General features: G+C 41.8%; 1 protein-coding gene across 2 annotated transcripts; it reads right to left on the reverse strand.

The window, feature by feature from the left end:
- Positions 1–3,299: 3,299 nt before the first annotated feature.
- Positions 3,300–41,332, reverse strand: prdx4 (peroxiredoxin 4). Of its 2 annotated transcripts, XM_043700263.2 has the most exons (8): positions 41,127–41,332; positions 26,472–26,589; positions 24,095–24,211; positions 18,172–18,294; positions 7,913–8,043; positions 7,722–7,756; positions 7,452–7,498; positions 3,300–3,415 (listed from the first exon to the last, which is right to left on the reverse strand). In XM_043700263.2, exons 1-8 carry the CDS (start codon positions 41,314–41,316, stop codon positions 3,412–3,414), a joined length of 765 nt encoding a protein of 254 aa, XP_043556198.1. In that variant the 5' UTR covers positions 41,317–41,332; the 3' UTR covers positions 3,300–3,411. The 2 variants fall into 2 exon arrangements, with proteins under 2 accessions (XP_043556198.1, XP_043556197.1); XM_043700262.2 differs by lacking the exon at positions 7,452–7,498.
- Between the last annotated feature and the right edge of the window lie 30,757 nt (positions 41,333–72,089).

A 72,089-nucleotide genomic window follows, 5' to 3' on the forward strand; every position in this document is an offset into this window, starting at 1 on the left:
AATGCTTAAAACTATCTAGCACAAGAAAAATACATTTGCAGTATACAGTACAAAGCTAAGATTGACCTATGGTAGGGCAGTTTGGACAAGCAGAATGCTCATCCTGTGATGTAGGGAGTCATAGATGCTTCAGGTCCTCTATATAAGCACAGCAAGCAATAGGTTTCGGAGATTGAAACACTTTGGTACATCCATGAGGCAGAGAAATATGTGGCAGTCAGAAAGATGGTCATACTGTAGGGTAGGGGTATGCAAGCAACTAGGGAATGGTTGATCACCAGGCAGATTTCGGTATTGATGGTGAGAGTTCTTTGGAGAAATGCAGCAAGAGCTAAGCCTGTGGCAACATACATGATCCAGTTATATGGGAAGGTATGAAATAGCAATTGGGGATTAATTCATTAGGATAACAGACAAATGTTTTTTGTGATGATAGACATGACTCCAGTGTGGTATGCTGACCCCTGGTGCCAGGGCTAAGGAGGTTATAGGACACTCCTCAGGGTATTATGATCCCAGCTAATGGCACACTGTGTAAGCCAGACCCTTGAATAAAGCTCAGGCAGCACTGTGGCACAGTGATTAGCACTGCTGCCTGACAGTGCCAGAGACAGATTCGATTCCAGCCTGAGATGATGGTCTTTGTGGAGTTTGCATATACTGCAATACCTGTGTACATTTCACTGGGTGCTCAGGTTTCCTCCCACAGTCCAAGTATGTGCAGGTTAGGTGAATTGGCCCAGTAAATTACTGCTAGTGTTGAACGATATGCAGGCTAGGTGGATCAGCCATAGCAAATACAAACTTACTGGGGCTGGGTCCAGCTGGGATGCTCTTTGGAGGAGCTAAATAGCCCCTCTGCACTGTAGGGATTCTATAGCTAAAATAAAAGATGTCCTATTAAGCCAATGTGGCAGTCAGTCACTTAAAACAGTCAAAAGAGGCTGCAGAGTATCTTTGACAGTAAGTTCAATAAACAGACAAAATCAAGTTGGAGATAGAAAAGTTTTTTTAAAAAAAGAGAATCGTTCCAAATCAAATCCCAAAGTTTTGATTGTTCCCAGTTTCTGTGAATTGTGGAGTATTCATCATAGAGTATTCAATGTCATCACTCTGACATATTGATTAGATTACTGTTCCAGAAGAACTTACTGATCTAACAAGAAAACCCTTCACAAATCAACACCCATATGCTAGTATTTTAAATGAAAACACTAAAAACAATATTTATATAAATCTCTCACATCATCACAGGGAGAGGTTGAGCAGCCAGACACTGAGGTCCACGTTGGTACCAATGATATAGGTAGGAAAAGAACACAGCAAGCCAGACAGCATCAGGTGGAGAAGTCAGCTGTAGCTGATATCTTTGTGAGGTGACTTGCTGCTACTGTTGGGGTGGGGTGGATGGGAGCTTTAAATTTACTGGGCAGGGGTGTAGAAAACAGACCGAATTAGACAGTAATACTAGGATGTCCTAAAACTGGGATTGGCATTTTGTATTGAAATGGCATCTTAACATGTGGAGGTGCTACAATGAAGGAAGAAAGTGGATTGAGATCAGGGCCACACTATATGAATGCACTGAATACAGTCAATAAGATTGATGAGTTATAAGTCCAGATTCCAATATGGAATTCCATTGACCACCAAAGGAAAGTTGGTGAATTGGTGCAGTACATCTTATAGATGGTACACATTGCTGCCACTGAGCATCATTGGTCTATGGAGTTGATGCTTGTGGATGTGATGCTAATCGAGCTTTGTCCTGGATGGTACAGGTACACAATCCTTTATCTGAAACATTCAGGACCAGCTGGTTTTCAGAATTTGGAATGTTTTGAATTTTGGAATAAGTGACAGTTTGATGGTGAAATTTTTTAAAACTCTTACCGAATAGCAGTCTCACTGTGTGTACAAGGACCCTGAGACAGAACTGAGGCCTGCCAGTGCTGGGCCATGCCCACCCTTGTCACATCTCAGTGACACGCATCGAGTGTGTGTGGAGTTAAGTGTTTGCACACTCAACAACCTTGTTAATGAGAAAAAAACTTCACGTGAAAACCTTCAGATTTTGGAGCTTTTCAGATTTCGGGATTTTGGTTAAAAGGTTGTCTACCTGTATCAAGCTTGTGTTGTTAGAGCTGCACTCATCCAGGCAACTGGGGAGTATTCCATCACATTCCTGACTTGTGCCTTGTAGATGGTGATCAAGCTTTAGAAAATCAGGAGAGGAGTTACTCACCGCAGGATTCCTAGCCTCTGACTGACTAGTCTGAAGTTGCTGGATTTGTTTGAAAGCTATCCAATTTGGCACGATGATAATGCCAGGCTACACGATGAAAGGTATTATCAATGTGAAAATGGGACATTGCCTCCACAAGAACTGAGCAGTGGTCACTCCTATTAACTCTGTCAGTCAGATTGGTGAAGTTAAGGTCATGCAAGTTTTTCCCTTTTGTTGGTTCCCTCACCACCTAGCGGTGCTTTGGGTGATGTCAGGTACCTTGGCAATTTCAATCCTTTTATGAAATTTTTACAGTAATACAGCATCTATACTGTATTTTGAAAGCAAATTTTATCCAGCAACCCCTTCCTACCACTCACCTGGCCATCCCCTCACAGTTGTGCTCGTAAGCATAATAAGCAAGAAGACATCTGTGAGAGGGAGGAGAGTTAATTAAATTGTGAGAATGTGGACTGCTCGGTAGGTCAGCTGATGAGTTGGTGGAGATGAGGAGAGGGGGGTGGGGAGAGAGTAAGCGATAGAGAGTGAAAGCAAGAGAAATGACCACCAATAAGGCTAAAATTAGCCAAAAAAACTAGCTGCAAGCATCAAAAGTTACCGGACCATTAAATCCAGAGATCAAAACGGCTAGATCATTCCAATATCAAAAATGGAAAATACTCATTTAAGCATCATTCACCCAAGGATGACAGTGTGGGTTTTGAGTCTTGGTTAAGTTTACACAAATTCACTGAAATTGTCAGAATGACGATGGTGGCCATGGATCATTCAATACATATAATAGATGAATTTTGAGAAGGTACTTTGATGGTGGCTTCAGCAAAGAATTAATATTGTGGTCAGAGTGAATGGTATCAGGAGTTTTATTATGAAAACCAAAACAAGTTCAACTATCAAATCAGAAGATTATAATTCATCGCCTTAACAGAATCGGTAGCATCATTATAACGTCACCCCCCCAAGTATGGCTCGCAAATAAACACACTCACACACCTTGCTCTCCCATGCGCTAGAATTGCAATGATAACTGCAGTAAAACATACCACACGCAAAGAATTAATTGTTTTATTGTTCGAGTCAGGAGCCAGATATTATAAAACACCAATGTAATTAAGCTTAATGTTTTCTATCAAAATACTTCAGTTTTCCAGCTGGATCAGGAATTATCTGAAGGAAAAGAACAGAAATAAAACAAGGTCATGATATTTCAGAAAAGAAGCAACTGCTATAAAATGTTTTACACTTTCAGGTTAGCTACTGACAAAGGTGTACAGACAATAAGCAAAAGGAGCTAAAGCTAAATATTAAACCAATTGTAGCCCTTTAAGTGATACTACTATTCTTTTAACTTAGTTTACCAAATGATTAGGCAAATTGTAAGTGATTTCCTTGCAAAACTCCTTGGAGCATTTACTCCCAACTTCAGGCAAAATACAAAATGGGTCACAGTTTAGATTCCTGAAGAAGGGCTTATGCCCGAAACGTCGATTCTCCTGTTCCTTGGATGCTGCGCTTTTCCAGCAACACATTTTTCAGCTCTGATCTCCAGCATCTGCAGTCCTCACTTTCTCCCCACAGTTTAGATAAGCAATTTCCAAGAGAAAAGAAATTCTTGGCATAATTGATAGTTGCAATCCATCTGCAAATGATCCTTTTTAATATTTCAAACTGTCATTTGATAGAAATAAACATTATCAAGTTTGAAGAGACCAGAGCACAGTGGCATATTAGCAAATTATTAATGGAATAAAGACACCTCCTAACAATGGGGAAGAAACAGAAAATCTGAAACAGGCTGAGCACAGGAAAATATGTACAATGATTGTTGGCAAAGGGAAGGTGTAACCTTTGGGCCATGTATAAAAGTATACAATAGCAGGTGATATCCAAAGAGGATCAGGTTCAAGAGAAATCTCTAAAGGAACAGAAACCACAGACAGGAAGAAAGTCAAAACCCAAGATAAAAGTGGAACTGAGCAGGGTACTTAATATAATAAGAAAACTACTGAAAGTGTTTTATTTCCAGTCATTAAGAATGGCAAGGCATTGTTCTTTTCCAAAGTTAAGACTTTGTTGTTGTCAGACTGCTTTCTGCATTGACTTGCATTTCCAAAAATCCTTCAAAAAGAATCCACCAAGGAGTTATCCAAATTGTTATGGACCAGGTACCCTCCCCCACAAAGATAGTAAGGAGATAACTCAGACCTTACATTTGTCTTAAATAAATATAAAAGTTAAGACATTGTGTTCCAGATGAAATTCAATTGACCCATCACTAGGCTTTAAGCAAAACACTAGGCTTTAAGCAACACGGTTAAAATACAAACAAACAAAAAATATGAACTGGTATAACCACCTCACTGAAATACTTGACAATATATTACATAACCACTAATCCATTGTTCTGATATAGGCAGGAACCCATACCCTTGGCAAGGCAATTTAGCAAAAGTTAAGGTTCTCACATGTTGCCTCTCTCCAGTCCAATGGAATGAAGTACTGAAAGAAACAGTCTGCCTCTTTATTTCTAAGAGGAAGCCTCTCATCTAAGACTCCAGCAGCAGAGAAATGAAGCTGTTAGCTCAGCAGTAGCAGAAACCTTCTCACTAACAAAGCAAAACCAAAAACTTTCCTAGGTCTGTGAGAGCCCCCGACTCCACCCACTCATAATTTTTTTGTCTCATTTAAAAAAAAACTCCCCAGGAATAACTCCAATTTATTTACCACTGCCTGTCTGTAGCACAGTGGTAACGTCCCTCTACTAAAGAAACTGCACAGAACACATCCCTCTTAAAGGCACAGTACTATCACAAAATAAACTAGTCCTTGCTGTGTTTGGGGAATGAGGATATGAAATAGGAAAATAATGTGGAAATTGGGAAACAGAATTCATGGAGGAAACTAAAAGGGTGTCCTTTACATGGAATAACTTCCCAATGGCTCAGGTATAAACCGGTATGTGCCCCTAGCCACAATGATGAGTTCCTTCTGCTCAAAATATTCATAAATATCTGGAGAAGGGCAGATCATGCCACAGATTAATAATGTCATTCATAGAATCCTACTACACACGAAGTGACTATTCAGTCTATCAGGTGGGCTATTTGTTTAACTCCCTTGCTTTTTTCAAGTATTCATCCCATTCAATTTTGAAGGTTACTATTAATCTGCCTCTACCACCATATCACACAGCATATCATTAAAACCAAAGCTAACTGGATCTTGCTGTGTTACCTAGGCTATTCATTACAAAATTATACATATTTCGTTAATGTGGTCCTAACCACATTTAGAGCACTCAGTCCAGTTTTAGCTCTCTTCATGTTAGATAGAGCATAGATGACCCTTCCTCAATCGAAGCTAACAGACAGACTTTATACCTTGAGTTTGTAATTCACTGGTCCAGGTTTTTAATATCATGGGGAGCTTTAACTCCAGAATTGACTGGTTTGTGAAATAAGATAACACAGAGTATGTATGAACAATGGATTTTTTTTAACAGTCCTTTAGGAAACCATTTAGTTTAACGTCTGCACAATTAAGTCATCATGTTACTTGAAAGGCAAGGGTAAGTTATGCCTGAAAATAATTAAATAGTGGTTCAGGATTGATTGATTGCTGGTGTGGGATCAGGAGATTTTGTCAGAGGTCTTCACTTAACCACAGACCTCAGGTATTTAGTAAGAATCTAGGTGTGTTGAAGGAGGGGATATGGGATGATGAGAGTGATACAATATGCATAAAGATGGTGGGGTTTTTATGGACAAAAATGGCTGTTTATTGTCTCACATGCAAAACAAGTGGGCTGACTATCTGATCTTATTTTGTCATTTTTTTCTCCATCGCCTCCCTCTTTTGGTTGTCTTCGTTTGTATGCTTTGATGCATTCCTTTTAGGGATGCATGAAAACAAAACAAAACATGGCCCAACAACTCTGGGGATTACATGGGAAGTATCTTTGTGAGAAATAGTGTAATAAAACAAAAAGTTGTAGCACACACCACGTAGAAAATGATTGGGATTTGTCAGTGCTCATTTAGGAGAGAACTTAAGGAGGGAACGCTGGGGTACACGTACTGATACAGGTACTAACTAGTATGTGCCAATCACCTTGTAAAGAGAGTTATTAAGTTTCAGTCGGGCACACAGACAGCAGAGCTCATCATGGGATATACCTCTGGGAAAGGGTGTTCCAAGAAAAAGGAAACATACAAAGATGAGGGACAGAGAGAAGGGAGACAATATGGCAATATTCCAAAAGACAATGGCCCTAAAATTATTTTCAGGTTTAAAATCTGAAGTACAGGTGCTATTTTTCAGGGCTGAAAGTGGTTGGAGACAGATATGGCAGAAAGCAAAATAAATTAAAGTTTTCCATATGAAAGGTTGATTTTCAGCTGGTTGCTCATTAGTAAACTGAGAGATGAATCAGAAAACTTTTTGCATTTTTAATCCCAATGCTTACACTGAGCAACATGCAAAGTGAATGAATTCTGACACGAATTTTGATTTTAGCAATTTTCAGTTAACAAAAGCCTAAACTTTTCAAAAGGAAAGCCACTCCCAAAGAGGATACTTGTCTGTGCAAGTGACTGGTTGAACTCTGGAGCAACATTATGAAGTTGCAGAATGAATACTTTGTAAACTATTTAATTAAGTAAAAGCTCCTTCCAGTATGCTCAACATCGTTATCATACTACCAAGTTTTTAAGACTGTTAGGTTGAAATATCTATTAGAAATATGTACTTGAGATTTCCATCAATACGCTATTATTAACTTCAAATCTTGCTCAGATTCTGTCTGAACGTTCTTATGATACCAAACACTAAACCTTTCAGATCAAGAATAACCTGGGTAAAACATTCCCAATGCCATGAACAAGTCCCAGCCTGAGAGGAACTGCTAACTTTAATACTAGAAGCTAATCAGCATCTGCTCAGCTCAGTGTAATGAAGCTGGTCACTGTACTGGAATATTATTTAGAAACAAAATACTCCAATACAAAAGCACTCTGTTTAACACAACACACAGGATGCTGCCTGACCTGCTGTGCTTTTCCATCGTCATACTTTCTGACTCTGATCTGCATCTGCAGCCCTTACATTCTCCTAGTCGATTAACACACGTTATGCCAATGTCAATTTTAAGGTAGACAGTGATTTAACATCTGTAATCACACCTGTTGCCAGAGAGTTTACTTACAAGTCTTCTCGTGGCCACCACTTTTTCATGACTTCTTCTGGTTTAATCTGATTAAAATATATTAGTAGCATGATTACAGATATTAATGCACTGATTTTTAAAAAAGAATACAGCCCAAAATTAAGCTCAAAGTCAATAACATCATAGATTTGATAAGGTAAACACAAAAGGGTGCTAACTGTGATTTACTATTGGTAACGAATGTGCATAAACCAAATCCTTTTTATAAAGACGAGGATTGGGAAGGTTTTAAATTAATGAGAATCTTACCGTGTCACTCCCAGGTTTCCAACCAGCTGGACAAACTATAAAAACCAAAGACATCAAACAAAATTCAGGCTGCAGCTAAGCAATGTCGTTGTGAAAAATACACTTACTCTTAACTTTTAAAAATGTTAAGTTATTTAATTGTTTCTAACTGATAAATTTCATGCAATTATTTCTAATATATTATTATGTACCTTCACCGTGTGCATCAGTGTACTGGAATGCTTGAACTAAACGAAGGGTTTCATCCACTGAACGCCCTACTGGAAGATCATTCATTGTGATTTGCCTCAGTATTCCTTTGTCATCAATGATAAAAAGGCCTCTGAAAGAAAAAGGGAGAGTATTTTTGTCAACTTTTATTCTCCATGAGCGTACATGAATGTACAAGCTGTACGTTTGTTGTAATTTACATGGTCAAAATAGATCTGAGAAAATGTGAACTACAGATCTAAGCGGCATTGTTGGAACTATGCTCATCTTGGCACAACTTCAATTTGCAAATGATACACTAAAGATGGTATAGTACTGTTAGCACATAAAATACCTTAAAGCATCCGACAAAACTTGGTGTTGAACTATATAAGGTGGACTGACAAATTCATTTCCAAATCGAATTGGTTGCAGTCAGGAGTTATGGACTAAGAGCATTATGAATGCATTTCAGAGTATAAAGAACTCAGATGTCACATCTTTGACTGATCCCTGTATCTGAATTAAATGGTTCAGAGACCCAAGTCAAAAAAGATGTACAGGCTAATGAATTCTTCCTTGACATGCTAGCTGAGAAACCTGCTAATGGGTTCTCTACTGCTTATTACAAAACTACATTCATTCATTACAGGGCATCATATATGAAAATATAGCTCGAGCTTGACCAAATTAACCAGGATGCAGTAGGGGAAGGAAGAGTTTAAAGGTAATAATACCTTAGAACAGTGTAGCTTAAAATGGAATTTAGATACAAGGAAAGTTTACAGAGATTGAGCTTGTTCTCCTTGGAGCAGAGAAGACTAAGAGGTGACTTTATTGAGGTGTTTAAAATAATGAATAATTTTGATAGGGTAAAGAAGGATAGTCCATTTCCAGGAGTTAGTATGTCAGTAGCTAGGGGGTCACAATTTCAAGACTCTCAGCAAGAGAGCTAGGAGTGAGATGAGGAGAAACTTAATTAATCAGGGTTGTTAGGATTTGAAAGGCACTGCCTGGGAAAGCGATGAAGACAGATTCCATAGGACGTTTCAAAAGAGAGCTGGATGTGGGTGGCATGGTGGCTCAATGGTTAACACTGCTGCTTCACAGTGCCAGTGACCCGGGTTTGAATCCAGCCTTGGGTGACTGTGCAAACTCCACACAGACATTTTCCCCATGTCTGCGTGGGTTTCCTCCAGGTTCTCTGGTTTCCTCCCACAGTCCAAAGATGTGCAGGTCAGGTGAACTGGCCATGCTAAATTGCCCATAGTATTAGGTGCATTAGTCAGGGGTAAATTTAGGGAGGGAAATGGGTGTAGGTGGGTTACTCTTTGGAGGGTTGGTGTGGAATTGTTGTGGCAAAGGGCCTGTTTCCACACTGTAGAGGAATCTAATCTAATATGTGTTTGAAAGGGATGAAGTTAGACGGCTATGGAGATAGGTTTGAGGAGAGTGGAAATAGCTGGGTAGCTTTTTCAGGAGCCAGTACAGACACAATTGGTCAAATGACTTCCTTCTGTATATAAAATTCCATGATTCTAAAATAGCCTAGATCAGTATAAGGAACTACCACACAGACAGGTTGCAGCTACAACCAAGCAAGATAATACAATACTCCAGACCGCGGGTGATTAGATCAAGTAGTAGTTTGACCAAATTAACCACAGACTTACTTTCATAAAAAGCATGTGACCGGAGACAGTGAGTCACAGTCTTTACAGGTTTGAAGTGTTATGGAGCTTGTATTTTAAAGAAACAAAAATATTTATTTGCCAAAGTTAGAATTCCATTATTAATGCTGCTTGAGGGATAATGTTTGGAATTGGTTGGTGACATCTATTTCCTTGCTTCCTGTTCCTCAGGATCTAATTCAGACTATTGTGATCTTAACAGACTTTAATTACAATCTTTAAAGATGCTGCTGTATCATCTTTTTAACTGACTTTTGAATTCATGAGTAGTTTAAAATATTTTCAAGTTTTAAATTGCTGTAACATGCCAAACAGACCCCTGATGAGAGATGTATATTTTTGACTATGTGAAGTTAAGATTGTTGTCAGATAAATACTATTCAACAATAATCACAAGTTACCTAAAAACTTGAATGGGAAGGATACTGAGAAGAGGCTGCATGAATTAGGAAGTCATGATTAAGCAGGGAACAATTTTCAGTTTTAAAAAAATGTGAAAATTGAGATTTGAAGAAGTTGAATGAAACAATAAAATGGCAGTAATTATGAACCCATATCCTAACAAGCATGAGTGCAATGGGAAATGAAGGAAGAAAATTACAGTTGATGCAGCGTTATTTGCTGACCTTGCCTTCCTCCAAGAAATATTGAAGTCAAATCAGACTGGAGAAGAGGGAGAGTCTATGCTTTGCTGGAATTTTGCTCTGTTGCAAATTATTTTTAGAATAACAGGCATTACTATACTAGGTACCCTCCTTAAGAAATATCTCTAATGTTTCAACCTCTCAGCTTATTAACAAGAAGCTGTTCTTGAATATCTGTGCTTTAAATCTTTTTTCTTTAAAACCCATTTTACCCAACTAGTATAGTTTAAACAACCAAGCCATTTTGATTCTTGTCACCCGGTTTTTCCTCCTACTTCTCTCCTGGGTACAAAGTGAAACACATTTAGGCTTTCATCATTTGTGAACAATTTCAATGATATGAATCAACTGTGGATGATATTATACCAGAGACAAATTTTGTCTTCAGTATTTTATGGCTTGCATATTCAACAAGCAACATTGCACAGCAATTTCTTCAGCTGGTTCCCGGTCACCCCAAACTATGGATGCAACACAAACCAGACAGAGAACCTGCATATTATAGCTGCGATATTCATTTACCTAAAACAGTATTGGTTTAATGTGCACTGCAATACTGAAAAAACACTCGATAACCGCTCATCCAACCTTTGTGATTCAGTCGAATGAACTCTGATTACAATCCTAGGACTGGTGTGTCAATCATTCTTCAGACATGATCAATCCTAATTCTGCTTTTCAGGATGAAAGTTAGCTCACCTTAGCTTTCAGAATAATTAAAATTTGCAGGTTGTGTATGTAACTATTCAACGTTATTTAAGAAATAAAATGGCCTTGTGTCAATTCATTCCAAGTAAGTACTTTTCTCCAGCGCAATACTGATCTCCTGCCTTAAGAATTTTAGATTGCTGGAGCTCCTGTGACATGCATAGAAGGTTTGATGAAGATTTTATATGGGCTCTGTTTATATTCTATGATACAACTTGCATTAATCTGTTGATATGGTGGCTCTGTGTTCCCTTAAGGCCACAGAGTCTAATTGCTACTAAATAAATTCAGATTGTGTTCAGAGTTTTCTAAATTGTAAGAAGCATGGCTTTTTTAAAAAATGTGCACGACTGATAAGACAGCTACACAAGAAGTACTGTTTCCGATGACATTCTTCATCAATGGTTGCAATATATTATTATATTACTCGACTTGATTTGTAAACTTGGTTAGAGGGAAACTACTTTTATAACTTTATTTAGATACTCCACATTTATTTTGAAGTGATTGGGGTTTTAGTCTGTAAGTACATGAAGGGCACTATTTTAAAAAGTAGTACTATCTCTTCTGTTTGAGAAATGTCAAAGATTTTCAAGGATATCATGTCCTTTCTAACTGGCAAGGTGTGGAAAAAGAACAGATCAATTTCAATATGTCTTGTTAAACCTGTCAAAGACTATTAGGTGATTTCTTCAAATTTATTTACCACAGATGGGATTGTGCAGGACTGCCTTCCATTTAAAAATAAATAGGCTTTATATTAATTTAATACTTTACCTTTTCAAGTTAGTTTGTCTGCAATTTTTGTTTTCAAGTGTGCCCTGCTGCATGCATGCTTGAACCTAAATGTTTCTGTAGTAGCTAAGAGTGATGAGAATAGATTGTAAATACAAATTAGCTTCAAAGTCAATGCACTGAAACCATTTTACTGACCTTTTAATCTATTCAAACAGAACATTACAGCGCAGTACAGCCCCTTCAGCTGTTTCACAGGTCGGCGCAACAATCTGAAGCCAATCTAACCTACACTATTCCATTTTCATCCATGTGTCTATCCAATGACCACTTAAATGCCCTTCGCGTTGGCGAGTCTACTACTGCTGCAGGCAGACCGTTCCACACCCCTACTATGCTGGGTAAGAAACTACCTCTGACATCTGTCCTATATCTATCACCCCTCAATTTAAAGCTAGCCCCGTGCTAGCCATCACCATCTGAGGAAAAAGGCCCTCACTGTCCACCCTATCTAACCTTCTGATTATCTTGTATGACTCAATTAAGTCACCTCTCAATCTTCTTCCCTCTAACAAAATCAGCCTCAAGTCCCTCAGCCTTTCTTCACAAGACCTTCCCTCCATACCAGGCAACATAACTTTAGTAACTCTCCTCTGAACCCTTTCCAAAGTTTCCACATCCTTCCTATAATGCAGTGACCCGAACTTTACACAAAACTCCAAGTGCGATTGCACCAGAGTTTTGTTACAGCTGCAGCATGACCTCATGCCTCCGAAATCCAATCCCTCTACTACTAATAAAAAAGACACAGGTGATCAGGCTGTGGTCTGGAAAGTACTCCTGTTCTCTAGGTTGCTGATGTCTTGAGACTCTGCATAGTGTTATCCTTCTTATGAGTGTTGGTCCCAGAGTCTCAAGACATCAGCAACCTAGAGAACAGGAGTACTTTCCAGACCACAGCCTGATCACCTGCGTCTTTATTATTAGTAGTAAAATGTACAAAACACAGAACTTGTAAATTTGAGATTCTAATAAATAGCACCTCTGAGTATTTATCTGATTACTGGCATTTCACTTTATGCAAAGAAATATTAGCAAAAAGTACACTGATCAATATATATGTTGGGATTTGTAGAGCTCCATAAGCTAGAAGACTAATTTATCAGTTATCTTTATAAATAAGGACTTAGCCATTTCTCACACAGTCATATAGCACGGAAACAGACCCTTCGATCCAACCAGTCCATGCTGAATATAATCCCAAACTAAACTAGTCCCACCTTCTTACTACTGGCCTATATCCCTCCAAACCTTTCCTTTACATGGATTTATCTAAGTGTCTTTTAAATGCTGTAACTGTGTCCATATCCACCACTTCCTCAGGAAGTTCATTCTACACACAAGACGCTCTCATTGCAAGCCTGAAGAAGGGCTTATGCCCGAAACGTCGATTCTCCTGTTCCTTTGATGCTGCCTGAGCTGCTGTGCTTTTCCAGCAACACGTTTTTAAGCTCTGAAACAGAAATAGCGCAAGAAAGCTACCATCTGGGGCAATGGCTGTCTTTAGAAGTTCTCATTGTATTGCGGAAACTAGCAAATGGGCAAAAAACTGCCACTTTCAGACGAGAAAAGCCTCCAATTTTCTACAAAGAAACTATCCAAAGAAAGAAAAAACGCCTCAAAGATTTGATTAGGTTGAGGATGGAATTTCACACTGTTTATATTCAATGGCTATGCAAATTGTATTTTCCATTAACAGGATGCTGTCTTCAGTCCAAAACGGTTCTTGCCTACTCACAATTTGCAATGTTATGTATCAATTTCAATTCTGAAGTAATGCTAGGTTGTAGACTCCAGCAATTGGTGATAAAAACAGCGTGTTCCTTTGGACCTGTGTAGTAACCACAATACAGTCTGAGATATTTCAAATCACATTGTTAAAGTTAAAATACCAATATATAGCAAAATTCGGCAAGAGCTGGGGAATGTGGATTGGGAGTAGCTTTTTGAAGGTAAATCCACATTTGATATATGGGATGCTTTTAAAGAGAGGTTCATTAGAGTGCAGGACCATCATGTCCCTGTGAAGATATGGGATAGAAATGGCAAGTTTAGAGAACCAAGGATGACAGGTGAAATTGTGAGACTAGCTAAGAGGAAAAAGGAAGATTACATAAGGTCGAGGCGACTGAAAACAAATGGAAGCTTTGGAAGAATATTGAGAAATTAACACCAATCTGAAATGAGGAATTGAGGGCTAAAAGGGTCATGAAATATGTTTAGCAAACAAGGTTAAGAAAAATCACAAAGCTTTTTATTCGCATGTAAGGAGCAAGAGGATAACTAGAGAAAGGGTTGGTCCACTCAAGGACAAAGGAGGAAAGTTATGTGCAGAGTCAGAGAAAATGGGTGAGGTTCTTAATGAGTGCCTTGCATTGGTATTCACCGAGGAGAGGGACATGGCGGATGTTGAGGTTCGGGATAGATGTTTGATTACTCTAGATCAAGTTGTCATAAGGAGGGAGGAAGTGTTGGGTATCCTAAATGGCATTAAGGTGGACAAGTCCCCAGGTCCAGATGGGATCTATCCCAGGTTACCGAGGGAAGCGAGAGAGGAAATAGCTGGGGCCTTAACAGATATCTTTGCAGCATCCTTGGACGCGGGTGAGGTCCCGGAGGACTGGAGAATTGTTAATATTGTCCCCTTGTTTAAGAAGGGTAGCAGGGATAATCCAGGTAAATATAGACCGGTGAGGTTGACATCGGTGGTAGGGAAGCTGCTGGAGAAGATACTGAGAGATGGAATCTATTTACATTTGGAAGGGGCAACTTGGTTTTATGCAGGGAAGGTCATATCTTACCACCTTAATCGAATACTGTGAAGAAGTGACAAAGTTGATTGATGAGAGAAGGACTTTAGATGTCATGTACATGGACTTCAGTGAGGCATTTGATAAGGCTCCCCATGGTAGATCGACGGAGAAAGTGAAGTCGCATTGGGTTCAGGGTGTACTAGCCAGATGGATAAAGAACTGGCTTGGCAACAGGAGACAGAGAGTAATAGTGGAAGGGAGTTTCTCATAATAGAGACCTGTGACTAGTGGTGATCTGGAGGAAGGTATAGGTGGCCTGATTAGCAAGCTTGCAGATGACACTAAGATTGGTGGAGTAGCAGATAGTGAAGGGGACTGTGAGAAAGTGCAGCAGAATATAGATAAATTGGAGAGCTGGGCAGAGAAATGGCAGATGGAGTTCAATCTGGGCAAATGTGAGGTTGGAAGATCCAATTCAAGAGCGAGCTATACAATAAATGGAAAGCCCTGGGGAAAATTGATATACAGAGAGATCTAGGTTTTCCGGTCCATTGTGCCCCGAAGGTGGCAACGCAGGTCAGTAGAGTGGTCAAGAAGGCACATGGCATACTTTCCTTCATTGGACGGTGTATTGAGTACAAGAGCTGGCAAGTCATGATACAGTTGTATACAATTTTGGTTCGACCACATTCGGAATATTGTATACAGTTCTGGACGCTACCAGAGACGGTGTGGAGGAGGTTCACCGGGATGTCGCCTGGTATAGAGGGCGCTAGCTATGAAGAGAGGTTGAGTAGGTTAGGATTATTTTCATTAGAAAGACGGAGGTTGGGGGGGACCTGATCGAGATCTACAAAATCATTAGGGTGGGTAGCAAGAAGCTTTTTCCCCATAATGGGAGATTCGATTGTCAGAGGTGATAAGTTCAAAGGTCAGAGAGGAAAAGTTTAAGGGAGATATGCATGGAAAGTTCTTTACGCAGAGGTTAGTGGGTGCCTGGAGCTCATTGCCAGCGGAGGTGGTAGAGGCAGGCATGATAGCATCATTTAAGATGTATCTGGATAGATACATGAATGGACAGGGAGTAGAGGGATACAGATCCTTAGAAAATAGGCAATAGGTTAAGATAGAGGATCTGGATTAGCTATGGCTCGGAGGGCCGAAGGGCCTGTTCCTGCACTGTAATTTTCTTTGTTCTTTGTAGATACTGCTCATTATTCAGGAGCATTCTGGAATGCACAGATATTTCTCTACTACAGACCATTTTCTTAAATCTGACATTCTTGCAGCCTCCACCTTCAACATTAACAAGTGTGAGGAACTCAGATTTCTTTGTCACAAAGGCACAATCATCTAATCAGTTCCTTCCTGCCATTCCACTAGTCCACCAGGTCAACTTCCTTTTAAAGTTCCTCCTTGTGCTAGCCTTCAGCTCTGACTTTTTTCTAGTTTTTCTCCAATCTTCCCTCATACCCTGTCTGAGCCCATGAGATACATATCGTATTCCCCTGAACACATTCCCACTGATCAGCCAACTTGCCCTCCTGCTCCCCAGATCAGCTGATATTGTTAATGGTTCCTTCCCTTCAGGTGTTGCCCCCTCTCTTTTTATTCTTTTGACGTCACCTCTTTCTTCAAAGTCTAGCCTTGCAAAGTACCTTCCCGCATCCAGCCTCTTCCTCTCCAAATTCCTTGAATGTAATGTTCCCTTCCAAATCTATTTCCATCTTTCTTTGGACTCAATGTTTGAATCCCTGCCATTTGGTTTCTCCCCTGTCACAGTACCAAAACAACTCTTAACAAAATATCAAATCCTCTCCTATGTGTAAACTGTGGTAAACTTTCCCATCTCCTTCTTAACCGGTCTGCAGTCTTTGACAGAGTGACCACACCATCCTCCTCTGATACCTGTCCCCTGTGGTCCACTGCAACTACTCTCACTGGCTTCCAGCCATCTCTATCTAATTATAACTACAGAATCACTGGGAATGGTTCCTCTTTCTGTTGTTCTCCTACCTCAGGTATCCTCCAACAATCTATCTTTGGCCCCTAGTCTTCCTCATCTACATGCTGCCCCTCAGCTACTTCATCCAAGAGCACACTTTTAGCTTTCACATGTACTCTGATGACACTTAGCTCTACCTCATCATCCTCCACTGTTGCCAATATATCAGTCCACTTATATATTGGTATCCAGTTCTGGTCAAGCAGAAATTTCTTCCAAGTTATTAGGAATACTGAAACCATTGTTCTTACTTCCCACTTATAACAGCCATCCCCTAAATACCAATTCAATCCCACTCCCTGGCAACAGCCTGAAATTAAACTCTTCTGTTCTCAAGCCCAGTGTCAGAGATGATCCCTGGAAGATCTTCCAACTTCATATTGTGCCATCTCAAAAAGAGGCTGTTTCTACCTTGGTAACCACGCTCAACGTCACCTGCCACAGTTCATCTGCTGTTGAAAGCATCATTTGTGCCTTCAGACTTGACTATCCCAACACACTCCTGGTTAGTCTCCAGCATTTTATCCTGTATAAACTTGAGATCATCCAAAACCCTGTTGCCTGTATCTTAACTTGAGCAAGTGCCATCATTCCCAATCACCTGAGCCCTGTGATCTAATTGGCTCCCAAACATGCTACATCTTTACTTTAAAATTCTCCCCATGGCTTTCAATTCCTTTTACAGCCTCATCCCTCCCACTCATTCTAATTGCCTCTGACCTCAAAATACTCAAGTTATATGCACTCTTTTAATTATGGCCTCCCTTGCATGATCAATTATAACTGTTCCACTGGTGGCTCTATTTATAGTTACCTCAGCCACAAGTTCTGGAATTCCTAGTTAAAAATCACACAACACCAGGGTTATAGTCCAACAGGTTTATTTGGAAGCACTATCTTTTGGAATGTTGCTCCTTCGTGAGCTGGTTGTGGAGTCTAAGATTGTAAGACACAGAATTTATAGTAAAAGTTTACAGTGTGAATACCTTGTTATACCTTCCTGCCTCCCCCAGGTAAGATGGTGGTGTGGAGGTAATGCCACTGGACTAGTAATCCAGAGGCCAAGGCTAGTGCTTTGGGGTTATGGGTTCAAACTCCATGGTACCTGGGAGAATTTAAATTCAATTAACAAAATCTGGAATTGAAAGCCACTGTCAATAGTGGTCACCAAGACAACAATGACTGTTTGTGAAAACACTGATGCTTTTTAGGGAAGGAAACGGTTGAATCCTAACTTCCCTCTGGAAGTGGACAAGGCGGCCACTCAATTGCAGGTTATGGAGGGATGGGCATGAAAAGCTGGATTTGCCAAAATCACCCACATCCCTTGAAATAAAGAATAAAGAAAAAAATTGCAGTTCAGAAGAATTATATTGGACTTGAAATATCAACTCTGCTTCTCCCTCCAAAGATGTTGCCACACTTGATGAGCTTCTGTAGCATTTGTTATGTTTGTTGCAACATTTCCAGCAACCACAGTACACTGCTTTTATTAAAGAAGACTAACTTTAAGACATTTCTTAAAATACGTTGTTAACTGTCATACCGGTGTTGTATGAAAGGCTCCCATGAAGGCATTGCCTCAATCTGAGTTGATGTCACATGGCAGTAAACTACAAATTGATATCAGGCTTATTTTTTAAAACATGGATTTTGTCTGGTTACCTGAGTGTGTGGCCTTGATCCTCTAAATACACGCCATAATCCTTTGCAATTTGGTGTGTAAGATCTGAGAGTAGTGGGATTTTCATTGGTCCTAATCCACCTTGTTTTCTTGGTGTATTTATCCTTTATAAAGCAAAATTACCTCTTTAGGAAAAGCACTCATTTACTTAAATGACAAAATTCAAATATAAACAGCTTGTGCTTGCAATTTATTTCAACAGATAAACATCTAAAGGAGAGATTCAACTACAGATTGGAGAAGCAGAACAAAATGTGGGTGGGGTGGTGGTGATGATTTGCAGGGATGGGAGGGAGGAGGTTGGTGAGGGGAAGCTAAATCACAGCCAACTATGTTTGGCACGTAAAAGGAGATTATGCAGTTAACTGCAGCTTTGGTGCCTTTACCAAAGGACACGTACACTTGGAGGCATTCCAAAGTAGGTTGATTCTGAGCATAGAGGAATTTTCTTACGAGGAAAGATTGTGTAGATTGGGTTCAGTGAATTTTGCACGGTCAGGAAGGTCACATTTAGATTTCACACAATCCATGTATGTATATAGTTCAGGAATTTAGGTGCAGCGTGAGAAATTCAGTGCAGAGGTGTATTTTGCTTGCTTATTCTTGAGGTCATAATTTGTAAGATTTTTTTAATGGGATTAATTGAAGTCCAGGATCAGGGGCCCAGCATAAAAGTGTGATATCACAGGTAAATTGCAAGTTCACCGGTTGGTGACAGCCACTAACTTGATTACCTATTATAGGCTATTTTCAGATTAAAAGGGAAATATTTAGCAGCTACAAATTAAATAATTAGTACCTTTTTTAAAAAAATCAAACCAAATTCTAAACAATTAAAACAGAGATGCCAGGCGAGGCGATGTGAGGTAACTGCATGATATGGGAGCTGGTGAACGCCCTTGTGGCTCATGGTGACAGTACCTGTAGCAAGTATTGATTGCATGAGGAACGCTGGATCAAAATAGACAAGTTGGAGTCTAAACTTCAAACACAGTGATACATCAGGGACGGGGAGTGTTACCAATGCTGTGTTTTGGGGACAGTCACACCCCTTAGATTAACTACTTCAAATTTGGTAGTGGACAGGAAGGGCGACTACCAGCAAGGCAGGTAGAGAATTTCAGGAGATAGTATTCAAGGAGCCTCAGCCCTTGAGCTTGTCTAGCAAGTTTGAGATTTTTGCTCCCTGTATGGGTGAGAGCAGGAGCTGTGGGGGGGGGAAAACGAGCAAACTACCATAGCACCATAGTACAGGGAGCCATTCAAGGGTGGGAGGAAAAAAAAAGAGAAATGTAGTTGTAATCGGGGATAGTATAGTCAGTGGAATAGACACTGTCTCTATCGCCAGGATCGAGAATCCCAAAGGCTTTGTTCCTTGCCCGATGCCTCAGTTCAGGATAGCTCATCTGGAATGCAGAGGAACGTGGAGTGGGAAGGGAAAAATCCAGTTGTCATGGTCTGCATAGGCACTAATAACATAGTTAATAAAAGAGGTTCTGCTAAGGGGATATGAGCAGCGAGGGGCTAAATTAAGAAACAGAACCAAAAAAGTAATAATCCCTGGGTTACTAGCTGAGACACAAGCAAATCGGCACAAGGTCAAGATTGAGCATGGCTCCAGGATTGGTGTGTGAGAAACGAATTCAAATGCATCAGACATTGGCACCAGTACTGGGCAAGAAGGGAGCTGTTCCGAAGGGACAGATTCCACCTGAATCATGCAGGGACCAGGGTCCTAATGAATCACACTACAACTGTGGATAGGGCTTCAAACGAGACAGTGGAGAAGTGGGCACTGGAAAAGGTAAATGAGCCTATAACACAGATTAAAATCAGCAGGTACGATGTTGTGGGTATCACAAAAACGTGGCTGCAAGGTGATCAGAGCTGGGAACTAGGATACACGTCCTATCGAAAGGACAGGCAGACGAGTAGAGGAGGAAGGGTTGCCTTGTTACTAAGAAATAAAGTTAAATCAGTAGCAAGAAGTGATATAGAGTTGGAAGGCAGAGAATCTGTGTGGGTAGAATTGAGGAACTCCAAAGGACATGCTGTTGGGGAAGTGTGGACAAGTCTCCTAGCAATAATCAGGATGTGGGGAAGAAAATAAATCAGGAGATAGAAAAGATAAGAAAGGCACTATGACAATAATCACGGGGGACTTCAATATGCAGGTGGACTGGGAAAATCAGGTTTGGTAATGGACCTTAAGGAACAGAATATGTGAAATGTGTAAAAGGTGGTGTTTTGGAACAGCTTGTGCTAGAGCCCACTAGGGAATGGGCAATTCTGGATTTGGTAATCAGTAATGAGACAGAAGTGATTAGGGAGCTTAAGGAGAAGGAACCTCTCAGGGGCAGTGACCATAACATAATAGAATTCATCCTGGAGTTTGAGAGGGAGAAGCTGAAATCAGATATAACACTATTACAATTGACTAAAGGTAACTACAAAGATGAGGAAGGAGCTGGCCAGAGTTGATTGGAAGGGGAACTGAGCAGGGAAGATGGTGGAGTAGCAATGGCAGGAGTTTCTGGGGGTAACTCAGGAGGGACAGCAGAAATTCATCCCAAGGAAGAAGAAACATACCAGGTGGAGGATGAGGCAACATGGCCGACAAGAGAAGTCAGGAACCTCATGAAAGCAAAAAGGAAAAGCATACAACGTAGTGAAGATTGGGAAACCTTTAAAAATCAGCAAAGGGTAACTAAAAAAACCAATAAGAGAGAAGAGTATGAAATACGAGGGTAAACTAATTAGTAATATAAGATTGTAAGTTTTTTTTATATGTCTAAAAAGGTAAGAGACAGGCAAGAGTGGACATTGTTCCCTATTACTACTTCTCCAGCATAATTTTCTAGTGATCCAAAAAATAGCAGAGGAACTAAAGAGATACTTGCATCGGTTGTCACAGTGGGGGGGCAGAGGTGGATGTGGTGGCCATCACTGATGAGTAGGTCTGAAGGTGGATAAATCACCTGAACTAAATGGACTACACTCCAGGGTTATGAAAGAGATAGCTGAGGAGACTGTATAGGCATTCGGGGTGATCTTTCAGGAATTACTGGAGGAAAATGACTCATGTAACATCCCTGTTTAAGAAACGAGGGAGGCAGAAGAAAGGAAGCCTTAGACCAGTTGGTCTAACCTCAGTCATTGGTAAAATGTTAAGACTCCACTATGAAGAATGAGATTGTGGAATACTTGGAAGTGTACAATAAAATAGGACTGAGTCAGCATTGCTTCGTCATATGGAGGTCATGTCTGATAAGTCTGTTAGAATTATTTGAGGAGGTAGAGAGTAAATTAGACAAAGAAGAGCCAGTGGCCATGATTTATTTGGATTGCCAGAAGGCCACTGACAAGGTGTCACATAGGAAGCTGCTGAAAAAGCTAAGAACCCTTGGCATTAGTTGCAGCATACTGGCATAGATAGGGGTCTGTTTGACTGGCAGAAGGCTGAGAGTATGGATAAATGGGTCTTTTTCATGATGGCAGCCAGTGACTGTGGGTAGCTAGTGGAGTTCCACAGGGCTCTGTGTTGGGACAACTATTCATGTTATACATTAATGATCTAGGAGGAGGAACTGAGGACATTCTTGCGAAGTTTGCAGATGACACAAAGATAAGTGGAGGGACAGGTAGCATTGATTAAATTGGGATGCTGCAGTAGGACTTGGACATGCTAGGAGAATGGGCAAAGAATTGGCAAATGGAATACAATGTGGGAAAATGTGAGGTTATGCACTTTCATCATAAGAATAGAGGCACAGACTATTTTCTAAATGGGGAAAGGCTTCAGAAAACTGAAGGCCAAAGGGACTTAGGAGTACTAGTTCAGGTTTCTCTTGGAGGTTAACATGCAGGTTCAGTTGGCAATTAGGAAGACAAATGAAATGTTTGCATTCATTTCAAGAGGGCTAGAATAGCAGCAATGTACTGTTGGGGCTGTACAAGGCACTGGTCAAACCACATTTGGAATATTGAGCAGTTTTGGACCCCAAATCTATGGAAGGGAGTCTAGAGAAGGTTCACAAGAACGATCCCAGGGATGAAAGGTTTGTTATATAAGAAGCGGATGAGGAGTCTAGGTCTGTACTCATTTAGAAGGATGAGGGGGAATTTGATTGAAACTTACAGAATACTGAGGCCTAGACAAAGTGGATGTGGCAGGAGAGACTAGGACCTGAGGGCCCAGCCTCAGAGTGAAAGGACAACCCTTTAGTACTAAGATGAGGAGGCATTTATTCAGCCAGAGGGTTGTTAATCTGTAGAATTCATTGCTGCAGAAGGCTGTGGAGGCAAAGACATTGAGAGTATTTAAGACAGAGATAGACAGATCCTTGATTGGTAAGGGGATCAAAAGTTATCATAGAATCGCTACAGTGTGGAAACAGGCCATTTGGCCCAACAAGTCCACACCAACCCTCCAAACAGTATCCCACCCAAACCCATTCCCCTATTCTAATTCTCTACATTTCCCCTGACTAATGCACCTAGCCTACACATTTCTGAACACTATGGACAATCTAGCATGGTCATTTCACCTACGGAGAGAAGGCAGAAAAAAAAGCATCAAGAAACATATCAACCATAATAGAATGGTGAAGCAGACTCAATAGGCTGAGTGCCTAATTCTGCCCCTAAATCCAATGGTCTTGAACTCATTGGAGTTGAAAAGAATGAAAGGAGACCTTACTAAAGCATATAATATTCTTAGGGGGCTTGACAAAGTAGATGTGGAATACAGTTCTCCCTACAGGAAAGCCTTGAACGAGAGGGCATAATCTCAGAGTCAGGGGTCACCAACGTATGACAGAGATAAGAAGGAATTTCTTCCCTCAGAGGGTAGTCAATCTGTGAACTCTTCACCACAGGGGGATGTTCAGTCTGATTCATTAAGTATATTCAAGGACGAATTAAGCAAATTTGTAACCAGTAAGAGAATCAAGGGCGAGGAGGAAACGGCAGAAAAATTGAGTTGAGAATGATCAGATCAGCCATGTTCTAAAGTCAGAGCAAACCCGATGGACTGAAGGCCTACTCTGTTCCTATATTTTATGGTCTAATTTCACAAAGCAGAGATTAGCTATTTGCAAGCATGCAATTATCCAGATTTAAAGTTTACTGCTGGGCAGGAATGGAGCAAGCTGATAGATTGCATAAAATAATGAAGGATCATTAGAGTAACTTAAAGGACTATAATTGATAAATGAACCAAACTTAAATACCAAGGACAGCCAAAGTTCCTCCTTGTACTCACATAAGGGGAGATAGAACAAACAGGGACCATTTCGCATGAGGTAGATGATAAATTTGCAGCTTCATGGACCGGTTAAGGTGATTAGCATAGAAATATTTAAGGTAAATCCAGATAAATATTTGAGAAAATGACATTGTTAGGATGAAATGACAGGAGGAAGAGGGGGGAGGCTCAAGTACATCATAAATAGTAGTCTACAGCTGTTGAGCTAAATCGTGTAAAATCTTATGCAATAAAATGATGGTGTTTGCTAATGAATGAAAATATTCCTGATTATAATTTATGCGTTTAGGAATTTACTTCAAATGAAAAGATAATAATCTCATTACTTATTGTAGGAAACACAATAAAACAATATAGCTTGATGAACTGAGTAATTCTAGATTACAAATTATTCCAAAAGAATGACATTTATATTACACAAAGTCGAGAGGGTAGCGTTGGAAAAGCACAGCAGGTTAGGCAGCATCCGAGGAGCAGGAGAATCCCGATGAAGGGCTTCTGCCCGAAACACTGATTCTCCTGCTCCTCGGATGCTTCCTGACCTGCTGTGCTTTTCCAGCACCACACTCTCGACTCTGAGCTCCAGCATCTGCAGTCCTCACTTTCTCAATATTACACCAAGTGCCAGACCTACTTACCATGCCAAGTGTGTAAACTGAGAGTCGACAGAGCATGCTACCACTTCTGTGTTAATAGCTCTGAACTCATCAATTCTGTCACCAAAAGCTATGATCTCAGTTGGACAAACAAATGTGCTGTAAAGTAAGAAAACAAAGCAATTATGAATGATGGAGCATTGCTTCAAGAGTATAATTAAATAACATTAGATTACAGGCAGAAACCTAAGATTAATGTACCTAAAGAAAATACATAATAAGCAATTATCTTTCAAAAAAAAATACAGTAAGAAAACAACAGGGCTGTGAAGGACATTTTATAATGAAAAATACTCAATTATAACACGAATATTGATTTTATTCTGATTGGCACCATGCTGTTTTTAGTCTTTTGGCAAGTTTATCCAATCACTTCTTGTGGTTACATTATTTAAACAAAATCTGACATATGTACTGTTACTCCCAACTGACAACATATGAATAATAAATACTTCATTTTCACAAAGTCACTTGGGTAGTGAATTAGAATTTTAAAAAAGACATTTCAATCTTCTCTTTCTTTCCCTGCTCTAATTCAAAAAGTTCTAGTGTTCTAGTTTCACTGTGAAACTACAGATTATCATTGCTAACATCATTCTGATGAATTTATATTGTACATTCTCTAAGGTTTAAATATCCCTTCCATTGGATATGGGAAAGTTCTAAATCTGCAGTGCTGTAATTGGCCTCACCATCATTTTGGAAAGCAGTATTAAGGACAGTTTCTTAGGAGTGAGATGAATAGCAATGGCTAGTGAGATTGCATTCTTGGCAATTGGATCTGAAGGGGATAGTGTCTTAATTTTCTGGTCATACCAGTAGGAGGTCACAAAACATCTGAGGACCAAAAGAAATCTATAAAAATAGAGATACTAATAAGATGAGCAAAAAGGAGATAAATGGAATTTGATGTCAATAAATATGAGGTGGTATATTTTGTTTAAAAGATTATACTCCCAATGAGGGATCACTAGTTAATGTGGAAGAGCAGAACAAATCAGGAGTTCAGATTGAGAATGTCTGCAAAGCAGCACCTTAGGTAGCATTTTAATATAACTGTCAAAAAGTGTGGTGGTGGAAAAGCACAGCCAGTCAGGCAGCATCCAAGGAGCAGGAGAGTCGATGTTTCGAGCACGAGCTCTTCAGTAGTATAGTTTTTAATATAACTGATCTGCTACGTTTTGAAAATAAAAATCAAGATGCAAAGGTAAATATTAGATATTAAACATTAAGCCCGTACTTGAAAAGTCTTCCATGCAGTTTTGAAAAACACAAAACTCAGCCACTCCGATCTACCTGAAAGAAACTAGTTTGGCCAAAACATCCATTGAGCCCTTTTCTTAAGATTTTGTGAAGAAGTAAAAAGGGAGTCAATAGTAATCGAGGTAGGGAGGAACATGGAGTTAGGGCCTCAGTCAGATTAGCCCTCATCCTTTTGAGTATAGGTCATTCTGCTACAATGCACATTTCGTCAGTGCAAATTGGCTAGAACGCAATTGATGAATTGTGGACATTGTTTAGATAATGCAAATTTTCTACTGAACTGATATAACAATTTCATATTAGCAATCTTCAACAAAGCGATTTTCTACAGTGCGAGGTCACAGAGGAACACAACTGTTGCATTGTAGCAAAAGGACCTGTAGTGAAAAAGGCTTGATGAACTGAACGGCCTGCTCCTTATCAATTTGCATGTTTATAACAGAATGGAGTTAAGTTAGGTGGAGAAATTGTACAGATTTTTTTTCGCATGTTTGGGGGCATGTAAGAAGAACAACAGGGTTGGAAAATCCAAGATTCTGGTCAATTTCTACTTTGTCATTGAGTGGGAGGCTGGTGGAGTTAAAACTCCAATGTGAACATTCTCTGAACTAAAGGTTCATAGTACAAATGGCTTTTCTTCTCATCTGATATGTAAAATTGAAGGCAAGCATGAGGGAGGAAGGGATGAGAAAAAGACAGAAGTAAATGGGAGAATTGCTGCAAACCATCATCTTTCTTTTTCCCCCTCTCCCATTCTTTTAACAGAGCTTCTCAGGCATCGGCATCCATTCCAAATTGAGTGCTTTTATGACAATAAGAACAGAAAAATGTGTACAAATCTCACATAACAGGAGTAACTGCTCAAGCCCTAGAACTATTCTTGTAAGCTGTAACATGAAAACACACAGACATATACAGTACTCACTCCAAACAATGACAAGACAGTGGTTATATTGCTGGGTTAAGCCTGTACAAGACAGCAATGCACCGAGTTATAATGCAGTTAACTAGTGATCTAATCTAAATGTACCTTATGATCAGTATTTCACTAAAGCTATTACCAATTCATGGATCAAGTATTAATCTTGATACTTACAAATCAAGTGGGTAGAAAAAGAAGACAAGGTATTTGCCTCGATAATCTGTAAGCTTCAGATCTTTGAATTCTCCATTTATTACTGCTGTCCCTTCCCAGTCTGGTGCAGGTTTTGAAACTAAATATGTTAAAAGAGGCACAACAGGTTAACTGGTTTAGCAGAATTTCAAGAGTTAACACACACAATTTGTAATCATTGCATTATACCTCAATTCATGTTCCACTTTTAAGTTCCAGTAATTAACTTACAGAATCCAATTCAACATACAATGGGTGCATCAATTTGTCCTCACCACAGATGTCCTGCTAAAAATACAGTTTTGCGTGTGTATCTGAAGTCCTCTGATAATTCAAGAGTGGCCATTAATCATTATTTTGTCTTCTTTGAACTGCTTTTGTTCAGCCTACTTTATCTACTCTTTGGGACTGAGAAACAGTTTGCTGGGGCTTTCTTTCCCCTCACACCCTGAAAACAGCTATCTTTCTTATTATTAACTTCATCTCTAATTCTGCTCCTGTAAACTACATATGTATGTTGCACACAGTCTTCAACAGTGTAAAGCAATTTGTCCATGACAGCTTTCAAACTTGGTCACTTGCCTGGCATGTCTCTTGATTTCAGTCATGTTCACCAGTTGTCTCCTTCATCAAGATTTTTAACCAAATCCAGCTCTTTTATGCAAACAATCCAAGATTCCTAGCATACCATTTTAGCACTCCTTAAAATATAACTGAGGAGAAAGTGAGGACTGCAGATGCTCATGCCCGAAACGTCGATTCTCCTGCTCCTTGGATGCTGCCTGACCTGCTGCGCTTTTCCAGCAATTGCACTGACCCTATAATCTTAGAGGGCCTTATCTTGAGAAATGTGGACATTTCCCAAAATTGTCTTATCCTATTTTAAGAATTAGTCATCTCTTGAATAAAAGAGAGTTCGAGAGTACTGAGAGTCTTGTGGTTGTCAAATTGCATTTAGGTATGCCAAATGTTAAAAAAAGTCTTGAAATGTGGGCATCACTGGTAAGTGTGGCATTTATTATCCATCCCTAATTGCCCTTGAAAAGGTAATGGCAAGCTGGCTTCTTGAACCACTGTTGTCCTTGTGAATATTAGGTAGGGAGAGAGATCAGAATTTTCCAACTTAGGATGGCATGTAATTTTAGCAGAACTTGCAGGTTCCTATTTCCTTGGTCCTTCTATGTTGATGGAGCCTTGGCCAATTACTCCAGTGCACCTTGTAGATGGTAGAAGCAACAACTATAGTGCATGAGTGGCAGAAAGGATGACTGTGGGCCCCCACAAGTGCATGCGAAATCTGATCAACTGTTATTTCGCAAGATGGGGAGATAATTTTGACCTTGAACAATAGTTTAAAATAGGTAATATTGAGTCAACTATCCATTTCATAATGGAAATGAAAATCAGGAACAATATCAATTGTAGGCAAAATTACACTGGTGGGGTCAGCAATGGAATTTGTCAGGATATTGGATGATGGCACAAAATGCAAATAATGGTCAGGAATTCTATTTTATTCGCATTGATTTGGAGATTATTCCAGTTAGTGCTTATCAGGCACTCAAATTATCTGGCTTCAACTGTGTCTATTTTGTACAAAAGCAGCTCAGTTTCAAAATGCGAATATGAAAACTGCACTCACTACCCATCAACATGCTCCACTTGCATGCATTGTAACCAGAAGGAAGGAAAACACTTTTTTAGAAGTATTAATGGAGTCAATCTTCTTCAAACAGTTTACTTTGAAGTTTTAACACAACTTCAAACCAAGTAGCATCCATCCAATAATAGCATCTCATACTGGGTAAAATCAAAGTTCAGAAAACAACGAATCAATAATGCGGCAGTTTGCAAGGGTGTGAAGGCCATGATGGAGCTAAACATCATAGGATCACTGAAATCTCCAAAAGACAATTAAGGTCAGGGTTGTCATTCAAGGAGTTAAGGACTTTTGGTCCAAAGTGTGAGGTTCTTTTTATTCTCTTGTAGGACAGGGCCAACATTTATTACCCTGAGAAGGTGTTGGGGAGCTTCCTTCTTGAACTGCTGCAGTTCATATAATGTACATTGGGAAAATAATTTCCAGATCATCTATACAATGGTCACCACCAAAGAAAATTAATTGTATAGGTCTTTTTTTTTCAAACTACTTGACACTAGCACATGCTTTTCCAAAGCAAAACAAAACTGCATTAAAAACTGCTGAGTCTCAGGATATTTTTGACATGATAAACTTAGTTGGCAATTGATGGTTCAAATAAAAATCTAGACATTAGAAATCTGAAATACAAAGAGAACAGGACAGAAGCTGTGAAGGAAGAACTAATATTTTGAGTTATAAAACTTATGGCTAGAATCCTAAGATCTGAAAGATTTCTTCAAATGATTCCTGGATGTTTTGCTAGATATGGTACCAAAATGGAAGGAAGTAAGACTCCATAAATTGGAGTAGTTTTAAAGGCTAAGAAGTTTTGATAAGAGTACCCAAGTTAATAATGATTTGTTGATTCTGAAAGCAAAGGCACCAAAATGTACATAAGTGGGATCCTTAAGATGATGCCACAGCTAAATTGACTCAAATAAACTCTTTACGTCAGATAGTAAAGATGATGCATTGGATGTTTTCAAGTATTTTGATTGAAGGTACGGTCATATAATTAACTCAATTCAAAACAATGTCACATTAATTCAATCTGAATTGTTGAGGTTTTTTTTACATTTCAAAACGAAGACCACCCACTTCAGTAGTTCACATTTTATGTATTCAACACACAAGTTAATCACTTCTTTGTCCCCAGCCACTAATTATGGAAGCTTCAAAGATCAATTTCTATGCTACAATTTACACTAATTTTGGTGGTGAGAATTTTTGCATTCAAGTCAGCCATTTAGAGCTGACTTTGTGACACAGCTGAGCCGAGTAAGAGTTGCAAGCCTTTACTTGAAGAAATTTCTCCTCGTCTCAATCTTAAACAGCTGGCCTCCTGGTTTCAGTCTTTGCAGCCATTGGGATACATCCTCTGAATGTCTACCTATTAGGTTCCTCAAGAATTTTATGCTTCCATAGGACTTTCTGATATTCTTCTAAATTCTGTTCTGTTCAAAACCTTACTTTTGGAATAAAGACCTAGTTTACCTAATACCTACTCGTAAGATATTCCCCTCATCCCAGGTATCAATCCAATAAACGGTCACTGAGCACCCTCTAAGACACTTATCTTTCCTGCTTCAAATAAGAAAACTGTACACTGCACCCCCACCTACCATTCTAACGCCATCCCTTATTCCAGTTTAAAATTACATGTGGTAACTTTTTCACATTCATCACATAATATACAGATTAATGTATAAATGTGCAGTTCAAATTCCTGCCAATTTTATGTCAAATTGGTCTTCCATGAATAATAATTGTTTCTCATATTTAGGCAATGTATACAGTTCTATAATAACTATAGTTATAAGTATATAGCCAATGGATTTCAATTTTATCAGAATATAACAAATTTCAGATTGCAAATCCAAATCAGCAAAGCTTCTGAATTCTATTTAAATAAAAATGTTTAAAGTATCCTGTGACAATCAAGCAGTGGAGTTTATCCTCGAACAAAATCAGTCATTCAAGATCTTTTCCAGCTAAGCATGGCTAATTGAATTGTTAAGTGTTCTGAAAGAGAGGTTGGCAGGTATCCATTAGAAGAATTCTCTGTATGAAGTTAATTGGATTTAAATTAACCCCAATTCTATAATCACATTATAATGTCTGCATTGTCCTGAGTAGTGGTCCCAAATTATTGCATAATTAGAGCACAAGTCAAATGTGTGGACCATAGGAGTGTGGATTTTGGGACACAAAAGAATTGCATGCACTGACACAGCAATCCTAAATCACCTTAATCTTCCAAAATCAATCTCCCCCCTCAAACACATCACTACCTATAATGATGTTTCCTCAACCCCACCCCTACCACCAATAACCCAACAAAAATTAACATTTTAAAACTGAGGTTTGATTGGACAGCGAGCCAAGGTAGTTCAGCAAACACAAAGCTGATGAGTGAGAGGAATCAGGCAACAGAGCTGCATACTATGCTCAAGTTTAGTAGTCATGATTCGGAGCTGCCGGTGTTGGACTGGGGTGTACAAAGCTAAAAATCACAACACCAGGTTATAGTCCAACAGGTTTAATTGGAAGCACACTAGCTTTCGGAGCGTCGCTCCTTCATCAGTTCCAATTAAACCTGTTGGACTATAACCTGGTGTTGTGTGGTTTTTAACCAAGTTTAGTAGGTTATGAGAGGCTATTCAATGGAGAATTAGACCTCTCTAGTTTAGTGGTAATGACAGGTATGGTGAAGACTGCAGCAAATAAGGTGAAAGAGAATAAGATGACACAGTATCATCAGTAGCTCATTTTGAGATCTATATTTAATTCATTGCCAGGATGCTGGTGAACACTTCTCTATTTGCTGTGGAGAAGTGATTGTGAGCTGGTGTCTTGAATGACTAGAGTTGGGTTTTTTTTTGAGGTGAAGGAATATTATTAGGGACAGTGTTTCAAGATTTTGTCCCATCAACAATGAACATAGAAGAGAATAGAACGCCACAGTACAAATCCTTTGGCTTTCAATGTTGTGCCAGCCTTTTATCCTACTCTAAGATCAGACTAACCTACATACCCTTCAATGTACTAACTTCCATGTGCCTATTCAAGAGTTGCATAAATGTCCCTAATGTATCTTGACTCCACTACCACTGCTGGCAGTGCATTTCATGCACCCACCACTCTGAGTAAAGAACCTATCTCTGACATCTCACCTAAACCTTTTGCCAGTTACCTTAAAATTATGCCCCATCATGACAGACATTTCTGTCATGGAAAAAAGTCTCTGGTTATCCACTCTATCTATGCCTCTCAACATCTTGTATACCTCTATCAAGTCACCTCTCATCCTCCTTCATGCCAATCAGAAACGCCCTAGCTCCCTCAAGCTTTCTTCATAAGATATGCCCTCCAGTCCAGGCAGCATCCTAGTAAACCTCCTCTGCACTCTCTCTAAAGCTTCCACATCTTTCCTATAATAAGGCAATTAGAACTGAACACAATATTCAGTTAGACCAAGTGTGGTCTAACCAGGACTCTCGAGAGCTGCAGCATGACCAGATGGCTCTTAAATTCAGTGTCCCTGTTAATGAAGGCCAACACACCATATGCTTCTTAACAATGCTGTCAACCCGGGTGGTAGCTTTGACAGATCTATGGAAGTAGACCCCAAGATCCCTCTGTTCCTCTAACTGCCAAGAATCCTGCCTTTAACCCTGTATTCTGCATTCAAATTCAACCTTCCAAAGTGAATGACTTCACACTTCTCCAGGTTTAACTCCATCTACCACTTATCAGCCCAGTTCTGCATCCTGTCAAAGTCTTGTTGCAACCTACAATACTATCCACAACTCCACAAACCTTGTTTCATCGGCAAAGTTACTAACCCACCCTTCCACTTCCTCATCCAAGTCATCTATAAAAATCACAAACAGCAGAGGTCCCAGAATCGATCCCTGAAAAACACCACTGGTCACCGAACTCCAGGCTGAATAGTTTTCATCTACCACCACCCTCTGTCTTCTATGAGCCAACCAATTCTGTATCCTGTATCCCATGTCTTATTACTTTCTGAATGAGCCTCCCATGGGGAACATTATCAAACACCTTGTTAAAATCCATGTACATCACATCCGCTGGTCTACTGTTATCAATGTGTTTTGTCACATCCTCAAAGAATTCAATGAGGTTTGTGAAGCATGACCTGCCCTCACAAAGCCATGCTAACTATCCCTGATTAAACTATGGTTTGGATGGTGATTATAATTAAGTTTGGAAGTGGAGCAGCTTGGATGGGAGCTTGTGGGTGGCAGTGTTTCCATTTATCTGCTGTCTTTGCCTATTTGGATGGTAGTGATTATGTTTGGAAAGTGCAGTCTGAGGAGCCTTGATGAGTTACTGCAGTGTATTATGTAGATAGTACATACTACTGTCATCGTGTGCGGTGAAGGAAGTGCATGTTACAGGTTCAATAGGATAGCAATGTTGAAAACAATCTAGTTAAGCCTCAGGCAGTTGAAGGGATTAAAAAATTAGTCTAACTATGGGGAAAAAAATTGCACTGGTTACTAAAGCCAATATTTTCAATTTTCCCAATATTTATTTGGAAGAAATTGCTGCTACCCAAAATTAGTACCACAAAAAAAAGGAGGGGACAAGAACTAGAGGTAAAATATGAACTTGTGGGAAGTCAGGGAAGAGATTGCTGGACCCCTTGCTGAGATATTTGTATTATTGGTAGCTATGGGTGAGGTGCCAGGAGACTGAAGGCTGGCTAATGTGGTGCCGTTAAGAAAAACGGTAACGAAAAGCCAGGGAACTATAGACTGGTGAGCCTAATGTCAGTGGTGGGTAAATTCTGGGAGGGGATTTGCATGCATTTGGTAAGAAAGTGAGGTCTGCAGATGCTGGAGATCAGAGCTGAAAATGTGTTGCTGAAAAAGTGCAGCAGGTCAGGCAGCATCCAGGGAACAGGAGAATCGACGTTTCGGGCATAAGCCCTTCTTCAGGAATGAGGAAAGTTTGTCCAGCAGGCTAAGATAAAAGGTAGGGAGGAGGGACTTGGGGGAGGGGCGTCGGAAATGCGATAGGTGGAAAGAGGTCAAGGTGAGGGTGATAGGTCAGACTGGGGTGGGGGCGGAGAGGTCAGGAAGAAGATTGCAGGTTAGGAAGGCGGTGCTGAGTTCGATGGATTTGACTGAGACAAGGTGGGGGGATGGGAAATGAGGAAACTGGTGAAATCAGAGTTCATCCCTTGTGGTTGGAGGGTTCCTAGGCGGAAGATGAGGAGTTCTTCCTCCAACCGTCGTGTTGTTGTGGTCTGGCGATGGAGGAGTCCAAAGACCTGCATATCCTTGGTGGAGTGGGAGGGGGAGTTGAAGTGTTGAGCCACAGGGTGGTTGGGTTGGTTGGTCCGGGTGTCCCAGAGGTGTTCTCTGAAACGCTCCGCAAGTAGCCGGCCTGTCTCCCCAATATAGAGGAGGCCACATCGGGTGCAGAGGATGCAATAGATGATGTGTGTGGAGGTGCAGGTGAATCTGTGGCGGATATGGAAGTTTCCTTTGGGGCCTTGGAGGGAGGTGTGGGCGCAAGTCTTGCACCTCCTGCGGTTGCAGGGGAAGGTGCCGGGAGTGGAGGTTGGGTTGGTGGGGGGCGTGGATCTGACGAGGGAGTCACGGAGGGAGTGGTCTTTACGGAATGCTGATAGGGGAGGGGAGGGAAATATATCCTTGGTGGTGGGGTTCGTTTGGAGGTGGCAGAAATGATGGCGGATGATGCACTGTACATGGAGATTGGTGGGGTGGTAGGTGAGGACCAGTGGGTTCTGTCCTGGTGGCGGTTGGAGGGGCGGGGCTCAAGGGCGGAGGGGCGGGAAGTGGAAGAGATGCGGTGGAGGGCATCGTCGACCACGTCGGGGGGGAAATTGCGGTCCTTGAAGAAGGAGGCCATCTGGGTTGTACGTTTTTGGAACTGGTCCTCCTGGGAGCAGATGCGGCGGAGACGAAGGAATTGGGAGAATGGGATGGCGCTTTTACAGGGGGCTGGGTGGGAGGAGGTGTAGTCCAGGTAGCTGTGGGAGTCGGTCGGTTTGTAGTAGGTGGGCGGCACGGTGGCACAGTGGTTAGCACTGCTGCCTCACAGCGCCAGAGACCCAGGTTCAATTCCCGCCTCAGGCGACTGACTGTGTGGAGTTTGCACGTTCTCCCCGTGTCTGCGTGGGTTTCCTCCGGGTGCTCCGGTTTCCTCCCACAGTCCAAAGATGTGCAGGTCAGGTGAATTGGCCATGCTAAATTGCCTGTAGTGTTAGATAAGGGGTAAATGTAGGGGTATGGGTGGGTTACGCTTCGGCGGGTCGGTGTGGACTTGTTGGGTCGAAGGGCCTGTTTCCACACTGTAATGTAATCTAATCTAATGTAATGTAATCTAATCATGTCCGTGTTGATTCGGTCGCCTGAGATAGAAATAGAAAGGTCGAGGAAGGGGAGGGAGGAATCTGAGACTGTCCAGGTAAATTTGAGGTCAGGGTGGAAGGTGTTGGTGAAGTGGATGAACTGTTCAACCTCCTCGTGGGAGCACGAGGCGGCGCCGATACAGTCATCGATGTAGCGGAGGAAAAGGTGGGGGGTGGGGCCAGTGTAGTTCTGGAAGATGGACTGTTCCACATATTCTACGAAGAGGCAGGCATAGCTGGGGCCCATGCGGGTGCCCATGGCTACTCCTTTCGTTTGGAGGAAGTGGGAGGATTGGAAAGAGAAGTTGTTCAGGGTGAGGACCAGTTCAGTCAGTCAAGGGAGGGTGTCAGTGGAAGCGTACTGGTTGGTACGGCGGGAAAGGAAGAAGCGGAGAACTTTGAGTCCTTCGTGATGGGGGATGGAGGTGTACAGGGACTGGAAGTCCATGGTGAAGATGAGGCATTGGGGACCGGGGAAGCGAAAATCATGGAGGAGGTGGAGGGCATGGGTGGTGTCCCGAACGTAGGTGGGGGGTTCTTGGACTAAGTGGGACAGGACCGTGTCGAGGTATGCGGAAATGAGTTCGGTGGGGCAGGAGCAAGCGGAGACAATAGGTCAGCCGGGGCAGTCAGGTTTGTGGATTTTGGGCAGGAGGTAGAAGCGGGCGGTGCGGGTCTGTGGGACTATGAAGTTGGAGACGGTGGATGGGAGATCCTCCGAGGTGATGAGGTTATGGATGGTCTGGGAGATGATGGTTTGGTGGTGGGGGGTGGGGTCATGGTCAAGGGGGCAGTAGAAGGAGGTATCTGCGAGCTGGCGTTTGGCCTCAGCTGTGTAAAGGTCGGTGCGCCAAACTACTACCGCGCCTCCCTTGTCTGCTGGTTTGATAGTGAGGTTGGGGTTGCAACGGATGGAGTGGAGGGCTGCGCGTTCCGAAGGTGAGAGGTTGGAGTGGGTGAGAGGGGTGGGGGAGTTCAGGTGGCGGTTAATATCGCGGCGGCAGTTGGCTATGAAGAGGTCGAGGGCAGGTAGTAGGCCAGCACGGGGTGTCCAGGTGGATGGGGTGTGTTGGAGGCGTGAGAAGGGGTCGTCAGAGGGTGGGCGAGAGTCTTGGTTGAAGAAGTAGGCGCGGAGGCGAAGGCGGCGGAAGAATTGTTCAATGTCACACCGTGTGTTGAACTCATTAATCCGAGAGCGTAGGGGAATGAAGGTGAGGCCTCTGCTGAGGACTCATTTGGTAAGGCAAAGACTGATTAGGGATAGTAAACATGGCTTTGCGTGTGAGAAATCATATCTCACAACCTAGATTTGAGTTTTCTGAAGAAGTGACAAAGATGACTGAAGGCAGAGCAGTAAACATTGCCTACAAGGACTTCAGCAAGGCGTTTCACAAGGTTCCACATGGTAGACTGATGAACAAGGATAGATCATATGGAATTCAGGGAGACAGAGCCATTTGGATAAAAAAAAATTGGTTTGAAAGTAAGAGACAGAGAAAGATGGCAGAGGTTTGCTTTTCAGAATAGAGACCTGTGATCAGAAGTGTGCCATAAGGATCAGTCCTAGATCCATGTCGTCATTTTAAAATTTGTTTTGGATGTGAATATAGGAGATGATACCAAAATTGGTGTAGTGTACAGTGAAGGTGGATACCTCATAACAATGGGACCTTGATCAGATGCGCCAATGAGCTCAGGAGTGGCAGATGTAGTTTAATTTGGATAAATGTGAAGTATTGTATTTTGAGAAGGCAAATCAGGGCAGGACCTACACCTAATGATAGGGACCTGAGACTGTTGCTGAACAAAGAGACCTAGGGGTGTAGATGCAGTTTCTTGAAAGTGAAGTTGTAGGTAGTGGTGAAGGTGGTATTTAGCATGCTTGCTGTCATTAGTCAGTGCATTCAGTATAGGTATGTCATGTGGCCACTTAAAGAATATGGTGTTCAATTCTGACCGCCCTGCTAAAACAAAGATGTTGTTAAACTCTCTCTCCCTTGAAGTAGTTCTCCTCTCTCCCACCATCCTCTCGACCTGTCCTGTCCTCTTCCTTTCCAACCCCCCCTCCACCCCCCCATTTATCTCTCAGCCCTCTTCATTCCTGACGATGGGCATATGCCCAAAACATCGATTCTCCTGCTCCTTGGATGCTGCCTGACCTGCTGTGTTTTTCCAGCACCACACTCTTGACTCTGATCTCCAGCATCTGCATTTACACACTATCTAAATGTTGTTAAACATGAAAGAGTTCATAAAAGATTGAAAAGGGTGTTGCCAGGGCAGGATGGCTTGAGCTACAGCGGGAGGATGATTGGCTGGGTTTTTTTCCCCTGGAGTGCTGAAGGCTGAGGAGGTGGTATTATTGAGGTTTAGAAAAATTGACGAGCATGGATAGGATGAATAGTCAAGGTCTTTCCCAGTGTTGGGGAAACTAGACCGCATAGGCTTAAGGTGAGAGGGGAAAGATGAAGGGACCTGAGGGGCAACTTTTTCATGCATAGGATGGTGCATGTATGGAATGACTTGCCAGAGAAGTGGAGGTGGGTACAACAATTAAAAGGCATCTGAATGGATACATAGAGTCATAGAGATGTACAACACGGAAACAGACCCTTCAGTCCAACTTGTCCATGCTGACCAGATATCCCAACCCAATCTAGTCCCACCTGCCAGCATGAGTTTATAAACCTCTATAAGGTTTATAGCCTCCAATGCTCCAGGGAAAACAGCCCGAGCCTATTCAACCTCTCCCTATAGCTCAAATCGTCCAACCCTGGAAACATCCTTGTAAAATTTCTCTGAACTCTTTCAAGTTTCATAACATCTTTCCAATAGGAAGACGACCAGCATTCCATAAGTGGCCTAACCAATGTCCTGTACAGCCGCAACATGACCTCCCAACTCCTGTACTCAATACTCTGACCAATAAAGGAAAGCATACCAAACGCCTTCTTCACTATCCTATCTACCTGCGACTCTACTTTCAAGGAGCTATGAACCTGCACTCCAAGGTCTCTGTTCAGCGACACTCCCGAGGACCTTACCATTAAGTGTATAAGTCCTGCTAAGATTTGCTTTCCCAAAATGCAGTACCTCTCATTTATCTAAAATTAAACTCCATCTGCCACTTCTCAGCCCATTAGCCCATCTGATCAAGATCCCGTTGTAATCTGAAGTAACCTTCTTCGCTGCTCACTACACCTCCAATTTTGGTGTCATTGGCAAACTTACTAACTATACCTCTTGTGCTCACATCTAAATCATTTATTTAAATGATGAAAAGTAGTGAACCCAGCATCGATCCTTGTGGCACTCCACTGGTCACAGGCCTCCAGTCTGAAAAACAACCCTCCACCACCACCCTACCTTGAGCCAGTTCTGTTTCCAAATGGCTACGAATAGAGTTAGATATGCAGCATGTAAACAGATCCTTTGGTCTATGCCAACCAGATAACCCAAGTAAATCTAGTCCCATTTGACCCATATCCCTCTAAACCCTTCCTATTCAAATACCCATCGAGATGCCTCTGAAATGTTGTAATTGTACCAGCATACACCTGTGGAAGCTCATTCCATACATGCACCACCCTGTGTGTGAAAAAGTTGCCCCTTACGTCCCTTTTTAAAATCTTTCCCCTCTCACTTAAATCTATGCCCTCTACATTTGGACTCCTCCATCTGAAGGAAAAGACCTTGTCTATTTACTTTATCCATGTCCCTTAGGATTTCATGGGGCAGCACTGTGGCTCACTGCACCAGGGACCTGGGATCTATTCCAGCCTCAGGTGACTCTGGGTGGAGTTTGCACATTCTCCCAGTGTGTGTGGGTTTCCTCCAGGCGCTCCTGTTTCCTCCCAGTGTCCAAAGATGTGTAGGTTAGGTGAATTTGCCATGCTAAACTGCCCAGTGTTCAGGGATGTATGGGTTAGGTGCATTAGTCATAGGTAAATGTAGAGTAATAGGGTAGGGGAATGAGTTTTGATGGGATACTCTTTGGAGGGTTCGTGTGCTCTTGTTGGGCCAAAGGTCCTGTTTCCACACTGTAGGGATTCTATGATTCTATAAACCTCCATAAGGTCACTCTTTAGCCTCCTCTGTTCTACGGAAAATAGCCACAGTCTATTCAGCCTGTCCCTGCAGCTCAAACCTCCAACCCTGGCATCATCCTTTTGAATCTTTTCTGGACTCTTTCAAATTTCAAAACATCTTTCTTATAGCAGAGACCAGAACTGCATGCCGTATTCCAGTAGTGGCCTAACCAATGACCTGTACAGCCGCAAAATGAACTCCCAACTCCTATACTCAATGCTCTGACCAACAAAAGAAAGCATACCAAATGCCGCCTTCACTATCCAATCTACCTGTAACTTCACTTTCAAGGAATTATGAACGTGCTATCTTTTTTCAGCAACACTCTCCAGGACCCTACCATTAAATGTGAAAGTCCAGCCCGGATTTGCCTTTCCAAAATGCAGCGGCCCATCTGATCAAGATCCTGTTGTACTACTTCGCTGTCCACTACACCTCCAATTTTGGTGTCATCTGCAAATTTAATAACAATAACTCTTATGTCCATATCCAAATTATTTATATAAGTGACAAAAAGTAGCAGTCCCAGCATCGATCCTCGTGCACACTGCTGGTCACAGACCTCCAGTCTGAAAAGCAACCCTCATCACTATCCTCTGTCTTCTACCTTTGAGCTAATTCTGTATCCAAACAGCTAGTTCCTCCCTGTGTTCTGGTCTATCATGAGGAACCTTGTCAAACGCCTGATGAAGTCCATACGGATCATGTCCACCACTCTGATCTCATCAATCTTTTTGTTACTTCTTCAAAAAACTCAATCACAAAGCCATGTTGACTATTCCTAATCAGTCCTTGCTTTTCTACTCACATGTAAATCCTGTCCCTCAGGATTCTCTCCAACAACTTGCCCACCAATGTCATTGCTCAGTGGTCTATAGTTCCCAAGGAATGGGACAAATACTGGCAAATAGGTCTAGATCAACTTAGGATTTCTAGTCAGCATGGATTGAAGGGTCTGTTTCTGTGCTGATCACTTTATGGCTCTAACGTTGGGGATCTTCTGTAAAAAAAATGTAAAAGTGTAATGCTTTCAGATGATATAAAATAGGTGATAAGAAATAGGCTTAGGTCCAGCTTAGAGCCATAAGGCAGGAACAGAAATCAGAGCAAATGAATCTCTCTGGCATGCAATGAGGTGTGGAAATTGGGAGAGCATAGGGTACATGAAGTGTAAAGATGTTGGAAGAGCATGAAATCAACTGAAGCGTAAACCCGAATAGAAGTTCTTAAATGGATAGTTAACTTCCATATCATTATCACACGGGGTGTTGTTTGTGCCTTTGAGAAGGTGCTTTTTTTTGGGGGTGGCACTGAAACTGGGCAGGAACAGAAACAAGATTGGAATGATTCAAACAAAGTGGCGAACAGATGGATTTGGGAGACCCAGTCTGCTGTTCAAGCTTTAAAGCAAGATTAGAGTGTTGCTGGAAAAGCACAGCAGGTCAGGCAGCATCCGAGGAGCAGGTACATAGACGTTTCGGGCAAAAGCCCTTCATCAGGAATGTGGCCCTGATTCTTGTTGAAGGGCTTTTTTTGACCGAAACGTCGGTTTTCCTGCTCCTCGGATGCTGCCTGACCTGCTGTGCTTTTCCAGCAACACTCTGATCTTGATTTGGAGACGCCGGTGTCGGACTGGGGTGGACAAACTTAAAATTCTCACAACGCTAGGTTACAGTCCAACAGGTTTATTTGGAAGCAGTAGCTTTCGGAGCGCTGCTCCTTCACCTGATGAAGGAGCAGCGCTCAGAAAGCTAATGCTTCCAAAGAATCCTGTTGGACTGTAACCTGGTGTTTGTGTGATTTTTGTTTGTAAAAACATGTACACTCTAATCTTGACTCTAATCTCCAGCGTCTGCAGTACCCACTTCCGTCCTGTTCGCGAGGGGGGTGAAACTTACCTAAATTTAATAAACTGACCAGTACAAGATTGAAGAGACGGGAGGAGGCCAGTGTGGGACAGAAACTAAAACGCGGCATGTGGGAATTCTAACCGCTGTGTGTGCATCTATCTCTCTCTCTCTCTGAAGCTGAGGAAATCCTGGAATTCAGGGAGAGTGGATCGGGCGAGTGAGCGAACCTGCGACGTGTCCTTAAACAGCGCCGGCGCTCCGGCAGAGCTTTTTTAAAAATAACCAAATAATTAACGGGGGGGGGGGGGGCTCAAGCAGCGACACAGCCTCTTCAATCTCTTCACCCCTCAGACCTCCCTTCCCGCCCGCCCGCTGCATCTCTTCACTACCTGCAACTCCTCAAATAATAATATCTTAAGAGTCCTCCGTGGCATCGCTCCCTTGAAAGACCGCCTGAAGCGGGCACGCGGACGGCACGCCCCGCCCCTTCGCGTGCCGCGGGCAACGTTCCATCGGTTAACGGTTCCGATTCAAACCAGCGCGAGCCCGTCCGGCCGTTATGGGGGTGCGCGAGGAAGGGGAGGACGCACAGACGAGAGGGGGGTGGGGGTGGGGGTGGGGAAGGGGCCGCTCACTCACTCACTCACTCTTAGCTTTGCTGAGGTGCAGCGAGTGATCGGAGCCCAGCACCCTGAAAGCCTCCCCGGGGTACACGTGTCCGCCGGCGTAGTGGTGGCACTCCTGCTGCTCCCTTCTGCCGTTTTTCTCACAGGCGGCGGTGACCGCCAACACGGCTCCGATCGCGAGGGGAAGGAGAAGGCACCTCCCGCGCTCCATGTTGGCTGGTGCGTGCGCGCGCCGCTGCCGCCGCCGCCGGAGAGGGCGAAGGTTGTGTAACCCCTTCAGCGCCGGCCGAGAGAAATTCTGGAGCGGGGGTTTAGAAATGTTCGTAACATTTATTAGTAATAACTGCTCCGGCCGTCCTAACATTTGCAACTGTTTCTCTTCCAGTTCCTGCACAGTTACCTCTGGTGTGCGTCCCCCGGGTCTACTCCTCATCGACATTACTGCCCCTTGCCACCATCTTTATGACTGGTGGGACTATTCGGTCCTGAAGGGCCTTGGCCCAAAACGTCGATTTTCCTGCTCCTCGGGTGCTGCCTGACCTGCTGTGCTTTTTCCAGCACCACTCTGATCTAAACTCTGGTTTCCAGCATCTGCAGTCCTCACTCTTTTGCCTAGATTATTCGGTCCGTCCAGCTGCTTCCATGGCCTTCTGAGGCGGTTGATTGGGGTGGATGGAGGAAGAGAGAGAATCTCCCCATCTCGGTCTCGAATAAAGGCCACTTTAAAACAAAAACCCTTCTCGTTCAGCCACAGTGTGAGAAACAAAGCTCACTCACTTCAACAATTTCAGTCCAAGACAAGATCTGAATCAGCAGTGTCATTTATTTTACACTTGCAAGCGGGTGGGATGTCCACAAAGCAGGGACAAAACACACCGAATTCAACAAATTCTCGATAATTATATAATTTGGTTCCTACATTTTTTTTCTTATTTCATTGTTTCTCCCCCTGTTTACATCCTCCACTTCCCTAAGACTGACTCCATTACTCCCATTTATCTCCGGCCTTGTCTGTGACAAAATGCTTGTTTCTGGCCTCACAAGGCCGTTTGACCTCATCCCACTGCAGGTCATTGTTAGGCATATTCTTTCTTCATCATTTTGTATTCTCTCCATCTGGGCCTCTCTGGAGGCCATTCTGATCTCTATGACCTCTTTAATTAGAGTTTGTTCCTGTGTCTCTGTAAAAGTGGGAAACAGATGTTTGTACAGGCGTATCTGGCCTAACTTCATCCCCTCACAACATCTTATCTATTTGCCCATAATATCTACCATTGTTTTCAATCACGTTTCACGCTGGCATACAATTTTAGCTAATACAAAAACAATTATATATTTCCTCCATAGTTTCCATTCTTGTTGACTCAGCTTTTGGCCAAAACAATTACACACTGATGTGAGTTCATTTACTTTGTACCAGAAATTTTAATTGCAGAATTACAGAACTGCAGAAGAAACATTAATTTACCTATATCCCACAATTTCCCCTTTTTCTTTTGTTACCATTTGTTATCTTCTGCATTTTTTCTTTTAAACATCGCCCCTGAAATTCGCAAGCATCATTCCGGAGATTTCATCCATCTTGGTCTCACTCATCTCCTCATAATTTAGTCGATAAAGGTCCTCTGTCTGATTCCCTTTTAGGGGCATCTGTTTCATCAAGGGCTGTTTCAATCAGTCTTTGGGTGAGCCCTCATATACAGTGTATGATACAACAGCCAATGGCCACCAATACCCCAACTACTACTATCAGGGAAGTAAGGATAGAAACCACCACCCCCTTCCATTTTCCAAACCATGATTCAAGCCATCCCGTGAGAGATGTGTCTACTCCTGAATTCTCAGCCAGTTCCTTTGCTAAGGTAGTCAATCCCCTCAAGGCCCGAGTAATTGAACCATCAGGTGCAGTGTTATTAGGAATAAAGGGACAACAGCTTCCTCCTAACATCACACACACACACCCTTTTTCTGCTAAAATCATATCAAGGGCTATTCTGTTTTCCCATGCCATCCTACTTGTCGCATCAAGCTGTTCTGATATTCCTTTCACCGCATCTCTTGTAGAATTTATAAATCGCTGTTGATTATAGAAAATGTAATTTATCCAATCTACATTTTTATTAATTGTTACCCACCAAAAGAGAGCTGACTCAAAGCCTGCTGCAATATGGTTACGAGCCTTGAATTCATCAGGTACTCCCCTAGGGACTCCTACCGAATCAAGATAAATCCTGTCATCGAAAGAAGTGTCTAACAGTAATCTCTTACCCCTTCCCTTTTTTCCTACTATCTTTTCCTTTCAAATGCCAGTGTAAATGGAATTGCCAATTGTACAGTTGCACATATCCCTCTCCAATCCAGAGGTAGCGTGGGTCTCAATATTTTGCCTCCACAGTACCACCACAGATCCACTCGGGGAACCTTTAGTGCTGAGTAGTTCCCTCCCTTCTCCGTTTCGGTAACATTCTTAATCTCTGTACATAATTTCAGCTCCCCCAAATCTCTCGACCGACTTGTACCTCGCCTATCACACGACGTGTGATTTCCAAATGCGGCGGAAAATGTGGGGTGGACTTTTGCATCTTTCTTCTCCAAGGGAGGGAACATCAGAGATAGGGAGGTACAATTCCTATCATTCCATGCAGTCTCATCCTGATACAGGGCTATCATACATTTCATGCCCTTCCTGTCTCGCTTCCACCCGAGCAGAAAGGGAACCACCTGGGCCAATAGCCTACCGGAGGCACATGCATAGCAATTGCTTTTGTTCAGACTTTTTGCAGTACACTGTACCCATTCAACCCAGGCATTTGCATCCCCATACCCAGTTTCTAGTTCGATAGTCTATTTCAAATCCTTTACCTCTATGATTTTTACTACTTTAGGATCATCAAGAGGGGTGAAATGTTGTATCTTATTACCCAGTAATTCTACCCGTTTTCCCTGTCCTACGCTAATTCAAAAACAACAGCCCAAGAAATCCTTCCCATTTGCTTTCATTTCTATCCCAAATATTTCATTTAATTGTATCTCATAGGTGACCCCCCCCCCCCAGAATTGCTTCGTGTCATGTGGTTTTCCTTATTGTCAGGTATATTGGGTTACACTTTTTATCGGGACAATCGAGAGCTGGTCAGAAGGGGGCCCGGTGTACTGTGACGAGACCATTATAACAAGTACCATCCCCATAGGACTTAAGATGTATCTCTGAGCTGCGGTACTGTCTCTGATTATCTACATCCCCACAATTTACTAAGCTGCATGCATCAGCGTCTATTACTTGTGGATTATCAGACTCAGGAACCGTTAATAATACATATGAAAATGATATTTGACAAAATCCCAATACTAAGAGGGCTAGCATCATAACTCTAAGCATTCCCAGTATTCTAAACATCATGCTGAAGCACAAAAAGACTTAATATACAATCTTACAGAAATAATCCCGCGCTCGCGTCGCCACTGTATAATCAGTTACTCAAAGTCTCTTTAGTCTGAGTTTCAGCGGGTCTTGCATTGATTCGGCTGTCCAGACTTCTTCCTCAACTGGAGGGTCCATTGGCCCTTTGATCCGAGAGTAATGAGTCCAGCCTTTCTCCGCCATCCTTATTGCCGTTCCGGTCAAAAGAGCCTGGTACAGCCCTTCCCAGTCCGGCTGCAATTTAGTCTCTGTCCATGATTTTACTAAGATCCAATTGCCTGGCTGGATGGGGTGAACGGTGAATTCAAAGGGTGGAGTCTGTGCCAATAAACTCTGTTTCCAGAGGAAAGATAAAGAGGAGGACAAGCCCAGTATATACTTCTTTAAAAACAAATCTTTAGTTTCGGGAATTGGCAATTCTCCATTCGTTCCCAGATAAGGTAATCCAAATAAAATTTCATAGGGGGATAGTCCCAAATCTTTCCTCTGCCAAGGGACAAGCCCAAAAGGCATCCTTTAAATCTATCACATTAAACCAATTGTGATCATGGGGGATCTTACTTAATAACGTATAGGGATTTGGCACCACTGGGTGCCTGATCTGTACTATTCGATTTAATGTTCTCAAATCCTGCACCAATCGATAAGTTCCATCAGATTTCTGCACTAGTAAAATTGGGGTATTATAAGGAGACATACATGGCTCCAACAGTCAATCTCTAATCAGTCCTTCAATTACTAGCTGCAGTCCTCGTTTACCTTCTATGGAAATAGGATATTGTCGCTCACAGACAACGTCCCGTTTCCATTTTAAATTTATTAGAAGGGGAGGGATCTGTAGTTCTCCACGATTCCCTTCCCTAGCCCATACAATAGAGTCTATCTCTCTCTCCGCATCCTCTGTCAACATTGCCATTTGTACAACTAATTCTTTTTCCTGAATTCCAATCTCCAGTCCTAAGAGGATAATTAAGTCTCTCCCTAGTAAGTTACTTCCTATATCAGGGATATACAGCAGTTCCCCTATGACCCTATCCTTAGGACCTTCTATCATAGGTTTAAATACTGGAACAGTAAATCCTTCCTCTTTTACCCCTGAAGCAGTAATTGACCGTGTCGACATTTCTACTTTCTTTGGTTTAAAATTCAGCGATGACCATGCTGCCCCCGTATCCACTAGGAAGACTACCTCTTCCCTATAGGGTCCCACCTTCAAGTTTATCAAGGGTTCCTGGTGGGTCCCCGAGGGCAGGAACCCCTGACACACGTATTCTTCATCAAAATTCATAAGCGGAATTGCCCTTTCTTCCCTTTGTAGATCTGGACACTCCCACCTAAAATGCCCTATCTTTCCACAATAATAGCATCCTGCCTGTGGAGACCTCCATCTCTGCCCCTGTCGCTCGAACCCTCTATCAAATACTCCCCCTTGTCCTCTCCCTCTCCCTCTCTGTCCTACATGCTGCCACCCGCCGCTCCGGTTGCTCACTATTGGTTCCATTCTTAACTACCTCATCAACCGTAGCTACCATCATTTTCACCTTCTGTTTTTGTCTCTCATTACAAACACTTTCTGTGCCTCTCTTAACAATTCATCTAATGGTTTTTCACTCCACCCTTCTATCTTCTGTATCTTTCCCTGTATGTCTGGCCATGCTTTTGTCACAAAATGTACTTTCAAAAGACCCTGTGCCACTGGTTCATTCCAGAATATTTCCGCATTGAGTCCCTTAATCTTTGCAAGAAAGCTAAGGGAGTCTCATCTTTCTCCTGTCTAACTTCAAAGGCTTTAGTCAAATTCTGTGACTTCGGAACTGCCTCTCTTATTCATTTTAGAATCAGGTCTTTCAATTCCCTCATTTCTTCTCTATACTCCGGGTTTTGGTTTTCCCACTGGGGGTCTCTGAGGGGAAACTTTACTTCTTCCTGTCCAGCATCCCCATCTCCAATCGGGTGTTCCCTGTCCCATATTTTAATGGCGGCTCCTCGTATAAGTCCCCTTTTGGTACCTCCCGAAGGGGATAAGTCATTACATTCTCCCCTTTTTTTCTTTTTTGTTTAAAGAAATATTGCAATATTTCTAGCTCCCCATAACTTCAAACACCAATTCCTCAATTTATGCTGGACTAACTTTAAAGCCTGTTCCTAACTTGTAAATATATTTTTATATTTACGTTCATTTATTCAGTATTTAATATTTAAAATGTAAAATGCATACAGTTCCCAATTTTCAAATCCACTGTAATCACCCAGTTTTAGTCCCTTAATTTAAATCCAAAATTAGTTTTCTTAAGTAGTCCTGACCAATCGTTGCTCAATTACAATACTATAGGTCGTGAAATAATCAGAGCTGCCTTAAAAGAATTTGTCTATTCAAGTTTAAAAAAAATTTTCTAATGCATGAACAATGGCCGAATCCAAGGTCACAGATATTAACCATAAGAGTTTCATTTTTACTACAATTTAATATTGAACTGAAACTTCAACTGTTCTCCATAAATCGCTTTTATGTAAAGATAAAAGAGATTAGTTAGAAACTGACAGTAAGGCAGTCATGACCTATAAAAAGAACAGGAGTTATCATTTTTTTTTTCATAATCTCTACATAATCCTTAACCTTAAAAGAAATCATGCTAAGTTTCCATAATAAAAATCAGATTCAAAACAGTCCTGGAACTCAAGCCCCAGGGAATAAAACACAAACATTCAATCACCAACAAATAAATGTTCATTCAAACCAAATCACAAAGGGTTAAACTTTCTACCAACTGTACAGCTCTTTTCATTCTCTTTCCATCACACATTGACATATAAATTCAGATATTTACAAACCCAGTCTTTGTCCGACCCGTACAGAAGACGGCGGGACGAAGAATGGATTCCTTAGTCCATACAAAACAACAATATTTAATTATCTGTCTCCCTTGTACAAGTATTATTTCTCCAATTCCACAACATCCTGCCCAAAGGACTTTCTGGAGGTATGTTGTAAGGGACCCCGCCTCCATTTCTATTGCCTTTTTCTTCTTTTGTTTTCCCGGAGGCTTTTTCCTTACCCACGGCACAACCCATATTAAGTTCCTTCGTTAGTCCCTTATTAACTACTAAAACTCAATCCCGGCCACCAAGGCAATACTTAAAAGTCAATTTTCTTACCTTGGTCTGTGCACAGAGTTGCCTGGCCCCTTGTCACCGTATTTTCTATTGAGCTCCTATCACTATCTGATTCAGATGTCTCTCTTGTGGGATCTGTACCAGTCGCCCAAGGGAGTGGACCAAACCAGGACACGAGACCGCTCCTCAATTGGGAACGGGACGCGTCTTCCCAGTGTCCAAGGCTAGCCACTCCCCCCGGCGATGGAAGAAAATCCCGGACAGCCCCCAATTGTGAGAAACAAAGCTCACTCACTTCAATAATTTCGGTCCAAGACAAGATCTGAATCAGTAGTGTCATTTATTTTACACTTGCAAGCGGGTGTGATGTCCACAAAGCAGGGACAAAACACACCGAATTCAACAAATTCTCGATATTTATATAATTTGGTTCCTACATTTTTTTTCTTATTTCATTGTTTCTCCCCCTGTTTACATCCTCCACTTCCCTAAGACTGACTCCATTACTCCCATTTATCTCCGGCCTTGTCTGTGACAAAATGCTTGTTTCTGGCCTCACAAGGCCGTTTGACCTCATCCCACTGCAGGTCATTGTTAGGCATATTCTTTCTTCATCATTTTGTATTCTCTCCATCTGGGCCTCTCTGGAGGCCATTCTGATCTCTATGACCTCTTTAATTGGGGTTTGTTCCTGTGTCTCTGTAAAAATGGGAAACAGATGTTTGTACAGGCGTATCTGGCCTAACTTCATCCCCTCACAACATCTTATCTATTTGCCCAAAATATCTACCATTGTTTTCAATCACGTTTCATGCTGGCATACAATTTTAGCTAATACAAAAACAATTATATATTTTCTCCACATAGTTTCCATTCTTGTTGACTCAGCTCTTGGCCAAAACAATTACACACTGATGTGAGTTCATTTACTTTGTACCAGAAATTATAATTGCAGAATTACAGAACTGCAGAAGAAACATTAATTTACCTATATCCCACAACAGGATGTGGCATCCGCCTCGTCAAGTATTCTCAGGGTCTTGTGACTCAGGTAATCTTTCACATGCACACTGTCATCGCCACTTTTTAACTTCTCTATTGTCCATAGGTTGCAAGATAACTTGGCTGCTTTTGACCTTGGTTCGATTCCAGCCTCTGTGTGGAGTTTGTACTTTCTCCCTATGTTGACGTGGGTTTCCTCTCACAACCCAAAGATATGCAGGCTAGGTGAATTGGCCATGCTAAATTGCCTATAGTGTTCAGGAAATATAAAAGTAATAGGTGCAGGGGAATTGGTCTGGGTGGGATAGTCTTGGAGGGTCGGTGTGGACTTGTTGGGCCATATGGCCTGTTTCCACACTGTAGGGATTCTGTGTGCTTATGTTCATCGCCTAATTTTGCTTTATCATCCTATGTTTTATAACTGTAAATATGCTTCCTAAATATAAGCTTTCCTTTGTATGTGGCTTGATCTGTTTGATAAGAGCATGTTGTTGAGCTGACTTTGTACAGCTTCTGGTTGCTTATTCTCCTTCCCATCAGCCCCTCTGGTCTCACCTGCCTACACTGCTTCAATAAAAGCTGTCAACCTTTTGACTAGGCACTTCACTGACTGACTTGTAGATTCAATATTGAATTCAACAAGTTCAGATTGTAAACATTGCTCCTTTTTTGATTGCAGACACTGGGAACTGTTCTAAAAACTGAAAAAAAAAACTAACGATGATGTAAATTAGAAACAAAAAACAAGAATTGCTGAAAAGCTTAGCTGGTCTGGAAGCATCTGTGGAGAGAAATGAGACTTAGCGTTTTGGGTTGAGTGACCCTTCCTCAGATCTGTCATTCGACTGAAAATGTTAACTCTCGTTTCTCTCCACAGATGCTGCCAGATGTGCTGAGCTTTTCCAGCAATTCTTCTTGTTTCTGGGAACTAATCTGCTGTTTCTATTTTCAGTGAACGTAGTTTTTGTTTCACACATCTTTTGTTTCAGTGTCACCTCCTTTTCCTTTAATCATCCATTTTTATAATTTAATCATTCCGACCATCCATCATATGATAGTTTCTTTCTATACTCCTCTCTCCCTTTGAGTTTTAGTTAAAAAGAAACAATTGCATTTGTAACATATTCCAGTTCTGATGCAAGGCCCAGTTTTAAAACATTATCTTTGTTTCGAGTATAGAAACAAAAGATTCGGAACATAGAAACAGGAGTAGTCCATTCAGCTTCTCAAGTGTCCTCTGCCATTCAGTAAAATCATGGCTGATCAGTGGCCTAACTCCATATCCCTTGATACCCTAACTTAATTTTTAAAAAAGTCTCTCTGGTTTAGATTTAACCATTGAATTAACATCAACTACCATTTGACAGTTTCAACCCTCCACTATATTTGTGTGTGGAAGTCTGTTCTGACATGTTTCCTAAATGGACTGCCCTTAATTCTTCTACCCCTAATTCTAATATTTTCAACCAGTGGAAATAGTTTATCTTTATCTACTGTTATTTTCTGTAACTATACTGAAGATGCCAATTAGATCACCTCTTAACCTGCTAAATTCTGGAGAATAAAGGCTTAATTTGTCTAATCTCTCTTCTTAACTTAACTCCTTCAGTCTAGGTACGATCCTTGTAAACCTGCATTAAATTCTCTCCCATCCAATCTGCTCACAATACTCTAGCTGCAGCATAATATCTGTATTCCTATACTCAAGTCTTTTCGAATCATAGAGATGTACAGCACGGAAACAGACCCTTCAGTCCAACTCGTCCAAGGCCGGCCAGATATCCCAACCTAATCTAGTGCCACCTGGCCCATATCCCTCCAAGCCCTTCCTATTCATACACCCATTCAGATGCCTTTTAAATGTTGCAATTGGACTAGCCTTCACCACTTTGTCTGGCAGCTCATTCCATACACGCACCACCCTCTGTGTGAAAAAGTTGTCTCTTAGTTCCCTTTTATATTTTTCCCCTCTCACCCTAAACCTATGCCCTCTAGTTCTGGACTTCCCCCACCCCAGGGAAAAGACTTTGTCTATTTATCCTATCCACACCACTCATGATTTTATAAACCTCTATAAGGTCACCTCTCAGCCTCCGACGCACCAGGTAAAACAGCCCTAGCCTTTTCAACCTCTCCCTATAGCTCAAATCCTTCAACCCTGACAACATCCTTATAAATCTTTTCTGAACTGTTTCAAGTTTCACAACATCCTTCCGATAAGAAGGAGACCAGAACTGCACGCAATATTCCAACAGTGGCCTAACCAATGTCCTGTACTCAATACTCTGACCAATAAAGGAAAGCATACCAAACACCGCCTTCACTATCCTATCTACCTGCGACTCCACTTTCAAGGAGCTATGAACCTACACTCCAAGGTCTTTGTTCAGCAACACTCCCGAGGACCTTACATTAAGTGTATAAGTCCTGCTAAGATTTGCTTTCCCAAAATGCTGCACCTCACATTTATCTAAATTAAACTCCATCTGCCACTTCTCAGCCTATTGTCCCATCTGATCAAGTTCCTGTTGTAATCTGAGGTAACATTCTTCGCTGTCCACTACACCTCCAATTTTAGTGTCATCGGCAAACTTGCTAACTATACCTCTTATGCTCACAACCAAATCATTTCTATAAATGATGAAAAGTAGTGGACCCAGCACTGATCCTTGTGGCACTCCACTGGTCAGAGGCCTCCAGTCTGAAAAACAGCCCTCCACTACCATCCTCTGTCTTCTACCTTTTGAGCCAGTTCAGTATCCAAATGGCTAGTTCTCCCTGTATTCCGTGAGATCTAACCTTGCTCACCAATCTTCCATGGAGATCCTTGTCGAACACCTTACTGAAGTCCATATAGATCACATCTACTGTTCTGCCCTCATCAATCCTCTTTGCTACTACTTCAAAAAACTCAATCAAGTTTGTGAGACATGATTTCCCTTGCATAAAGCCAATTGACTATCCCTAATCAGTCCTTGCCTTTCCAAATACATGTACATCCTATCCCTCAGGATTCCCTCCAACAACTTGCCCACCACTGACGTCCGGCTCACTGGTCTATAGTTCCCTGGCTTGTCCTTACCAACTTTCTTAAAACAGTGGCACCACGTTGGCCAACCCCCAGTCTTCTGGCACCTCACCTCCCTAGCTTCCCATAGAGTTCTAGGGTACATCTGATCAGGTCCTGGGGATTTATCTACTTTCATGCATTTCATGACATCCAGCACTTACTTCTTTGTAATATGGACACTTTTCATCTATTTCCCTACATTCTATATTTTCCATGTCTTTTTCCAAAGTAAATACCGATGCAAAATGATGAAGGATAGAATTTCATTAATGTTCTTGACAATTTTCTCCATATTTGTAGCATTTTAAAGAGCTATGCATTTGTGCTTGTGGCGCAACGGCAGTGCGTCTGACTCCAGCTCAGAAGGTTGTGTGTTCAAATCACGTCAGACTCACTGGCACTGAATTTCTTTTCTGTGTGGAGTTTGCACATTCTCCCTATGTCTGCATGGGTTTCCTCCCACAGTCCAAAGATGTGCAGTTCAGGTGAATTGGTCATTCCTGAAGAAGGGCCTGTGCCCGAAACGTCGAATCTCCTGTTCCCTGGATGCTGCCTGACCTGCTGTGCTGTTCCAGCAATAAAGTTTCAACCATGTTAAATTGCCCACAGTGTTAGGTGCATTAGTCAGAGGGAAATGGGTCTGGGTGGGTTACTCTTCGGAAGGTCAGTGTGGACTTGTTGGGCCAAAGGGCCTGTTTGCACACTGTAGGGAATCTAATAAAAAAAACCCTTTAAAAATACCCTCATCTATCCTTTTTTGGTCCAAATGGATAAACTCACACTTGCTTTTATTAAAATCCATCTCCCCCAGCTTTGTCCAGTCACCTAATCTATCAATATCCTATTATAATTTTATACTGACCTCACTGTTTACAAAGCTGCCCAATTTTGTTGTCAACAAATATGGATATTTGTCTCTTTATGCCAATACCAAGTCATTAATTTAGTATTGTGAATAATTGAGGCCCCATCGCAGATCCCTATAGGCATCACTAGTCACATCCTGCCAATTTGAGTACTTAACCATTATTCTAAATCTTTCCAGCCTCTCAACTATTTTCCTATCTATGCCAGTGATTTGCCCTCAATTCCATGGACTTCTACCTCATTTTGTGTGGGATTTTATCAAAGGTCTTCTGGAACTCCGTATAAACAATATCAATTGACTTGCCACTGTCCACCACCTTTGTCACCTCTTCAAAAAACTGGGGTTTGTCAGGCATGACCATGCTGACTTCATGAATCCATGTTAACTCTCCCTGAATAACTGAAATTTTTTGAGGTGTTCAGTTGCTCTGATAGAAGTGACAGGCTGGTGGTATTATTGCTAGATTGGTAATTTTGGGACTCTAGTCTAGCCATTGTTAGTACATTGTTTCCTGACACTTGTCTCCATGTTTAAACACTTTGTACCATCTGGGTCACATAACACTCTACTTTTACCTAGAGTTAAAGGCATAATTCTAAAACACAACGATTTGAATGGAATAATCACCAACCACTGTGTTGCTAACATAAGGACCTGGTGGGAGAATGCTCTGCAAGATTAGATTAGATTACTTATGGCGTGGAAACAGGCCCTTCGGCCCAACAAGTCCACACCGACCCTCCGAAGAGCAACCCACCCAGACCCATTCCCCCACACCTACTCCTTCACCTAATACTACGGGCAATTTAGCATAGCCAATTCACCTAACCTGCACATTTTTGGATTGTGGGAGGAAACCGGAGCACCCGGAGGAAACCCACGCAGACACGGGGAAAATGTGCAAACTCCAAACAGGCAGTTGCCCAAGGCGAGAATTGAACCCGGGTGTCTGGCGCTGTGAGGCAGCAGTGCTTGCCACCGTGCCGCCCACACTGTCCATATTAGGGCAAAAGGTACACATTAGACTGTGAGCTGCTCATGAGAATACATGCTTGAAAGATATGAATTGCAGTGCACGTGATACAAACCAGAAGAAAAATTTAAAATGAAATAAGCTGGTACCCTTGCTGCATCAGCAGTAATCTGACTGACTAGTAGCTGCTTTCTGAAGTTAAAGGAGACTAGGGATGTTCTCAAATAGCTGTGAGGGCAATGCCTTTCCTGGGTGAAGAACCACAGTGCATCAGAAAGTCATAGCATCTCAAAGAATATGGGACAGATTATGAAACAAAAGAATCCCAAAGAAATGAAACATGGAAATTTAGTACTCTTGAAGTTTAACCTTACTTGTGACTAGAATTAAACAAAGACCCCTCCAGCTCAGGTTCAAACCTTGTATCAGCCTGATTCAGCAGTTCAGTTTGGATTGATCCATGCATTTCTTTTTCATTTTTTGGATCCATGAATCGAAATGGAAGCTGAACTGTTATGAATGACAAACTTATGAAAAGTGTTCTGCAATTTACAAGTCAAGTGCTGCATGTATTGTGAAGTTGACCAATACAGTGTTGCTTCTTGGAAGCAGTAAGAAAGAATTTGACTATTTGGCGCCAAGATTATTTCAAATTAAGGAAATTCTGCCTGACAAAAGCAAGCCTTCTGTTGAACTGCAGAATGTTAAAAAGCTGCAATTGTCAAAAGCAACAGAATGAGAAATGTCCTGAACCCTTAGATACTTCTCTCATTCAGACAGAAAAACCAAGAAAGTTTAAAAGAGAATTCCTAAAATAAAAGTCCTAAATTTACCTGATCAATCATTGAGCCAAAGGATGGCTGTCACCTTATAGATAAGATGACTGCAAAAATTCAAATTTTGGATTAGTGGTGCTGGAAGAGCACAGCAGTTCAGGCAGCATCCGAGGAGCAGCAAAATCGACATTTCGGGTAAAAGCCCTTCATCAGGAATAAAGGTAGAGAGCCTGAAGCGTGGAGAGATAAGCTAGAGGAGGGTGGGGGTGTGGAGAAAGTAGCATGGAGTACAATAGGTGAGTGGGGGAGGGGATGAAGGTGATAGGTCAGGGAGGAGGGTGGAGTGGATAGGTGGAAAAGAAGATAGGCAGGTAGGACAAGTCATGGGGACAGTGCTGAGCTGGAAGTTTGGAACTAGGGTGAGGTGGGGGAAGGGGAAATGAGGAAACTGTTGAAGTCCACATTGATGCCCTGGGGTTGAAGTGTTCCAAGGCGGAAGATGAGGCGTTCTTCCTCCAAGCGTCTGGTGGTGAGGGAGCGGCGGTGAAGGAAGCCCAGGAACTCCATGTCCTCGGCAGAGTGGGAGGGGGAGTTGAAATGTTGGGCCACAGGGCGGTGTGGTTGATTGGTGCGGGTGTCCTGGAGATGTTCCCTAAAGCGCTCTGCTAGGAGGCGTCCAGTCTCCCCAATGTAGAGGAGACCGCATCGGGAGCAACGGATGCAATAAATGATATTAGTGGATGTGTAGGTAAAACTTTGATGGATGTGAAAGGCTCCTTTAGGGCCTTGAATGGAGGTGAGGGAGGAGGTGTGGGTGCAGGTTTTGCAGTTCCTGTGGTGGCAGGGGAAGGTGCCAGGATGGGAGGGTGGGTTGTAGGGGGGCGTGGACCTGACCAGGTAGGGAACGGTCTTTGCGGAAGGCGGAAAGGGGTGGGGAGGGAAATATATCCCTGGTGGTGGGGTTTTTTTGGAGGTGGCAGAAATGTCAGCAGATAATTTGGTTTATGCGAAGGTTGGTAGGGTGGAAGGTGAGCACCAGGGGCGTTTTGTCCTTGTTACGGTTGGAGGGGTGGGGTCTGAGGGCGGAGGTGCGGGATGTGGACGAGATGCGTTGGAGGGCATCTTTAACCATGTGGAAAGGGAAATTGCAGTCTCTAAAGAAGGAGGCCATCTGGTGAAAGGACTGTAAGAAAAAATAATTTTGATCTTTGCAATGTTGTCTGCCCTGTCTATATTCTTTGTTTATTCTTCTTTCTGTGTTAAACTAATAGTCTTTTGTCTGCTTAATCATGTTTGTGTGCATTAGAAATCCCTTTGCCACTCTTGTTAAAGTACATTACAATTTTTTTCCATTTATGCAGCAAGTTGTCGTGAATCACTTTGTCATGAGTAGCAATCAGTCAGGTAAGTCGATAATGTTTCGTAGTCTTATTGAGAATTTCTAAATTTTTCGACAGCTTGTCAAACATCGGGGCATGATGTCAATGCACTCTTGTATTTGAAGTTGTGATAAAAAATTTTCCGAGTGATTAATTGACAAGATGACAGTGAAGAAACCCAGAACCAATACACCCCATACTGTCACACCAGAAATAGAAATCATCAGGGAACCAAACATTAAGTTATCACATTCATGGATTGTGGAACCAGTGTTTTTTTTTTAAAGTGTTAAGACTTATGCAGCATTCCTCCAGAGAAAAATGTGACAACTTACAGATTACACATTCCACTTCCTGGTCTGTTAGCGTCAGTGGACTAGTTCCTGCAATGCTTCAGTTCCTTTTTGGAGAAGAATCTACCGTGCAACCAGTTTCCAAAGAAGATGCAGCAAGGAATATTTATACCATTTAACTCCTGTAACGGCAGTTTGAAGTGCAGCAGTTCTTGTGATTTGACTGCTAAAAGCAGTTTTCTGCATTTAAGGGGTGACAGCGAGTGAGAATTTCTATTATTTAACCATTTAACTGTCTGAAAAGCTATCCAGGAGAGCAGCAAAACATGTAAATGTGTCATTATCAATACAGAAAAGGGTTGAGTTTTTGAAAAGAAAATGAATATCGGCACATCAGAGTGGGCCCTGTGTGCATTTTGGATGATGCAATGTTGTATGATTTTAAGAGTTTTATCCATTTGCTTCGTTAAGTGTTTTATTGACAATGAAAATGAAAGAGACAAGGCAGACTGTAAGATATTAAATAGTAGTGATTTAGTATACTTGTGAGTTAGTTCAGGCTTTGTTGAAATTCTGAAATGGGCATCTTTTGAGATATTAATTGCCTGACCAAAAATATTCCACAAAGAATATGTGCTGCAGCATGTGTGGATATTCGCAAGGATGGATGCAAAAGTTTAAGAACAAGAATGGCATTAATGTACACTGTGTAAGGTGAAAGAAACAAGTGCAGATACTCAAGCAACTGCCAAGTTTGTCAAATAATTTGCATAGTTTATTGGCACTGTGGGGTGATAGCCTCGTAGTATTATTGCTAGACTATTAATCCAGAGACTCGAGTTCAAATCCCAACATGGCAGATTGTGGAGTTTGAATTCAGTAAGATATTTGATTAAAAGCCTAATGATAATCATGAAACCATCGCCAATTGTTGACGAAAAGCTCATCTGGTTCACTATGTTCTTTTAGGGAAGGACATAGCTGACCTTACCCAGTCTGGCCGACATGTAACTCCAAAGTCACAGCAATGTAGTTGACTCTTAACTACCCTCTGGACAATTGAGGATGTTGACAATTAGACATCCCAAAAATGAATTTTTCAAAAAGTGTATCAATTGTGAATCATGTAAATGGTGAAAGTAAAAGTGAAGAAATTGGTGATGAGACTGAAATTGCAGAAGGAATTTGCATAGATACATGTATTCAGTTTACTCCAGATTTCATAGCTGAATTTACGAAAAGACATTTCAATTTCAGAACAAAGGGTGATGTCTGTGTGCGTGATAAGCGAAACTCAAAGAAAGGTATAAGGGCTTGACATTTTCTAGCCCAAACGATGTTGATAGTAGAAGACATTTGGAAAATATGGCAAGAATGAGAACATCGGATTTTCAGCGTAGAGGAAACAAAGTCAAATTTTACCAATAAGATTGTTATCCATAAGTTAAAACTTTTGTACTCAGCAGTTAGAGGCTTATTTGCATGTATCAACATCTCACTACAGGTATAAGCTAACCTCACTTCATTTTATATAAGTTGCAGTGGAGAGAAATTAGAAGCTGACAATTCCTGACATGAAAGTCTGAGTGGGTACCTTGTGGCTATAAGTCACTGGCATATTTTTCAGGTATTCACTTCAGCCAGCATTCCCCAAAATCTTAGTGCATGTTTCATGGCAACCAATGCCTGCACCTTCCATTCACAGAATTTTGTATTGGATGAGCGCAAGTCTCACAGTTCACCACTTAAGGAGTGCACCTTAGAGTTTACTGACACCTTTAATTTGGAGATAGTGGGAACTGCAGATGCTGGAGAGTCAGAGTGGATAAAGAGTGGAGCTGGAAATGTCGACTCCCCTTCTCTGATGCTGCTTGACCTGCTGTGCTTTTTCTAGCTTCACTCTTTATCCTTTAATTGCCATGCTGCTACATTGGCAGAGGCACCCATGACATCACTTGGAACAGGGCACATCTTGCTTTCTTGGTCTGCGCTTACTTTGCACATACTCAGATGTACCTTGCCTTGTATATTGGTACCACATTCAGAAATTAAAGGCTCACAATACTTCTGTCTTGTCTTGCCTTTTAAAACCGACACAACCTGGCAGCTTGTTGTGGTTGCCAGTAATGATCAGTCAAGGGCTGCAAGGAGTTGAGGAGCTCCCACCCAACTTCAGAAACAGGACAGTCTATAACAATTTTTGGCTTTATTAAACTGTGGGCCTGAGGCTGGAGGTAACCTCGCATTAAATAATCAAGGTTGGATTAGATGAGATTCCCTACAATGTGGAAACAGGCCCCTTGACCCAACCAGTCCATACCGACCCTCTGAAGAATTTCCCTCTGACTAATGCACCTAGCAGTATGGGCACTTTAGCATGGCCAATTCACCTGACCTGCACATCTTTTGGATTGTGGGAGGAAACCGAAGCACCCGGAGGAAACCCATGCAGGCACAGGGAGAATATGCAAACTGCACACAGTCACCCAAGGCTGGAATTCAACCTGGGACCCTGGTGCTGTGAGGCAGCAGTGCTACCCACTGAGCCACCATGCCACCCCATGGGAATGTGGGGAGGCTCAGATCCAATGGGGCTGAATGGAGATCACGGCAGAAAAGAAGATGACAATTTGTTGGGATCATCAAGATTGGCAGGCTCAGCCTGCAACTCACTACTATAAGAGCTACTTGTATCGCCTTTCATCCTTTTGTTTTAAGATTCCCTACAGTATGAAAACAGGCCCTTTGGCCCAACAAGTCCACGCTGACCCTCCGAATAGTAATACAACCAGACCTGTGCCTACATTTACCTAAAACTACAGGCAATTTAGCATGGCCAAGTCACTTGACCTGTACATCTTACAGTTGTGAGAGGAAACCGGAGCACCCGGAGGAAACCCACGCAGACACAGGGAGAATGTGAAAACTCCACACAGACTCCAGGGTGGGAATCGAGCCTGGATCCTGGCACTGTGAGGCAGTAGTACTAACCACTGAGTCACCGTGCCGCCCCTACCAGCAATACAGTCTGTTCTGCTGTAACATGGTTGTTCCTTTCTTGTGCAATCCTGTGTTATAGAAAATCGCGTAATAACAGCACCATTTAATGGGGTCAGAATCATGTTATAACCAACACATGCTTTAAATGTTCATCTTTATAAAAAGTGTCCCCAGTTATCAATCACGTTATAGTGAATTTGTGTTCATGAAACGTGCGTTATAGCAGAACGACCTGTACACATATACGTTAAATGAATGGATTAAAAGTTGACCCTGACACATGACCTCCTTTGGTCCTGAGGCAACCAGATTAGGGAGGTACAATCTGTAAAAGCATTCATCCTGAATGCAACCTGCTTTAATAGACAGCCACCAAATATAGAACTGCCTTTAAACTGCCCCTGCCCTAAACCAACCATGGTTTTGGGTTAACAAAAGCCCAATCCTAAAATGTTTGTATTGTAATCTTAGGAACTATTCACTCAATAAGATGGACCTTGGCAATCTAAAGAGAAATGCAACAGGAAACTGAAATTGTATCAAAAAACCAAGTGTGTGGATTTCACATATAAACAAGAATGAATATACACTTCTTTGCTTCTTTTTTTTTTGAAAGGCACCACTCCGATTAAATGGAATGTCAACTCAGTTGACTGGATGGCTGGTTTGCAATATAAAGTGATGCCAGCAGCATGGGTTCCATCCCTGAACCAGCTGAGATTACCATGAAAGGCTCTCTTTTCAACTTCTTCCCTTGCCTGAAGTGTAGTGACCCTCAGGCAAAACTATTATTTGTCTCTCTCTAATAAGACAGAAGGCCGATGGTCTGGTGGGACTGTGGCAGATTTACTTTTTAAGTCATGGATTACAAATTGTTTAAAAGTTATACATTCCTTTCTACTTTTAAGCATAGGCTTTAGATTTTAAAATTCCTACAGACCCCATGACTTACAAGTATGCCAAATGTTTTAACAGTGGACTTCAAAAGGACAAAGTTAGGTAGATCACCCTTGAGGATTTTCTTACTTGTCAGTTGGGTGAACATTGCAAACCGCAAAAAGAAACCAAGTCTCCAAGTCCGGACTGATAACAAGAGAAACATATCGAAACTCAACATGCTTGCAGAGGTAGTAATAGCAATAAAGTATCTAAGAAGAAGTTCAATGAATTTTAGAAGGGGGATAAATCTATTGTTAATCAAAACAACTCATCAGAAGGCTTTTGGTTTTAATATTCATAGATATACATTTCTTCCCTAGTATCTTTTTTAAGTGCTCTGTGCTGTGTGTGTATGTATGAGATCCTGATTTGACTGGGGAGTATTTTCTATTCACCTTATAAACATGGCTTGAGGACAGAATGTATAGTTGGTGAATCCAATGTTGTATTTTTAGTTAAGATTACTACCATCTTGATGTTTACTGAATGTTTTTAGACGTATCAGTAATTGTGGGGCTTTAAACTGAATGGAGGAGAGGAGTTCATTTACATGGAAAATGTGAACACCGTGGTTAGAAGAAGGAGTTGGGAATGCAGGTTAGTAATGAATCAGGTTGTTACCTGGAAAAATGGAAGAAACAGAATGTGTGAATCATATCACACGAAGGAACTGTATCAGAGTAGGGAAGTTTAATAATAGAACAAACTTAAATGCTTTGATTTTATTCCAAATACTTTCAGATACAATGAGTTAGTAGTACAAATACAGACAAATAGGTTTGATTTGATGGCAATTACTGAGACATTGCAAGGAGACCAGGTTCGGAAATTGAATATGCAGGGGTACTTAGTGTTTCTGAAGAATAGGCGGAGGAGAAAGAAGGTAGTGTAGTTTTGTTATTAAGGAAGGAGATCAGTGCTGTGTTCAGAAATCTTATCAGCCCTGATCAAGACATAAATCAATCTGGGATAGAAATAAGAATTAACAAGGGAAAGAAGTCCCTGGATAGAGCAATTGATAGGTTCCCAAACAATAGCCCTACAGTGGGGCAAAGTATAAACGAGGAAATACTGGGAACTTGTTATAAGTTACAGCCATAATCATGTGTGATTTTAATATGCACATAGATTGGATTAATCAAGCTAGTGAAGGTAATTTCGAGGAAGAGTTCATTGAACAAAGAATGAAGCACAAAGAACATTACAGCACAGGAACAAGGCCTTTGGCCCTCCAAGCCTGTGCTGATCCAGATCCTCAATCTAAATCTGTTGCCCATTTTCTAAGGATCTGTATCCCTCTGCTCCCTGCCCATTCATCTATCTGTCTTAATACACCTTAAGTTATGCTATTGTGCCCACCTGGAATGCGTACCAGGCACTCACCACTCTCTGTGTAAAGAAATTTCCACGCATATCTCCCTTAAACTTTTCCCCTGTCACCTTGAATTCATGACCCCTAGTAATTGAGTTCCCCCATTATGGGAAAAAGCTTCTTGCTTTCCACACTGTCTATACTTCTCATGATTTTGTAGACCTCAATCAGGTCTCTCTTCAACCTCCATCTTTCTAATGAAAATAATCCTAATCTACACAAGCTGTTTTCATAGGTAGCACCTTCCATACCAGGCAACATCCTGGTGAATGTCCTCTGCAAAGCCTCCACATCCTTTTGGTAATGTGGCAACCAGAACTGTATGCAGTATTCCAAATGTAGCTGAACTAAAGTCCTATCCGACTGTATCATGACCTGCCAACTCTTGTACTCAATGCCCTGTCCAATGAAAGAAAGCATGCCATATGGCTTCTTGATCACTCTAAAGACTTGCGTTGCCACCTTCAGGGTACAATGGACTGGAACACCCACATCTCTCTGTGCATCAATTTTCTCCAGGGCTTTTCCATTTACCGTTAGATCGCTCTTGAATTGGATCTTTCAAAATGCAACACCTCGCATTTGCCCGGATTGAACTCCATTTCCCATTTCTCTGCCTAACTCTTCAATCTATCTATATTCTGCTACATTCTCTGATAGTCCCCTTCACTGTCTGCTACTCCACTAATCTTATTGTCATCTGCAAACTTGCTAATCAAACTACCTATAACTTCCTCCAGATCACTTATGTATATCACGACAACCGTGGTCCCAGCACGGATCCCTGTGGAACACCACTAGTCACAGTTCTCCATTTTGAGAAACTCCCTTCCACTACTACTCTGTCTCCTGTTGGCCTGCCAGTTCTCTATCCATCTAGCTAGTACACCTTGAACTCCATACGACTTCATTTTCTCCATCAGCCTACCATGAGAAACCTTTCAACACCTTACTGAATGTATTAGAGATTGTTTCTTGGAGCAATACGTTGGGGAACCAGCCAGAGAGGAGGCTGTTCTGAATTTGGTATTGTGCACTGAATTGGAATTAATTAATGATCTCATAGTAAAAGATCCTTTTGGTCAGAGTGATCATAGCATGCTAGAATTTCAAATTCAGTTGGTTGGACAGCAAGAAACTGGAGTCCCATACTAGCATTCTGGAGTTAAAGTTAATTACATAGGCCATGAGAATAGAGTTCGCCCTAGTGATCTGGGTGGAATGGTTAACATGTAGGAAAGTTGATGATGTTTAAGGAAATGCTCAAATGTTTCGAGTAAAATGTATTCCAGAAAGGAAGAAAGGTCGTAAGAGCATCTGTGGCTAAGTGTAGAAGTTAAAGATAATATAACGACAAAACCTAAGGCATACCATATTGCAAATGTGAGTGGCAGGCTAGAAGGATGGGAAACATTTTTAAAAGTCAACAAAGAGTTACTAAAAAAAAGTCATAAAAAGTGCAAAGGTAAATTATTAAAGCAAACTAGCGTAAAATATGCAAAAGGATGGCAAAAATGGATTATTTTATAAGTATATGAAAGGGAAGAGAGTAGATAAATTGAATATTGGTCATTTGGATGATGACACTGGGGAATAACTAATAGGTTGACTAAGTCAATGTTTTTCTTTAGTTTTTATAGTCATGAATGCCATCCCAATGGTAACAGTTAATATAGAGGATATTGAAAGGGAGGAATGTAGAACAATCAACATCAGTAAGAAAAAGACACTGAGCAAACTATTGAGATAGAAGTTAGTCAAGACTCTTGGGCCTGTTGGCCTACATCCTAACATCTTAAAGGAAATGGTAGCAGAGTGGGATTCATTGGTTGTAATATTTCAAAATTCCATAGGTGGAAGAAAGGTTCCAGTGGATTGAAGAAAATGTTATTGTAACAGTCTCATTCAAAAAGGGAGCGAGGCAGAAAGTAGGAAGTTACAAACCAGTTAGATTAATTGGGAAATTGTTAAGTAATAATAGGATATCTGGAATGTCAAAATGCAATCCTTCAGATTAGCCAATTATCTTACTAATAAACTACCCCAAACCTATGTGTGGCACAGTGACTCAGTGGTTAGCATTGCTGCCTCAGTGCCAGTGACCTGGGTTTGATTCCCACCTCAGGCGACTGTCTGTCTATGTTGAGTTTGTACATTCTCCCCGTGTTTGCATGGGTTTCCTCCGGTTTCCTCCCACAATTCAAAGATGTGCAGGTTAAGTGTAGATTATTAGTCAGGGGTAAATGTAGGCTAGGAGAATGGGCAGCACCTTATCAAAGGTCTTCTGGAAGACCAGATACACTTTGTAGATATGATTAGATTAGATTACATTACATTACAGTGTGGAAACAGGCCCTTCGGCCCAACAAGTCCACACTGACCCGCCGAAGCGCAACCCACCCATACCCCTACATTTACCCCTTACCTAACACTACGGGTAATTTAGCATGGCCAATTCACCTTACCTGCACATCTTTGGACTGTGGGAGGAAACCGGAGCACCCGGAGGAAACCCACGCAGACACGGGGAGAACGTACAAACACCACACAGTCAGTCGTCTGAGGCGGGAATTGAACCTGGGTCTCTGGCGCTGTGAGGCAACAGTGCTAACCACTGTGCCACCATGCCGCCCACTAGTGTATCATTGTTTTTGAAATGATGAATCATGTTTGACTTATTTGTTAGAGTCCTTTGAAGATGTAACAAGATGGATAATAGGGACTTTATAGATGTAGTGTCTCCCAGAATACAATTGATAAGGTTCTGTATACAAAGTTAATACACAAGGTAAGATCACATGGGGTTGAGGTAATTTATTAGCGAGACAGTTGGCTAACCAACAGAAAGCAGGGGCTCGGGATAAATGTCTTTTTCTGGTTGGCAAGGTGTAACTAGTAGGGTGCCACAGTCATTGACCCCAAACTATTTTCAATCTATGTTAATGACTTAGGTGCAGGAATAAAAAGTTACTTTAGCCAAATTTGCTGTTGACATTAAAATAGGTGAGAATGTAAGTTACAATGAAGAAATAAGAAATTTACAAATGTGTATGAGTTGGTTAGGCAAATGGGCCAAAACATGGCAAATGAAGTTTAACATGGTTATCCATTGTGAGTTTATCCAGTGTGAGGCTATCTATTTTGGTCAAAGGAGTAGAAAGACAACTTATTATCTAAATGGTTAGAAACTTCAGAGTGTTTCAGTGAAGAGGGATTTGGGTGTCTTCATGCATGAATCACAGAAAATTAACATGCAGGTACAGCAGGTAATAAGAAGGGCAAATAGATTTTTGGCATTTATTGCTAAAGGAATAGATCGTGAAAGCAGGGAAGTGTTGCCTTAACATTATGAGGCATCAGTGAGACTGTCTGGTGTATTCTATACAGTTTTGGTCCCCTTGAGGAGGGGATGTAGTTGAGTTGGAGGTAGTTTAGAGGAGTTCACTAGATTGATTCCAGCAATGAGGGAGTTGTTTTATGAAGAGATTGAGCAGTTTGTGCTGATACACTCAGGAGTTTAGAAGAATGAGAGGAAATCTAATTGAGGTATATAAGGTGCTAAAGGGAATTGACAGAGTAGACATAGAATGTTTCCTCATGTGGGGCAATCTAGAATGATTATATAATAGCTTTTAAATTATATTGCGTTAGATCATAGTTTTAGGATATGGGGTGGCAGATTGAAAGTAAAGATGAGTAGAAATTATTTCTCTCAAAGGATCCTGAATCTAGAATTCATTATCCCAGAATGCGGTGGATGATGGGACTTTGAGTAAATTTAACGAGGAGATAGTTTTGGAATGGGTAGTGGATTAAAGGATTATCGAGAGTTAACAGGAAAGTGGAGTTAAGGATGAGGTGAGATCAGCCCTGATAGAATCAAAGGATGGAGCAGGCTTGAGAGGCCTACTCCTGATTTTACTTTGTGTGATAATAATAATAGTAAGGTTTATGAAGATTTGTAAAGATTTGTTACTGCTGGTAAATTTTATTAGTACCAATAAAGTTATTTATTAGCATATAGAAGAATGGCAGGGACACTGCAATGTCCAGAGTACACTTACTCTGCTATGTGGGAATTCCAGAAATGTTTTCCATGTCATAGATAACCACTTGCATGTTGCATCAACGGCATACTTTTAAAGGTGGCGATTCCGCAACTAAGGATTATGCAGGAAGAGAATTGATTTATCAGACAGTGAAAAAGGAAGAGGCACGTAATCCCATGGTGCATCTCATTCCTTAGGTAGTTCTCGCTTTCTAAGAAAATCGTGCAATACCACATCATTTAAACTAATGGGGCTAGAATCGTGTTCTTGTCAACACAGGTAAGGAAAACCCGTGTTCTACAAATATGGTTTAAATTTGGCAATTGTGTTATAGCCAATTCGTGTTGTAGAAACATGCGCTATAGGATAACCACCTGTATTCAGTTTAGAATATGGATCACAGTGAAGGTTCATCTGGTATGTGGAGCCAATGCTATGACACCACAATAATTCAATTGTACTGCAGTTGCAAGGCAGACCGGAAGATCTGTACTGACAGGTAGTTTGATAGGGAGAAAGATGGATGTTGGGTAGAGGGTCAACAATCAGCTGCTGTTTCCACATTGACAGTAATGTAGACAGAAATGACATAGCTAGAAAGGGTAAGTGGTGTTTCAGTCAGAATCTAGCATGGAGGTTAGCATGCAGGATGTCATTGGCTCTTGGGCATATAGGACATTACTGGGATGAATCCGGTTCTGAATGTACTGATGGTGACAAGGGTACAGAATGAAACTCAGGATGAGGGAGCTTCAATTCCATCTCCAGGGGTACATCAGTAGCACCTTGCTAATCAAATTGGCAAGTCTTAATGGATATTGCTGCTCGACTGGGTCTACAGATGGCAAGGGAATTAACAGGAGAGCAAAATTAACTAGATCACATCTTCCCCTATCTACTTGTTGCAGAAGCATCTGTCCATGATGTTACGGGTAAGAGTGACTACTGCAGTTATTGTAGAGACAAATTCCTATCTTCACTTTGACGGGACCCACAATTCTGTTGTTGGCCACTACACTGTGCTAAACAGATTGATTTTGAGCAAATTTAGCAACTCAAAACTGTGCATTCATGAAGTGCTTTATTGACCATCAGCAACAGCAGAATTGTATTTAAGCACAATTTAGACCATCATGGCCCAGCAGATCCCCCTCCCTCTGCCATTGTCAGCAAGTCATAAGATTGACCTTGATTCAGTTTTGAATCCATGTCGGCATACCAAGGTATACCTATAAATAAGGTGTCATAGTCATAGAGTCATAGAGATGTACAGCATGGAAACAGACCCTTCTGTCCATCCCGTCCATGCTAACCAGATATCCCAACCCAATCAGCTCATATCTCTCCCTATTCTATTCATATACCCTTCCAAATGCCTCTTAAATGTTGTAATTGTACCAGCCTCCACCACTTTCTCTGGCAGCTCATTCCATACACAAACCACCCTCTGCGTGAAAAAGTTGCCCCATAGGTCTCTTTTATATCTTTCCCTCTCACCCTAAACCTATGCCCTCTAGTTCTGGACTCCCTGACCCCAGGGAAATGACTTTGTCTATTTATCTTATCCATGCCCCTCATGATTTTGTAAACCTCTATAAGGTCACTCCTCAGCCTCTGATGCTGCAGGGAAACAGCCCCAGCCTGTTCAGCCTCTCCCTATAGCTCAAATCCTCCAACCCTGGCAACATCCTTGTAAATCTTTTCTGAACCCTTTCAAGTTTCACAACATCTTTCCGATAGGAAGGAGACCAGAATTGCACGCAATATTCCAACAGCGGCCTAACCAACATCCTGTACAGCTGCAACATGACCTCCCAACTCCTGTACTCAATACTCTGACCAATAAAAGAAAGCATACCAAATGCCTTCTTCATTATCCTATCTACCCGCGACTCCACTTTCAAGGAGCTATGAACCTGCACTCCAAGGTTTCTTTGTTCAGCAACACTCCCTAGGATCTTACTACTAAGTGTATAAGTCCGCCAGGCAAATACTTAGCATACCTTGCCAGAAAGAGAAGTGCCCCACAAACCATCACAACGATTAGGGAAGGGTCTGGGAACCTAACATGTGATTCTAAAAAGATTAATGTGGCGTTCCAGAGATTCTACTCTAAGTTATATCAGTCTGAGAATTGTGAGGAGGGGCAGGCCAAAATGGAATCCTTTTTCAGAGATCTGAAGTTCGCGGGTGTGACTCCCGAACGACAGTCTTTTCTCAATGCCCCATTATCAGAGCAAGAAGTGCAGGAAGATATGAGGCAGCTTCAGAGTGGAAAGCCCGGTCCTGATGGACTTCCCAGTGAATTCTATAAGGAATTTATAAGTATACTGTCAGGCCCGATGCTGAATATGTTTAATGATTCATACAGTCATGTTTGTCTCCCACCATCTCTGAGAGAGGCCAATTTTTCACTTATCCTTAAAAAAGTGAAGGATCCGGAAGACTGTGCTTCATACAGGCCCATCTCATTCTTAAATGTGGACTTTAAGATCCTCTCTAAGGCTCTTGCGTTAAGGCTGGAGACTGTGTTACCCTCTATTATTAAAGAGGATCAGACGGGCTTCATAAAGGGTCACAAATCCTCCAATAACATTAGGAGGCTGCTTAACGTAATTCAAGCATGCCAACAGCAGTCAATACAGGGATTGGTGATTTCTTTAGATGCAGAGAAGGCATTTGGCCGAGTTGAGTGGCCGTACCTTTTCTATACTCTAGACCGGTTTGGTCTGGCAAAGTTTTCATAAGATGGGTAAAGGTTCTCTATAGTGTACCTCTCGCTGTTGTCATTACCAACAGGGTACGATCAAGCAATTTTAATATTTCTAGGTGCAGCCAGCCCCTTTCACCATTACTTTTTACGTTGGTGATTGAACCGTTGGCAGAGGCCATTCGTGGGGATCTCAATATATCAGCTCCAGAAGTGGGGTCAAAATTACATAAGGTCTCGCTGTATGCAGACGATGTTCTAATGTTCTTGGCTAATCCAGCAGTCTCAGTGCCTTGCCTGATACAATGCATTCACGCGTTTGGCGCTTTGTCAGGGTATAAGATTAATTTTGCTAAATCAGAGGCTATGCCAATGGGTGGTCTTACGAAAGAGTTGGCTCTTGAGAGTGACTATAGATTCCCATTTAGGTGGTCACAGAGGGGTTTTGTGTATTTGGGCACATTCATTACTCCAGTTCTGGATTGGCTGTTCAAAGCCAATTTTACTCAATTATTTGAAAAAATTAAACAAGATCTCCAAAGATGGGAGGCACTTCCAGTGTCACGGTTGGGTTGGATAGCACTTAAGGTGAATATTCTCTCTCATTTGCTATACCCTATACGGATGCTCCCCCTGATTTTCAATAAACAAACACTCAGGAGACTGAACAGTTGGTTCAGCTCCTTTATCTGGCACTGTAAACGGCCCCTCATTAAATTAGCCAAACTGCAGTTGCCTCACAGATTGGGGGGAGTAGACCTTCCGGACATTAAAAATTACCAATTAAGCTCGCTCTTGACCTAAGTAAGTGGTTGGGTTTGTGGGGCCCCTCTTTCAATATGGCTAGATATCGAAGTCTCCCAGGCAAGGTGTCCCCTTACCAGTTTGCTGTTTTTGGACAAGGTGAGGACAGTTAGGGAATATTGCCATAATGCAATAGTCATCAATACTGTTAAAGCATGGAGGACAATTCGACAGAGAGAAGGTAATATTGGCAAAACATCTTTGTTTACACCTTTAGTGGGTATGCCGAGTTTTCAACCAGGTATGATAGATTCAGGATTTAAACATTGGGCAGCTAGGGCTATATCTTGCATTGGTGATTTATTTGAGGGAGATGTAATGATGTTCTTCGATCAGTTAGTACGGAAGTACGAGTTACCTAATAGAGACCTCTTTCATTTTTTTCAAGTTAGGGATTTTATTCAAAAAAAGACCACACTTTTGACTGATCCCTACAAATCTGACACAGAAAGAGGGGTACTAAGGGCTAAGAGTACACTCTCTGTCAGTACTCTATATCACCAATTGGGGGCTGCCATCTCAGATGAGTCTGACCAACTCTGCAAGATGTGGGAAAGAGAGCTGGGTGTTGAAGTTTCTTCAGAGGCATGGGAGGATATTTGGGAGAATGCAAGGAAGATATCAATTTGCAATAGGACCCATGCTTTACAGTTGAAGATTCTCCACAGGATCCACTTAGCCCCAGACCGTTTGTCAAAATTTAAACCAGGGGTATCTTCAGCATGTCCCAAGTGCAAGGTCTGTACAGGTACTCTTGCCCATGGTCTTTGGTCTTGTGACAGGCTTCAAACATATTGGAGCGCTGTGGTGGGTGCAATGGAGAGGAGTTTAGGTGTAGGGGTGGAGAAGGACCCTATTTCTCTCCTTTTGGGCCTACCCATTGTATTTCCTGCAGACTTGCATAAGGAAAAACTTTTCAATATTCTTACATTCTGTGCAAGGAAGAATATCTTGCTCGGTTGGATATCAGAAAACCCCACAGGCCTGTCGGGTTGGCGGAAGATTGTTATGGAGCATATTTCCCTGGATTTTCTCACAAATATGGTACACCACAAAACTGAGAACTTTTACAAGACATGGCAACCCTTTTTGAAATACCTGTACACAGATTTATCTGCCACACTAACAAGGGCTTTTACATAGCCATAACAATTGTGTTTCATGAGTCCAATATCCAGGGAGGAGGAACTGTGAATGTATGAGTGTTTTGTTTGGCTGGGCTGAGTTATTACTATTTATTTGTTTGTTGTTAGGTATTTGTTTAGTTAGTTAAATAGCTAGTTTAGGTTTTTTTTTAATTTTATACTTCTCTATATATGTTTATACATTTGTATAGGAGGGTGGGTTGGGGAATTTTTTTATTATTTGGGTTTAGTTTTGTACTATTTTTGTACTGTTTTGAATTGCATTGTTTTGTATTTGTTGTAATATTTAAAAATATATTTTTCTTAATAAAAATATATTATATAAAAAAAAGTGTATAAGTCCTGCTAAGATTTGCTTTCCCAAAATGCAGCTCCTCGCATTTATCTACATTAAACTCCATTTTTACAGAGCGGCGAGGAAAGAAGAAGGTGAAGTAAAGTGAGGGCTGCTGAGAAGGGTAAGTTTTCCCACTTAAAAAGGGACTTACCTCGGGAGTCGGGCCTCCATTTTGACAGAGTGGCGAGGAGAGAAGGTGGAGTGAAGCGAGGGCTGCCAGGAAGGTAAGGGCTTAATTTATATTTGGGCAGTAGCTAAACCCGAGATACTACATGTGTCGTATCTCCCTCCCACCCCTCCTCTAATCGGAAGGAAAAGACTCTGTAAGGTAAGGCTTTTATTTTTTTCTTTATCTTTCTTTTTCATATATTTAAGTGCATTGTATGGTTTTAGTTAGTTCATATAAAGCTAAGCTTACAATGGCAGGGGACTTCAGACCCGTGGCATGTGCCTCTTGCTTGATGTGGGAGCTTAGGAACGTGTCTGATGTTCCTGACTCTTACACTTGCAAGAAGTGTCCAGTTGCAGTTATTGTTTGACTACATGATGGCTCTGGAACTGCGGATGGACTCACTGTGGAGCATCCGCGATGCTGAGGAGGTGTTAGATAGCATGTTTAGTGAACTGGTTACATGGCAGGTTAGAATTGCTGAGGGAGACAGTAAATGGGTGACCAAAAGGCAGAAAAAGCGTAGGAAGGCAGTGCAGGTGTCCCCTGCGGTCATTTCCCTCCAAAAACAGGTATACCGTTTTGGATACTGTTGGGAGAGATGGCTCACCAAGAGAGGTTGCAGTTGTCAAGATCATGTCACCGTGGCGGGCACTGCTGTTCAGAAGGGTGGGAAAAAGACTCGTAGGGCCATAGACACAGGGGATTCAATTGTAAGGGGAGTAGATAGGCGATTCTGTGGCTCAAAACGGAACTCCCAGATGGTATGTTGCCTCCTGTGTTGCTCGGGTCAGGGATGTCACCGATCGGCTGCAGAGCATTCTAAAAGGGATGAACAGTCTTGGTGCACATAGGCACCAACAATATAAGTAAAAAACGAGATGAGGTCCTGAAAGAAGAATTCAGAGAGCTAGGAGAGAAGTTAAAGAGGAGGATCTCAAAGGTAGTGATCTCAGGATTACTACCAGTGCCATGTGCTAGCCAGTGTAGAAATGAAAAAAATAGGCAGGATGAACACGTGGCTTGAGGGATGGTGTAGAAGGGAGAGGTTCAGATTTGTTGGACATTGGGACCGGTACTGAGGAAGGTGGGACTATTACAAAATGGGCGGTCTACATCTGAACCAGACTGGAACCAATGTCCCTGGGGGAGTTTCTGCTACTGCTGTTGGGGAGGTTTTAAACTAATGTGGCAGGGGACTGGGAACCAGAAGAGTAAATCAGTAGGCAGGGAGGTGGAGACTGGAGACTGTAAGAATCATGAAGATAACATTGATAAAGGGAAGAGTAGGCAGGGAGCAGATGAACGCAAAAGAACTGGTGGCCTGAAATGCATCTACTTTAATGCAAGGAGTATAGTGTGTAAGGCAGATGAACTGAGGGCTTGGATTGGTGCCTGGGACATTATTGCACTCACAGAGACTTGGTTGAAGGAAGGGCATGATTGGCAACTAAATGTTCCAGGATTTGGATGCTTCAGACATGAAAGCGAGGGAATTAAAAGGGGAGGTGGAGTTGCATTGCTGGTCAGGGATGATATCACAGCTGTGCTAAAAGAGGACAC

The sequence above is a fragment of the Chiloscyllium plagiosum genome, unplaced genomic scaffold, assembly GCF_037043375.1.
Source record: "Chiloscyllium plagiosum isolate Xiang-an unplaced genomic scaffold, Cpla_swu_hap1 HiC_scaffold_12, whole genome shotgun sequence".
In the NCBI taxonomy this organism is placed as follows: Eukaryota; Metazoa; Chordata; class Chondrichthyes; order Orectolobiformes; family Hemiscylliidae; genus Chiloscyllium; species Chiloscyllium plagiosum.

Excerpts from the sequence above, each read along its gene's own strand:
- prdx4 (XM_043700262.2), bottom strand. The coding sequence starts at position 41,316 with ATGGAGCGCGGGAGGTGCCTTCTCCTTCCCCTCGCGATCGGAGCCGTG. Across the intron at positions 24,212-26,471 it reads TTTTTCTACCCACTTGATTT|CACATTTGTTTGTCCAACTG; the intron begins GTAAGTATCAAG and ends CTTACTTTACAG. Across the intron at positions 3,416-7,721 it reads GGAAACCTGGGAGTGACACG|ATAATTCCTGATCCAGCTGG; the intron begins GTAAGATTCTCA and ends CTTTTCCTTCAG.